The following is a 71,037-nucleotide window of genomic DNA, read 5'->3' on the forward strand; positions in this document are numbered from 1 at the left end:
TCATTTTAAAACTTAAAGAACCCTACATTATTTTATAAAAAAAATACTAGAAACCATGAGCTACGGAACAAAGCATGCACTACTACTCCAGAACAGTAGGTCCTCTTTGGCTCTTTGCCTTTTGCAGGGGCACAAGTTGGGGCAAGCCTGCAAGTTGAAGGCGAGTTGATTGGCAGGTCAGGCAACACCACAAAAGGCAGAAATTGGCACAAGCTTGCAGAGCATCTATGTTGCTGTGGGCCAAGGGATAACATGTGCAAACATGAAATATGGCTAGCTACTAGGTTTTGTTTCCTTTTTATTTTTTCTTACACCAGCTAGCTAGCTGCTATAGAATTATAGCAATTAGCAATCGAAGACAATAAAGCATGACATGTTATCCTGTTGAGTGTACATGACACTGTGCATGCCTTTGGTCGATGGTACAACGATAAGCTACATGTATAGGAATTTTGCAGAAATAGTCCTGCAAGCTTCCAGTTACATCTCTCTTATTTTTTTAGTCCCAAGCAAAACGTGGCGGCTATAGATAAGTAGTCGAATTGCAAGCGTACGAAAGCACCTAAGGTCAACCAACCCTTTTGTACGGTGTTGCATGCGCCACCGCAGTACGTCTCCAGCAACACCTGTACGTGCTACGTAACACCGTGCGATGTGTTCGATTCGATCGATCTCTCGCAGAGGCAAACTAGCTTGTGCCGCGGTGTCACGCGTTAGATCTTGGGAAGTTCAGACCTGGCCGGGCACCGCGTATGGCAAGTGCAGCTGAGTTGAGCCTGCCTTCGGCTCTGGGAAGGAGAAAAGGGCTGGGCGGCGCAGGGGCTCAGGGCGTGTCTGGATGGTCTGCTCCGTTCGTGCGTATAAACTCCGGAGCCGAACGTTTGGCTGTTAGGATGGGTGGAGGGCGCTTACATCCGCTCGTAGGTTTGGCTCCGCTGATGCAGGATGGAAAGTACGTGGGATTCGGTATTAGGCTCAGGCTCGCGGGATGCAGCGGAGGATCGGCTGGATCCATTTGTCAGTGGCAGTGAATTTCTTATGCAGCTTTAGATTTAGTCTGCCAACTATAAGCATAAATTCAACCTGTATTTATAGATCAAATCAATTAAATATTCTAGACGACTAAACACACGCTCGCTGCATCGGCTCGGCGTCACTGGGTCGTCACACCACGCATCGCACACGCGGCGCGCGCGCATGATGCGATGGGGGCACGCATACGCCGCCGGGCGGGGCCCCCATGGGGCTGGCGTGATGGCAGCACGCCCCCGCGGCTTTTGCTCTCCGCCGCAGGGTTCGGTGGGTTGAGCAGTGGACCGACGACGGGAGCGTGCGTGGCTGGCTGCTGGCGTTGGGTTGGCGTTGGCGTTGGCGTTGGCCGGTTGCCCGGTTGGGTTTGGTGGGCATCATTCGCTGATCGGCCCCGTGCGGCCGGGCCATACCAACTGGCCGATGCGCTGCTACGATCGGTTCTCATGACTTGATGAGGGTCCCAAAAACACACGAGAAAAAGTGGGAGAGAAAAGGATTGTACCTTTCTTTGTTTCCGCTACCCATGCCTGCAAGTCTACTCGATGCGCTGATAGATGGGCATTGCTACGGCCAGAAGTTATTCCATCGGAAGAAGCATGCTCTTAATAGGTGACAGGCTTGGCTTTCATAACACGCCATGCGCCCCGATTGAAACCCGGGATTTTCTTTTTCCAAATTCTACGAGAAATAAACTGTCATGCGAGGACCGACTTCCATAGCATTAACCCCCTTTCCATGTCAACACAACTAGAGCGCTAGAGCGGAGACTTGGGTCCTACCGGCATAGCATGATCTGATCTTATCGTGCTTCGTACCACATCGTGTCATGCTCACTGTTTACGATTAGTTTACCATGTCGTGTCATATCGGCACGAGTCAACTTTATAAAGACCCAAGTACGACTCTCGGCATGTCGTACCGTCGTCGTACCATGCTGACGCAGCCGCTTTCCTGTTTCATATCGTCTGATAATACTTACATATTTATCTCTTACTACTTCACACATCTCTCTCTCATACTCCATATCACCTGATAATACTTACATATTTATCTCTTATCATCTCATACTTGTGTCTCTCATTCTTACATATTTATCTCTTATTATCTCTCAATAAACAAATATGATATTAATGTCTCACATTTTGTATCAGAAAAATTAGAAGATAAACTCGAGAAAATAATTATATATATTTTATCGTGCTCTTTTCGTACCGTACCATTACAGGCACAGCCTAAGCTTGAGGTGTACCAAAACGTCATGTCGCGGACGATCCAGGAATGACAGGAACCAAATCTCAGCTCTTAATACAATCATACAAAAGTTCAGTGCCCGCTTATAACACCTCAGTATCCAAAACCACTGTACCTGTTCAATTCTTTTACTTAATACTGCTCTCGTTTTTTTTGCATTCCTGTGCTCCGAGGTTATCGTGCACACAATTGTTAACAAATCGTTTTGGACGTATGCCTCTCCATGCCGGATATCTGAGAAAGACGCCAGCTTCTGCTCCACTTCGGTCCCCTGCCTTCTCACAAGGACACAGCTTTGCGTGACCATGCTGGTTCGGGGCACCTAGCTAGATGCTAGAAGTAGTGTGTGTGGTACATGAAGTGCTTGCAAAGAAAGAATCCAGAAGTCCAGAAACGACAGAGCATGCTGCTCTGATCCTCATCAGTTTCCTGCGATACTACTCATACTATTTAAATGAAACACAATACAGTTTTCGTGTAATTCATAAAAAGCGTATATTTGTTTTTCATACTCCCAACTTACTGTAACAAAAGCAAGCATACTCCCTGCTTACTGGATTTGTATCATACTGATGATGTATAAACCAAAATAATGTAAGCATCCTCCCAACTTTGACTTTCACTTAAGAAGAAGATGTTCGAAGGATTCAAGCCCGAGCGGGTACTACCCCTCTACCAACCGGGCAAGGGTTTGCCCCCTCGTTGATTAAATTCTAGTTGATAGTAATTGACTGCTCAACTAAAACAAACAAAGTCATAAACCTTTGTTTAAAAACTGAACCGGTAGGAGAGCTCATTGTTATATTAATTAGAAGAAAGTATGATGAGGTGGAGTGTTCGGTTAATTAAGAAAAAATCGAGTAAAAACCACATAATAAAGCGGACTAAGAGCCTATGTAAAGAGTTAGGCCTAAAGTACCGTAACAACACACAACAACAAAAATTGACTACAAGAGCCAACAGAGAGGAGAACGCAATAGCACCACACCAAAGCGGCTCCAAAGATTCGATGACTCAAGCGACTACACGTAATCCGAGAGAGTATAAACAATGGTGGGAGAGGTGATCCATTGAAAATAGCCAGATACTTCAAGGCAAGGTGAGCATTTTAACATACCATCGACCTATCATAAGACCTCCTCCTGTGTCTTGCTAGTGTCACCTTCGGCGATGAAGGTCACAGTGGAGTGCAAGGGGATCCTCGACCCTCACAAGAGGCAAACATTCAGCAACATCAGTGGAGACGGGAAAAGAGCGCAACAGGAGAGCCCAAAATATATTCTAGGCTCTCCAGCTCGAACATGGTTGGGGTAGTTGCCAACGAGGAGAGGCAAGTTTCAGACGGTTGCTTATAAATGGGGAATGCCATCTCCAATTGTTGAAAATCAATCTGTGAGTAGTCATAGGAGTACTCCATGGACTCTGGCTCAAGCATAGGAAGAAACAGAGCCTCCGTGTACTACTCGCAATCTGAAGGGATCGTGGCCACATATGTTGTGTTTGATCCATCTACCTATCCTTGGTGGCATGAGTTTGGGTTGCAACCTAGGGTTGGTCATGGGCTCCGATCGCTCCTTAGTAGTCAATTAGGCAACACCCTCCGCAATAGTGTCCAAAGGGACGACAGATGTGGCAACTTGGAGCAACGTTCACTTGATGGGCGGATCCTGATGCTTTTGTGACTCATGCATGGGTGACTCCTGGCGCTTCTATGATGCGAAGGTGGACGATGCATTATCCACCTTGTCGTATGATACCGCAACGTTCATAGGCAAGGATCTCTAGGAGACGTACAAACAGCCACGAGCAAAGAAAAGAACAAAGAGATTGGAAAGCACCGAACCGGGGAGCAAGGGCCAAAGAGGCCAACAATGTCGACGCCAAAGGGGTCCTTATTAGGCGGCCTCACACGCTCCAGTTGGTTGGCCATACGCGTCAGCCACAACTTGACGGCAGAAACCTCATCCCTAAGAGAGCACAACTATTCCTCCAAGTATGTTGCAGATATCTATCGGAGCTTAGAGCGTAGTGACTACACTAGAGGCTCACACACAGACTTAAGGTCCAGTGCAGTCAAGCCCTAAGGGGCATGGAAGTAGCATCCGCACCTATCACTGCAAGCGGAGTCGTCATCCTTACCACGCCAAGCAAAGGGATGAGGTGAAACTGGCGATGGAGAGTGACGTCCATGCTATGGGCCGACAACGATCGATGAGGTTTGGCGGATGGGGAGGGAGCGTGCAGGTCAGAAGGAGTAATGGACTGAAAGCGACATTGCTGCTCTCGATGCCTAGGGTGCCAACATCGGATGCAATGGAAGACGTCTCAGCAATATCCGACTTGGTGGTCTCGCGCTAGGCAGCGGTAAAATCTGCCACGAGCCAACCTTTTGAAAGCGAGACTGCGGTTCGAATGAGCTGAGAGCGGCAGCTAGCATGACGCAGAGAAGGATCCTGTCTAGGGCGACCATTCGAACTCACCAACACCCATAGTTCCTTGATAGGGTTGGTGGGTAACATCGGTGAAGGTGGAGGTGGCGGCATTGAGGCGACGACGGGGGAGACAATGTTGAGAATGGAGGTATTGTTGACGGTGGCAGCCTGCATGAGTCATGCATCGGTTGATGGCTCATGACATCACGGATCCTTGGCAACGGCGGGTCGAGGCTGTAATGGGGGTGGCAGATCTGGGCGGCAGTGACTTGGGGCAACAACGGTCGGCATCTAGGCTAGACACGTGAGCGCAAGCGCTGCACGATGGCCGTGCAGCGCGAGGAGGTGAAAGCAGTGGGAGAGTGACAGAAGGAGCGTGTGCGGCGACCGTCAGGGTGGGCGACGCAGAGAGGCTTGCAGAGGAGCCTCCTATGGCATAGTCGGAGGCATGCTCCCTCGCTCAAATTGGGTGGGGAGAAGAGCGACGCCGGTGGCTGGTGAGGCGAAAGGGCCCACAGAGGTTCCCCCCTGCTGCATGGCTAGAAGCATGCTCCCTCGCACAGATCTGGTGGGATGGCGGCGCCGGAGGTTGGCGACGTATGAAGCAAAGCAACTAGGATTTGGGGCCAAGCGAATGGAGATCGCATGGACATTGTAGTGCTTGATGCCAGAGTTGGTGAGGTCCTAGAGTTGTAGCTCGGTGAGGAATTGGCGGTGGATCTGATGCGAGAGGCATAGAGGCGATGGTCGCAAATCTGTTCTTGGAGGACGCTGCAGGGGGAGTGCTTGACCAAGCAACGGGGACGGCCCGTCAGGACTCGAGCGGTGCTTGCTGATGTTTCTTTGGAAAAGAGAACAACATAGATAGATCTAGATCCAGGTGCATGGTGGCCACCGGCAACTACGTGGATCTAGATCCAGGCGCAGAGGCACTGACAGGATCACGGGGCTCACTAGCTCGGGGATCAGCTTCGACTTCTTAGCAACTCGACCTACTCATCGGTGGTCAAGTCATCGTTGGGTTGGGCATCTTCGAGGAGGCGCGTGGGGGAAAGCAGTTAGAGGCGCAAACGATGCCGCACAACATGATATCGATTGCTGAGGACCTGCAACGCCTGCCCCGAGATGTCCGCGCAATGGCAAGCAAGTAGGCAAGCAACACACACGAGGGAGCAATGGCTACAGGGATGGTCGGACGGTGCACGACGGGTCGGCATTGGCGCGATGCCGAATAGGGAATTTTGGAGGCTTGCTGCAGGGCTAGAAGGCTGCCCGAGCAACAGCCCAGCCCCCATGGTAGTCGGGCCCTGGCTCCTGTCCTGAACCCTGATTGAATGTGAAGAAGACAGCTGACAGCTTGGTTGATTGAATTGGTCCCAAAAGTATATACACTAATTCTGACCTCCGTTTCATGACATCAACATATGTCATTTTCCAATAATATATCCCTCCATTTTGCTTGTCTTGATAGAACCTACTCTGGATAGTGGTGTACCTAACAAAGTCAATAAACACTATCTGTATGTTTCTTTAATTGGTCTTGTATGATGATGCTCCTTGCAAAAAAAATTAAAATAAAAATGATGCAATATTAATCGTTGATTAAAAAATGAAGCTTCTCCACAATAAAGAAAATGCTACGGAAATTAAGACAAAATGCGGTCACAGATTTGATTTCGGCAACCACTTAGTTCAGTATTGGGATAATGTTATTTCTTAGTTCAAACTTTCTTTTGAAAAACATATCGAGCAGCTTGGATCTTGTTAACCACAAGCGCTGGGGAGAGGAGATATCGGAATCCGGATCAGATCTGCAGGTGCAACGACGACTTTCTCCTCTCTGTAGGAGCAATAGTTTTGAAGAGGAAGAAATAACCCTGGAAGCACACATTCTTTGGATATTCCCTCTGAAAACAACTTCTTTAGAAAATGTAAAAGGTGACATGCAGAAATTATAGTATACTGACAAATAGTCAGGAGATCCCAGACGCATGGTAGGATGGTACTCGAAACCAGGAACCAGTTTACACTTCGTTTACTTGCTCATGCTTTTTGATTAAAAAATACAGAAGTCCACCCTTCGCTTCCAAGGGGGACAAAAAGATGGAGATCACACCTCGGCACCCTCCATGTGAGAATGAGCACAAGTTCAAATCACCAACGCATGTGACCGGCCGGGGCTTAACTTTGTGCCTTTGTGTGCTAGCTGCAAAGTCTAGCCGGCCGGGCAGACAGCGGCGTGTTGTGTCCATGCAAAGCAAGAGGCAGCCCAATCATTTTACTGCCCGCAAGGTCCAAGACGCGAGAATTTTCCAGGATCTTGCTGACACCGCTTGCATGTTCTGATGCCCCATTGTTTAAGGAAGCGAGGGGAGAGTGTCACGTGAGATACTGACCTACTGTACCTCGGATCCCTTCGATTCGAAGATGCACGGCACAGCCGCTAGCTCACATGAGTTTTTTTTAAGGAGCTCACATGAGGTTAAAGATACGTGAAGCAGCTCCCATGTTCTCTGCGTGCTACCGAATCGATCAGGATCCAACGACTTCACGAATAAATCCATGATTTAACACTAAAAATATTAAACTAGTTATGAAACTAAAAAAATGCTATATAACTAAACAAAAAATATTAATTTTAAACGTCGATCATAAAACATGTGATTGATTGTTTGTACGAATAAATATTGGTTTAGTGGATATGCATAATCTCAGAGATACGTGTGTTTAGTTTCTCGCACACACTGTTTAAGTCTTACTTGACAGATATAAAATGTATGCCTGCAGTCTGGCGCGGTAGATACGGATTCTGCATTCACTCATATAGATGGATCTACTTATCAATGTTACGAAATTATTTCTATACGAGCAATTAATTATAGTCTCAACTCTTACATTCGCTTATACGGCTTCACATCCGGTTAAACAAATAGAAACTCAATTTAGTCCATCTAAACCGATATAACTAACCAAACACTATTCTTTTTAATAAATATGTTTTCGCTCAACATGTATATACAATACATACGAATAAAACCTATATAAACAACGAATCACATCCAAATTAAACATTCTTAAAGTGAAGTCATGAGTGAAGTCCGAATAGGCAGGCCTCTTTTTTCTTTTCTTCGGTTTTTTTGGCCGCTTGCTGTCGACCCCTCGACCGAAGGAAGAAACGTTTTCTGTTTAGCAGGCACCGAGAAAGCGTACTTTGTTAACTTCACGAGTATAGACGCGTCGTCGCGGTAGCACGGAGCGGCACACTGCACAGGTCACAAGTGTGTGGGATCACTGTGCTTGCGAAAGAGGATAAAAACACGGGGTTCTTCCAAGGTCCAACTCGATCAGCTGGCGCGGCGTGCCAGAGCCACAAAGAGAGGCCAGCCACAGCATGTCCGTGCATGTGGCGGTGGACCGACCGACAGACCCAATCCGGGCGGCCTTGCGTTGCCCGTCGCCATTAATTGGGGGGCGCCCTCGCCGGCGGCTTTCGTGCCGACGAAGAGGCCCTGTGCGGTCGGTGTCGGTTCAGTGAAAGAAACGCCCCGCCGGAACTTGGTTGGATCTTCGGAAAGCAGAACAGCGCCCAACCGCCCGCTCGTGGGAGTAGGGAGGGATGGACCGACCTCCCCGCCGCGACCATTACGCTGGCCGGCGGCCGCACCGAAGTGTACTAGTGCAGCATGTCCGGATATCTTATCTACTAGCAGCGGCAGGCAGCAGCGCTTTGCTTTGCATAGGCACGCACCCCGCCTGTTGTTTTTGTTTCCGTCCGGCCAACGAGACAAAAAGGAAACCGAGTGTCATGGGTCTGCGTCCCCAGCCTACGGCCAGGACGGTGGGTGCCCGCTCGGCCCAAAGATTTCACGGGCGCGGTGGCGGTGCAGCTGCAGCCCGGCCTAACTAACAAGTACCAGGGCTGGTAGCGGCCCACCAAACCGACGCCCCCAACGGCCCCGCAACCGTGCGTCGGCACATCTGGAACCGCGGCAGAAAGCCGCAGCAGGCAGGCAGCCACCGCGCGCGTGGTCGCCCACGCGCGCCTGTGAGGCTGGCAGCAGATCCGACGCTGCCAGGGCTCCCGGACCGACGGGCCAGCGTGCGCAGGCAGCGCTGTGCGTTCGTTCCGGGGACCGGGGCACCGTGCGCGGTCGATTTTTTTCCTCCTATTTCCATTATGTAATGACGGAATTCAACAATACAACCAGAGTTTTTACATCAGCAGGAACCAAGAAACCGATGTAATAACAGAATTCAACAATAAAACCGATAACAGAGAAGCTACCTGTTTGTACCAAAAATAGACTAAAACAAGGAAATATTAAGAATCTAAGTTTACTGACATTTTTTTTCTTTCTTTTTTTTTCCAGCTGAGGAGGCTAAAAAGGCCTTCCGATGCCAACACTGGGGACTGAACCCAGTTCACCGGGTTGAGAGGGAGCCCAAGGATAACAACTAACGGTAACAACCATCAACAACAAACTCCAAAAGGCCCGCCATTGGCATCTGCTCAATGAGTACTACAACCTTCCTCAGATGTCCTCTGTTTGTCCTCCGCCTGTCCAGCATCAGGAAGAAGCAGAAGTTGGCCAACCTGGGGAGCACGCGAAATTCTTATTCTGCGTGCGTTCCGCCTTCTCCTTACACGTGCGTGAACCCTATGTAAAGACAACTTTATCTAAACTTTTTCTTGTAATTTTTCTCAATTTTTCTGAGAAGAAATTTTTTCTCAACTCTTGAGCTAAAATTTTCAAGTTATTTTTTTTTCAAAACTTTTTAAGCTAAACTTCTGAGGAAAAAGTTTCAAAAAAGGAAAGAAGGGGGACTGTTAGAAGGGGACGTGAATTACCTACTAGCGCGTGTGTATTAGCAGGGTCCGGGAGCACAAGGGGGTTGTTGTTGAGCCAGAACTTGCGACACCATTTGCAGCAGGCCTTAGGTATCTCGAATCAATTCTTCCTTGTTCATGTCATTGAGTAAATCTATCAAAAATTGTAACGATACATAAGTATAAAATATAATTTCACTGGGATCACAGATTAGTTTTTTTTTATCAAAGCACACTTTTATTTCGAGCTATCCATATAGCCCAACAAATAACGGCCAATCCAACAATATAGAATGTTTTGCCATTGGTCAGGTGAGTTTCAATCCAAGTGAAATATTATGACAAAGAATTCATAATAGAATTAGCCACAATGCATATGGCCACTAAACCCCAGACAAACTTAACAGGACAAAGGAAGAACATGTGCCTGCAGCTAAAGATGTCTAAATAGGTCGTGCCTACTGGACTGGCCCGAGGTACGATATTGTAGGTACGGCCCAGCCCAGGCCGGCACGATCTGGCCCGGCACGTATAGGCCCGGTTATTTTCTATTATATATATATATATATATATATTATTTTGTAGCTATTTTTTTATCTATTTTTTTTTATTTTTTTCTATTTTCTATATATTTTTTAATTTTGTAGCTATTTTTTTTTATGTTTTCGGGCTGGCTGTGCTAATGGGTCGCCCGTGGCACCGTGCCCAGGCCGGCCCGGCACGGCCCGGTGACCGACGGACCGTGCCGTGGGCCGAGGGGGAGGCACACGGGCCGGCACGACACGGCCCGTTACAGTAGCTGGTCCGTTCGGGCCGTGCCGTAGCCAGGTCGTGCTGAGCTGGGCTCGTGCCGGCCCGACTCGAGTGGCTATTTGGCCATCTCTGCCTGCAGCTCTCAGGTTGATTGCAGAACATGTGCCATCCCCAACCTAAGGACGCCGAAGCATATTATCCTTATTAAGTAATGGATTCTGCTCTAAAAGCCACAAAAAGATCTTAATCTTTACATCAATTTTGGCTTTCCAAATGTGGGAATAAAGATGGTTAAGATGTTCTCTCACCAATCAGTTGTACAAGGATTTAACATTGTAACTACCCTTTGAGTTGAGGCTCCAAACCACCTGATCATCAGAGTTATTCAAATGAATAGACAATAACAAATTCCTAATCAATCCACACTAGTCATGAAGATCACCATTCAACCATCTTCTAGAAGATAGTTGCTAGTGTTTACAGATGCATCAAAGACAAAAACATTCTGATCCAAACTAATATTATAGAGAGTAGGAGAAAAAATAGAAAGAGGTTTGGACTCAATCCAGGTATCCTTTCAAAATCTAGTATTTTTGCCACTGCCCACAATAAGGTTATGTTTGGTTGGGTTTCTGCTGTCTTTTGCTTGTCAGAAGCTAGAAACACAACCAAACGGCTAGCTGTTGAACTGGTTTTTGAAAAGCTAGTTTATGAGAAAATAAACTAAAAATTGAGAAGCAAGCTGAAAGAAGCTTTTCTGGTTTTTAATGTGATGAGAAGCTAAAAATTTATTAAAAAACCAATAGCAATCAGTCAAAAGCTAAAAGCCAGAAGCCAGTTTTTCAGTCCAGAAACCAAAAATATCAGCACAACCAAACAGCCCCTAAATCTTCTCCCTTAGAGACATAACTGTTTTACTTTTAGGAGGTTAGCTTAACGAGAGGAATCGTCAAATTTATATTAAACCAAAGTAACAAAAGAATAAAAAAGATATTTCTTTTTTGACAATCTCCTGCCACATCCCTTCACCTTTCTCTATGTGCCACTGCCATTTACACAACAACAACAACTTTTGTCTCAAGCAAATTGAGATAGGTTAAAGATAAAAAGCACAAGATTCATTTAAAAAGATAAAAAAAAACAACAACAACAACAACAATACTACTACTAATAATAATAATACCCAAACTTATATAATTTATTTTACTAAGATCTTTGATGCCTAAACCATCTTTTTTCTTATGTCTCCATGTCTTGTGCCAAGATACTAAGTCCCCATCCAATGTCCGTACACAGAAAAGACTCTAGTAAGTTGAACTATGATTACTATAGGTCTGTTTGTTTGGATTTCTGTTTTTGATTTTTTAAAATCTATTTTTAGATTTTAGTGGTTGGCTTTTACAATAAAATTTTAACTTCTCAGTACATCACTTTTCAGAAAAACTACTCTCAGCTTCTAATTTATTTTCTCAGAAACATACTTCTAACTTCTCTAAAAATTATTTTTCAGCAATCCTTTTTATTTTAGCTTCCGACTTCTGACAAAAAAAACTAAAAACAAAAACCAAGCAAACAGCCCCCGCTACTACTACCATGCTGATTCTATGTGCTACTCCACTAGATCCGCACCGTCAGAGGAAGGGCTGACAGTCTGAGAGGCCCGACTGGCTACGTCCTCCGTAGACAATAAATCCTCTAACCTAAACCGGTGCTTCATCTGCGCTCACCTACTTCCGCGTTTTGATTTTGATTTTGATTTTGGTACCGCAAGTTCTGTACCGAAGTGCCTGTGCTGTTGTGCATATTATAGGGTAGGACTTGCTGTGCGACGAGAGCATCCAGTTAAGAATGCTTAGACATACAGGACAAATTTGTAGACATAACATACCCATGTACGAGCGAAAAGGAATCGAACGAGTATGACGCTGCTACCGTGTTTCTCGCGTTGACAAGAGCAACTCCAGGGCCCAGGCTGAACAGCGATCAGCTGGCTCAGCTCCACACCACCGCTCCGTCAGCAAAACAAAACCTGCTCAGCACAGAAGGCTTCAGTGTCTTCCCCCCCACATCATGCCACTGCGTCTCCGCGGCATACAACAATGCGCAATTTGGCCTCAACAAGGGCAATGACATATATCAACATGCAGCGGGAATTCGTCATCACCGTCTTAAGATACAAACATCAGCCGCTCTCTCTCTCTCTCTCTTTGTTGCGAATAAGCCTCTCTTTCTTACATGTATTGTAACCATCTGTCAGCAGTCAGAAACCACCACAATCATAGCAGAAGGGAAAAACTCTACGAAAAAAAACTAGATATGTTCCATACACCCTTCCACATGATAACAAAAGTTCAACCAATCAAACCATGTTGCAAGTGCAACGGTAAATAATAATTCTGCCTATATTTCCGGAGTTAAGTATTGTCTATATTTCTGCAGTTAAATAACGCCGCCATAGTACGTACCAAAAGTAAGGTCACCAACCGGTCCACCATCTTAGAATGGTTTCTCTACATACATTACGATAAGTTAAGCTTAACTACTGCAGAAGATAAGCTTCCTTGTGATGTTCATCTATCTACTAATTCCTTTTAGTCAGTTGATTGTTGGTTCTGGGTAAGCCTGGTGTCTGCCGCTAACTCTGGGGAGAGCAGAAGTTGCTGAACAGGGCTGCAAAAAACAATGGATTTGCCTGCATATATGAAGGGACAAAGTCAGCATATTTGAACAGGAACCATACAAAATCAATTCACATTTGCGAGAAAGCGCTTGGAACTGCATAATCAATTATGTAAATGATGTTCCAATCTAATGGAGAACATGAAAAATCACTAGATGAAATCAAGGTCCGTGGAAGAAGCATTGCTGGTGCAAGTCAAATCTGGAGTAAAGTACTACTGCACGTAAATCATTCATAGAGGAAACTGGAACCCGTTTCTGGTTAGTCCTTACTCAAAATCTCAGCAATTGAAAACTTTAGAAATGGTTAAATGAGCTAGACTATTGTACACTCCAAAGCCAACACAAGACCCTTTTGAAGAAAGAATAACACTGGTAGTCCGATATTCTGATCGCTGACAAGTCTAGCAAGAATCCAGCTTGTGACCAAGAGAGCTTTTGTGGAAACTAGAATTCGAACATCCAAGTGACTACAGAAGGAGGAGGATGAACCCTGTGCTTAAAGAATAAGACAAATCCATAGGACCTGGAAAGTACCTCTCTAGACGAATCAGACACCCCGCTTTTAGTAAAAGTCCGTTCATCTTGCCTCTAGTAGGTTTCGGGAAATCAAATGGATATTCTCCGAATTCTTTTTCACCAAAAAAACAGTATCCTATTTCCCAACTAATATATTTAATTTGTTACATTTGATCATTCCTTCATTCAGAATGTATTGTGCGTTCAATGAATTGAAACAAATTGAAACTGCTATGTGTGAATTTGTGACATGACATGGTTTATCCTAATACAACTCATCCTTTCCACTGTATTTATAATATCCACACTTCCCCCTCCTCATCATCTTTTCCTCCCTTTCAAGCATTCTCTCAGAAATGAAGCCAAGCTTGCCTCACAATAGATGAAACAGAAGAACGCACTTAAAACTAGCTCAAAGGGAAAAAGAAGCCACAGGCATAGCATCGAATTTTAACATTCAGTTTCAAGAATCTACATGCAAGAAACTAACGAGTTATACCTATTAACTTGAGTGAGAGAGCAGATAATTAGTTAGAAATACCATGGAAGAAACTATCTTTAGCTAAGCAAATTATAACAACGTTTCACAGTCAAAGAGGCATAAAAAGTTATTCCTATATGCTAGTAGATGGTTAATATACGCATGGAAATACACATGAGCACATTGAAATATATACATGGCCCAAACAGGTAGGAATGCTAGTAACTTAACTGTTAATATCAAGTGCTGGTGGATGAACATTGATCTGTACTATGCCGACAGTGTGGCTTTGTGATAACAGAGTCCATTTTATTACCAGGTTTCTGATAAATACTTTCTTAATTAAACAGTACCATGCATTCATGCAACACTTAGCACAGGTGCTAAAAGACAGCAAAAAAACACTGCACCCAAAATAATAGCAGTATTATGTACTGGCGTTCTGGTTCCGACTGATGAATTTCAGGGATAGGACCAGTGACTAATGACTTCACATGTTTCAAGTAACATGTCCTAATGAACAAGGAACTCTTTGAAATGTAGTATTGACATGGAGTAAAGGCACTTGCCTCAGGAGAAAACAGCATGTTAATATTATAGTATAAGTCAGCAAAGCAATGATTGATGTAACCAATGCCAAATAGCACGTGATGAAGTCATCATAGTCAAACAACATGATTATGATGAATGTTACAACTGTTTTGCACTATCTCCAACAGAACTGAGTACTGAGAAGGTGCAACAATTCACCACACAGTAATCAACAAACTGTTACCCATAGGCCATAGCTCACACAAGATGCAATCTAAAAGGCGAAACATATTAAATTAGAAATGTGCAAAAGGTGAGTTGCCTCTACGCCACCTAGGAATCCCAATTCACTATTGGAAACTCCGAAATTCAGATTGGAAAGGAGTTGAGGAACACATTGAAAAAAGGCCGAGCAGCTAGAAGGCCAAGTATTTAACTGCAGGGGGCAGGCTTGTCCTTCTCAACTCGATTCTTAGTAGCTTACCCGCATATATGATCTCCTTCTTCCAAATTTCCCGTGGGGTATTAAAAAAGCTTTACTACTTCTGCTCCAGATTTTATTGGCAAAGTGATAGTCATAAAAAGAAGTATCGTTTAGCGAAATGGAAGGTCCTATGTAGACCCAAAGATATGGGCGGCATAGGGATTCAAGACCTCGATATCCAAAATACCTCACTCCTACGTAAATTGCTATACAAATTGCTGACCAAGGATGGAATCTGGTAAGACCTAATTCATAATAAGTATATAGGATCAAAAACACTTTCACAAGTCGAAGGAAAAACATGAGATTCTCACTTCTGGTCTAGATTAATGAGTGAAAAGCATTTTATTCAGTTGTGGTTCCTTCAACTTAAAGGATGGATCATAAATTAGATTTTGAGAGGATATTTAGTTAGGCAATTTGTAGGGATCGGTGACGTCCTAAGAGAGATAGGGTGAATTAGGATACTTAAAACTATTCAATTTTAAAAACTTCACAAGATAAACCTACATTAATTTCCATCTAAATGTTCTCTTGGTTTATCTAGTCTGTTTACTCTACCATTCAAAAGGGATTTCAACCTATCTAGTAAGGTAAATTGCAAGTATGTAAATGTGAAAATGTAAATAAGGTAGAAAGAGCAAATTCGGCACAAATATTTTTATCCTATGATATCGATGGTATAAACGTCACCCTTAGTCTACGTTGGAGCTCCACCAAGTATATGCTTCCGGTTGCCAAGACTCTTCCGGTCAAAGCTCTTGAACTACCAAGCCACCAAGGCAATGTCTCAAGCCGGATGAGCCACCAAACCACCAAGGCAAGATCTCACAACTAGTCTCTCTTCTAGTCACTTGTCGCCATCTTCACTTTGGAGTTTAAGCCACTAAGGCAAGGGTCTCTGCGTCCCTGTATAAGTTTCTTGCCGCCGCTCTACACCAAGTCAGAGGGTCAATAAACTTAAGCCACCAAGACCTGAGGTGCCGACGAGTCACCAAGACTCTAAGGTGCCGACGTACCACTTTGTACAATATAGAATCACTCCTTAATCCATTCTCTATGCAGTAACACCTAGCAACAACTCTCTCTAGCCCTATTAGCACTAATCACTCTATAATCTTATGCTTAATTCTCTTGGATGATAACTTTAAGCACTTTAGTAGCTTGGATGTCTTCTCAAGTGTATATAAGTTTCATTGTACAACCATACCCTCAAATGACCGAGTGGAGGGGTATTTATAGCCTCAACCGCGCGGACTAAGTGTTGCCCCAACGCCTCAACTTTTCTATATACGGCGGATGATCCGGTGTAAACAGATTATATTCACCGGACCATCCGCGCGAGTAGATCTTTCACAAAATAGCCGTTGGAACCTCACTTAAATCCATTCTGAACACCAGATATTTCGGCGTTGCCTTTAACTCAATTGCCGGACCATCCGGCGTGTACACTAAAGCCAAACCACGCCACTTCTCTCTGTGCAAAATGCTTTGGCGTAACCAACCTTCATCGTTGGACCATCTGGCGTATTGTGCATTTTCTCCTTCCACCGGGAATGCTCCGGCGTGCACCATCTTCATAGCGTTGGACCATCCGACCTGTAGCATCTTCAACTCCTTCCTCTGGAAATGCTCCGGCGTGTACAAATCTCTGAGCGCCGGACCATCCGGCGTGTTCAAAACACCCGGGAAAAAAGCTCCGACGAATACAAACTTACTGTGCCGGACCATCCGACGTTAACAATATTCCTGGGACTTCACCAATTCAATCAATTTTTGTCTCAACTGTGGTGACTTCTTCATATCTTGCATCCATAAGACCTATTAAGGCATATACTTGATAGACATATTAGTCTCATTGACTATATTGTTATTAATCATCAAAATCATATACATACCCTAAAATGATCGCTAACATCTTGCCAAGGGTATGTTTGCTACATAATTTGCCGCTAAAGGACTAATATCCAAACCTATATAACGTTATGTGCAACAAGCAAGACTCCGTTGCTAAAGTAATGGAATCATCCCCCCCCCCCCCCCATCAACTTATCTATCACGCGGAATCTAATTGGCCCAAAATTGGTGGAATGGAACGAAATATCAGCACGCCTTAGCATATCACATTATCCAAGGGACGAGAGGAGTTTAGATGGAACTTAAACCAATCTGGAAAGTATTCGGTCAAGTCTCTCTATAGGGCGCTTGTGCAAGGGGGAGAGGCAATTCAGAACAATCAAATATGAAAACAAAAAATTCCTCTAAAAATTAAAATCTTCATTTGGTACATACACAAAGGAGTGTTACTAACAAAAGATAATTTAATCAAAGACAATGGCTAGGTAATCAGAAGTGTTGCTTTTGTCGTAAACAGGAGACAATAAGCACCTCTTCTTTGATTGTCGTTTTGCCCGTTTTGCATGGTTCATAGTCCAAGTGGCATCAAATATTTACCAACCGCGAAGTGTACCGAATATGTTTAGGCATTGGCTTCAGGAGCTTAGTAAAAATTTGAAAGCCAAATCACTGACTGTGGCCGCAACGTTTTGTCGGTCCCTATAGCTATGCAGGAATAAAATTATCTTTAACAAGAGGATATCATTTTCTCTTTTGCAGGTTATTTTTACGTGTACACACTGGCTCAGTTCGTGGTCTGTGCTACAGCGACAGGAACACCGCGAGTAGGTTTTTTTCGGCTTGTACTCGTTTGGAGAGAATGGCTACGAAGCTCTTTACCCGATTTGGATGACATTCTAGATTACACATCCGAGACTAATCATAATATCGGCGGAGATCTGCTGCCAGCTTGTCCGGCTCTTTGTAGCTTTTGCCTCCGATACTTTTGTGTGTTTTTTGTTTTGGCTGCGTGCATTATTAATATACAGAGGACGGGGTGACTCTTATGTGTTGTATCATCTTGATGTAACGATAAGAGTTAATAAAGCTTTCTTTTTCCCCAAAAAATTAAATTAGTAATTATTGTATACAATGATCAAACAGAGAAGTTACAGTACTTGTGACAAGAAGAGATCAATCTCTTCTCCTAAAAAGCAAGAGCTAAATCTCCTCCATTGACTCTATAACAGTAGAAAAAGAATCATAGTTGGATGAACAAAATAATAGATCAACATTTTCAAGTTTAAAAATCTACACTTTTTTAGACACCAGAATAAAGCATGGTGCTTGAGGGGTTAAGGGTACCATCCTGCCATTTACAACAAGAGGTGTCTATTTAGATTTACACAACAATATAACTAATGGAAAGAGCTCCTGATTACATGATAAAACCAGGGATATATGAGTCTACCAAGATGTGTGAAGTTACAAGTCAGAACTAGAACACTATGGATGGTTGCTCCAAAAATGATCCCAGCAAAAACAACCCAGGTGAGTAATAACTTCAGAAGGATACGTTACTTACATTAGTTGTAGGAGGAAATAGAAAAGTTATAAAAGAATGTTTTTCCTCGAATTCTAATTACCATTTAGCCGGAAGATGCTTCCTGGTGCGCGAAATTAGCGCCGCCTCCTTGGATGATCATCATCGTCACCATCCCTTGATTGGCTCCTTGACCTCGCCCGTACTCTCCTATCGAAGTCATCACGGTCAGTGTGCTCCCGGTACCTCCTCTTGTCACCTCCATGTCGATCCTTCTCATCCCAGTACCTCTCCTCACGCTCCCTTTCCTTCTCCAGGACACGCTCCCGATGCCGACCCCTCTCCTCACGGTCATGCTCTTTGTACCAATCACCACCCCCATCACCGTCAGAGTGCCTCCTCTCCTTATAGCTCCGCACATTGCCAATGCCCCTCTCCTCATTCCTACAACCTGGCCTTTCCCGCCTCATGCCACGGCCCTTTCCATAGTCCCCGTTCCCGTATTGCTGCTGCGCCTGGTGGTGCAGCGCTGGTGGCGCTACCTGCTGCCATGGCATCTGACAACCTCTGAAATTCCACGGCTGCTGTGCACCCCATAAACCCCCAGCCATCGCCTGATCATGCCACACCCCCGGGCCACGCATCGCCATCCCGCCGCCTGCCAAGAACGCTGGGTTCACGTGGGGCGTCACCGACGACGGCATCATCCCAGCACCCATCCCCACATTGTACTGCCCCATTGACTGGAGCCCACCGTACGCACCACCACCTCCCATCCCCGCATTGAACGGCGGTCCAAGAGGCCAGGGAGCCATGAACCGTGGTGGAGGTGGCGCCAGAGTCGGCCGATCACCCAACGCAGGACCCACATTGCCTCGAACCGTCGTCGCGTTGTTCGCGCCCCGGCCCCGGCCCCGGCCGCCGTTCCCTCGGCCTCGGGCGGGGTTCGGGGCCTGGGCCGCCTCGGCATAGGAGTCGGAGTCGTCGCCCAGGCGGTGGAGCGCGGGCGAGCGGGAGAGGGAGGCGACGCAGTGGTGCCCGTGGAAGGCGCGGCCGTGGAGCGCCGCGGCGGCCGAGGCGGCCGCGGCAGGGTGGAAGAAGTCCGCGCGGCAGACGCCGCACGACTTGCCGGTGTGCTTGTCGGCGTAGAAGTGGAGGTCGAGGAGCGCGCCGTGCGGCGCGAGCGCGGCTTCCACCTCCGCGTCCGTCGTCCACCAGGGGAGCTCGCTGATGTACAGCGCCGCGCTGGGCGACGAGGAGGAGGCGTCGACGCGCGGCGCGCGCTGCGGCTGCTGTATGTGGTGCCTCGGCACGGGAGGAGGCCGCGACGGCTGGTGTCGCGGGGTGGCGGGTTTCGGCAGGGGCTGGGGCTCGGGGGACGGGACGCGCTGCGGTGTCGGGGACGGGGAGCCGCCGGGGGAGGGGGTTTTGGGAGGCGAGGTAGGAGTCGGAGAGGGGGAGAGCGGCAGGAGGGGGAGCAAGCCGACGTTGACGTCGCCGTAGAGGTCGTCGCAGTCCTCGTCGTCGGAGGGGGTGGTGAGTTGCGCGTCGCCCCGGACCGCGGCGATCGCCTCAGCGTGTGGAGAGGCGGCGGGCTGGCCGCCGGCGCCCGCGTCCATGGGGAGGAGGAGGGTTTTTGCGCGTGGTTTGGTTGGGTGGTAAAGTTGAGTGCAAGCGCAGCAGCAAGCAGCCAACGCAGGGCAGAGGCTGCAGGAGTGGGAAGGGGCAATGCTTTTGCTTTCGCCTCCTCGTGACAGCTGTAAGCCTGTAAATAATAGACGGGTTGTAGAAGGGAGTGTTTGCAAGAGTGGGAAGGTAGAGAATTTTTTTTAGTCTATTTAATATTAATATTGTAATAACAGCTCGTCGAGATCTATATTTTCAGAAACTAGTCTCTTTTGTCACGCCATAGATTTTGGCGTGACTCACGACTTGGTCACGCCAAGGAGCCTGGCGTGACTGCGGTGCCACGTTGGCAGGCGGCCGGCCCCATACCACGTGAGCGTGCCGACGTGGCAACCCTGAGTCGCGCCAGGGCGCATGGGGCAACTTCAGTTGCGCCAACCATTATGGCGCGACAGAGTGCCATACAGGCACAACCGTCTGTCCCCTGTGTCACGCCAAGGGTGCTAGCGCGACTGGAGTCATGCCAACCCCTTTGGCGTGATAGAGACGTATACAGGCCGGGCGCTGGCCCTTCTCTCCCGCACGCAGTCATTTCTTCCTCAAGCAGCTGCGAGCAGGAGAGCCTTCTAGCGCCGCCCACGCCCTCCTCCACTCCATTCTCCACCGATTTGGGCCCGATTCAAAAGGGATTTGAGGGGAAAGAGTCCTAAGAAGGTATCTCCTCCAATCCCTCCAAGTTTTTTTTGGTTATTTTCGGTTTGCATTGCTAGTTTTTGGGTTGTTAGGGTTTAGAACTTGATTCGGTTGATCTACGAAATTTCAACGTTTCGGTCTAGATCGGTGGTCATATATTATGCTATATACGTATACTAACGCATATGTATCGTGTGAAATTTGTTGCATGCAATCGGTTGAGCGTAGGAAATTGAAATACATATAGCTATACTAAATGTATATGAGCAATGCATGTTTTTGCATTCGTACACTAGCGGAGGAGGTTTTGCATTGTAGAGATGTAATTTAGTCGAATTAAAATGTATAATGTGTAGGTTTTTAATGTGCTATAGCGATGATACACGTGTAATATTTGGATGGTTTGTGTAGATGTAACGCATTGTGCGTATATTTTATGGTGGCACGGTTAGTACAAATGGGGAGATCGATAAGATGAGGGAGCAAGTATTGAAATTTGGGAACCCTCCTTGCTTCGATGAAATTGTTGCTCGGGTTAGGGCAATTTTGAATGTTGATGCAGATGAAAGTTATGTTACCGTACGAGGAAGGTTGGATGTCGGCAGGGGTGGTAGGGCTCACTATGTTGTTATGGAGTTGGCGTCAGAAAATGATTGGAAGCTGTATAAGGAATGTTTGAAGGGTTCTCAAGTCTGTTGCGCAGAGTTGGTAGTTGATGTCGGTGTCAGAGGAAGCTCGATGCCATCGGTTCAAAATGTATCGGCAATAGTAGCCAGGAAGTGGAGCCTGTTGAGCATTTGACCCAGGAAATTCCATGTATTGTCGCAGAGGGTGCCGGTACCGCCGTACTCATGGATGGTACAGTTGAAGAGTTAACTCGGGCATCTAATAAGGAGGTACATGCCAGTGGTTCAAATAAATTTGATCTGGCTGTTTTATGTAATGATTTCAACGATGGTTATTTTGAGGATGAGGAGGCTCAGGGAAATGTCGAGGAAACTGAAATATTTTCCTTGGACAGTGAGGATGATGTCGAAGATGATGAGGTAAAAGAAGTGGAACATGTTAGGCAACGACATGTGGGTGTTGAGGTGGGAGAAGAAGCGGGAGAGGATGAGGAGGCAGCTTGGTGGGACGGAATTTACATGGAGCAGGAGGTAAGGACACTCAAGGCGGTACATGTGGATGTGCCCGAGGTGCCTGGTTATGAGGACATTTCGTTGATGAAGAATGCTCTATGTGATAATGGCTTAATGTCGACGGAGGAGGAACAAGACAGTGAGAAGGAATTGGTTAAGAAGGGGATGTTATTTGATAGTCTTGATGAAGTGAAGTTCTGGTTCAGGGACTACTCAGTTCGGCACCACCGGCCGTACGACGTGGTTCGTTCGAATGCGAAGGAGAGGTACACTTTAAAATGCCAGAAAGGTTGTGGATGGGGTGTATGGGTCCGTCGTATCCCAGGTGACGGCTAACGATGGAAGGTCACAAATGTAAAATAGCCTTACACTTGCGGGTCTGCAAGGCCGGAACAAGTGCACTCCCAGTGCACGGCTACTTATCTTGGTCGATGCATCGCCCAATCGTTAGGGCGGACCCGGACACGACTGTGGCCTCTCTAATTGAGTCTATAGTTGGGTTCACAAATTACCGGGTATTGTACGGTAAGGCATGGAGAGCGAAGCAACATGCCATAGCATTACTATAGGGAGATTGGAAGGAGGCATACGCAAGGGTCCCTAAGATCTTGAATGCAATTTCACAAGTCAATCCCAGGACGAAGTAGTTCATTTCAACTGGTGGCATGATGGCCAGCGATGGTCGTGTCATTAAGCCGATCATGTAGCGTGTGTTTTGGTGCTTTCATCAATGCGTGGAGGCCTTCAAACATTTCCGGCCCGTGATAAGTGTCGACGCCACATTCTTGATGGAAAAGTACAAGGGTGCACTGATGATTGCTGTTGGCATCGATGCAGAGGATCAGTTGATCCCCCTAGCATTTACGCTAATGGAGGGAGAGCGGAACTGTAGCTGGTCTTGGTTTTTGTGCCTGGTTCGCCATCACGTAATTGGTGCGGGGTGCCAAGTCTGTATGATATCGGATCGGCACCAGGGTCTCCTTAATGCAGCAAGGGAACACATGAAAGTTTACCCTCCTCTCGTGCATCGGTGGTGCATGCGTCATTTTGCTGCGAACATTTGGAGAAGGCAGAAGAGCAAGGAGGTACTTACCAAACTGAAAGTACTTTGCAAGGTTAAAGAGGAGAGACAGTTTGAAATGATGCTAGTAGAATTGGAGAAGATATTGAACGAGCCTGCGACAGAGTGGTTGAAGAGCGAAATAGCTAATAAGTCCAAATGGGTGCAGGCGTTTGATGCGGGTGGCTGTAGGTACGGAATCATGACAACAAATATCTCGGAGGTATTCAACAACGTCCTCAAAGGCATCCGTGCAATGCCGGTTTCTATCATCGTTGAGTACACCTTTCACAAATACAATAACTACTTTGTCGATCGGTGGAAGAAAGCACGCGCAGGTATTGATGCTGGTGAGGTGTGGGGAAAAGCTATTGCTAAGCACCTCACGTCGCAGGGGGAGATATCAGCTACACAGGAGGCTCAGCTCTTTGATCCAAGGAGCTACGTTTACAGCGTGAGATCCATTTTTCGGACCTGCGTGGGGGGTGAGGGCTCCGGCGGCAGAATCTACAGAGTCGACTTGACTACAGTGCAGTGCACATGCAGGACCCCACAATTGCTGCATATCCCGTGCTCTCATGTTATCACAGCATGCCGGATGAGAAGAGTTGACCATACAAGTCCCGACTACTTGACCCCAGTGTACTCTAAAAGGATGGCTCTAAAGACTTGGGAGTCCACCTTCAAGCCTTTACTTGATGCTTCACAGTGGCCTGAGTACAATGGCGACGAATATGTGCCCGATTGTGGTCTATTGAAACAAAAGGCAGGGAGGAGGAAGAGGAAATGTCTTCGGAATGAGATGGATGATAGCAGTAAAGGTTACGGTGAAGACATGTATGGAGCAGGAGACTTTGATGAGGCACCTATTAAAATTTGTTGCTCTATATGCTACTGGTTGGGGCACAGGATGGAACAACACAAGGCGGGCCCGAAGAATAAGCCAAATCGTAGGAAAAAGGGGAATTCTAGAAGCGGGGAAGTAGATCGCAGACAAGTAGAGGTGAACTACTCGCTATCGTTTAGTTGTTCTATTTTTAATGTTTTATACTTGCCATAAATTAATTTTTTTCCCGTTCTCTAACAACTCTCTCAGTACTTACATTGCAGGGCGATGGCGCACCCTGACTACCCGCTCCTTGAGACGTTTTACGACAGGGAGCACCGAGCGCACCTGATGGTTGACGACGGTGAGGTACGATTTATCCTTACTTCTTACATCTAAGTGCTACGTAAGATGCAGGTGTCACTAACATTTTCAAATTACAATGATCCTTTCAGGTGCTATCACCACTTCGGATTCGCACTCACAACCCTCTCAGGTGGGATGAGAGGTACGCCCCATACATTGGGTGTGCAGGATTCCTACTGTTGGCCTGATTGGTCACGACGAGGTTGCCGATGTTCGACAATGCAGCTCTGACTGCGCTAGTCGACCGCTGGAGGCCCGAGATACACACCTTCCACCTCCCTTGCGGGGAGCTCACGGTCACTCTCCAGGATGTGGCCATGATACTCGAGCTTCTAGTGGACGGGCAGCCTGTATGTGGGAATGTGCAACCCGCAGGGTGGAGAGACATGGTGGAGCTGATTGTTGGAAGTAGGCCACCAGAGCCTGCGCAAGACACGAAGGACAAGAAACCTTCTGGCGTCAGCTCCGCCTGGCTGGCTCAGAATTTCACGGAATGTCCTGACGATGCAGCGGAGCACGTCGTCGAGAGGTACGCCCGTGCGTGGTTGTGGCATCTTGTTGGAGGCTACTTGTTTCCGGACGGGAGTGGGAACACAGTATCGTGGATGTACTTGCCGCTACTAGGAGAGGAATGGGAGAACGTCGGCCTTTACAGTTGGGGATCGGCCACGCTTGCATGGTTGTACCGGCAGTTATGTGATGCTTGCAGGTGTAGTGGGGACCATGCCAACCTTGGTAGATGCGCGTACCTCCTGCAGGTGTAGATGTGGGAGCGCCTGTCGGTTGGTAGACCCGATCGATTCTCCCTCGGGGTACGTATTTTTAGTTTTGTTTCAATTCGTATTGTTTGTGGATATTTTGAAATGTCATATGATGCGTTTGAACTATAGGTTTGACAGTTCGAGGATGAGGGCTCGCTCCCGACCGTTGCTTTCCTTTGGAGGAACATCCGGGCCGTGACTGGAAACGCAGGTAGGCGGTACCTCTTCTACACCAACGAGCTAGACTGCATCATGCAAAGCCACGTGAGTGCAATTGGTTATGAATTACTTATTTCACACACTTGCATGTGTCAATTGATATTTTCGTTAATTTTTAGGTGACATGGGAGCCATATGACCAGCACGAGATCCTTTCCATGGGTCTAAGCCCATTGTGCACATGGGATATGGAGTATTGGCGGTCCGTTCTCCCGCTTATTTGCTTTTACATTGTTGAGATGCACTGTCCGAACCGTGTGATGAGACAGTTCGGGAGGTTACAGCGGACGCCTCCAGACACGACACCCACATCTGTGGCTTTGCACAAGTGAGTACTAATACGTCTTGCATGGTTCAAGGGATCTTTTATGTGTCGTTATATGTGTTTCTGATTTTGCCATCTTGCAGAATTGACAGGAGGAAACAACGGGGCGCTCGAGATTGGCGTGACGTGCACCACAACTACTTGGTGCAGTGGAGCAACCGGGCGTAGACAATCGTACACAGTGGAGCCGCCCATCGCTCGGGTCCGTACCGCGAGTACTTGAGGTGGCTGCACGACTCCTCCAGGTTGGCAATCAAGCCACTACGAGTTGCAGTTGGAGCGGAGGATTTGCTAGACTCCGATGACGAGGACGACCTCGTAGATGAGTACGACCAGATCACTCGGCACAGCCGTTAGCCCGAGCGTGCTCCGCTTCACAACTACATGGTATTTGTAATTTGCCATACCACCATTGTATTCATTCATGGTTTGTACCGTACTTTATGGATTGCGTCGGCGTTGCAGGGACAGCAGCTCGGACGCCTTGCTAATGAGGCTGGGCAAGCTTTGCTTGTCCCTCCGGGTTCAGCAGAAGAGGTTGGCCAACTTCGCGCTTTTGTAGAGGTAATAGTTGTCAAATTTTTAATTGTGTAAATTTTCTCCTACTTGTTCAAGCACTCAGAAAATTTGACCTAATTGTTTGCAGAGGGTTCGTAGGAGCTGTCGCCGCCTTGCTTACAAGATGAGCTGCATGACTACTCCGGATGTGGAGCTTGCACATGGTGGGCCTTCTTCGGAGCCATTTGCTGGCCACACGGGTGCTTCAACACAGCAGCAGACGCCGGTGCATTACGGTACCCGGACTCTCACGCGCAACACTAGTGTGGCTTGGACGTAGTCGCGCAGTATGACTGGAGCCGCCTATACTTCCGTTGGGACGGCTGCACGAGGCAAGGCCCCACGGGAGGAAACCTCAGAGAGCGAGGAACAGAGCTTGGACGATGGAGACCCATCGTACGGCGCGGATGTGATAGGGACCTCACAGCTCGCAGGCGCCCCTCCAGCAACCCAGCCTACACAGCCCCCACTACGTCACCGAGACAGGACAGACATTGCGAGTGAAAATGTCCTTCCGTCCAACACGGCCCACGAAAGGAGGAAGAAGAAGCCCTACACCCCTGGGATGTGACCGATGATATTGTAGGCTCGGCGAGTTATGTGTGTTGGTTTGTAAGGATAAAATGTATTGTTCCGACATTGCCACTTCGCATAATGTTAATCTCTGAATTTATCAATTCGCATTCAATAACAAGTCTCTGAATTTGCAATTAGCTAGATGCCTCGTATTTGTGTCGTGGTTTGTACACAATGGTTCGTACATGGTCGATCACGAGAATGGATAAATGTCAAGGCATGTGGCATATCTCTTTTCTTGAATTCAACTCGGACAAAAGTATATGAAATTGGTAAGATAGGTGGGAGAACCCGTTATAGCAATTCTTTTGTTTTGGTGATAGTTAATTTCCACATATTAGTTACTGCTTAGCTGTTATACACTAAGTATTTCTTCAATAGCATCATCACATATTTCAGAAACATTGTCATCCACCTCCTGTCCAGTTTGTCACGCCGAGCACAATGGCGTGACTCAGTGCTTGGTCACGCCAGGTACCTCGGCGTGACAGAAGAGTGAGTCACGCCGAGGTCCTCCCTCCCACCCTGGAGACAATTGTGTTTTGCATTTTCAAAGGTGTTGCCGCGACTGCATGATGAGTCACGCCATGGGTCTTGGCATGACTCGTCAGGACTGTGGTGATGCTGGATTTTCCAAACCGATGGCGTGACAACCTAGTTAGTCACGCCAGAGAGTTTGGCGTGACACCCTGTTTGTCACGTCAGAGGGCTTGACGTGACACAGTACTAAGTCACACCGGGCACGTTCCCCCCTATGATCCAGGGGGGGGGGGTCCTGCAGATTGTAAAGGCCTGGCGTGACAGGGCTCCTAGTCACGCCAGGGACCTTGGCGTGACTGACTTACAGAGAGAAATAAGGCGCAGGGCAACATCTATGTTTAATGGATGCCACTCCTACGATACAAAATTTGTATTCCCATTTGTGAATTAATCTACACATTATCGCAACATTATGACAATATCGTGGATACTAATGCTACAAAATCAATTAAAACATGTGACCCCAAAAGGAGCAAATTTGTTGGCATATTCTAATTAGGTCCAAATTACAGATATTCATTGCTCATCGACGATGATTACATATCACATTCACAAATAGTTCACATAAGACAATTCATTCATCTACCTTTATGCTGCTAGGTCTAATCGTCTGGCCCATCCTATAACACCTCGTCGTCGTCATCGTCGTCCGGGATAACCACGGGTAAATTACCAACAAGCGCCTTCATTGTCTCTATTTCCACCTTTGTAGCCCAAACATCTTGACCCTCCATGGTAGTACTTCTCATGGGGGGTACAAAGCACGGTAGTAATCACGAGTTTCCTTCTTCTGATGCTCCAAATAGCTTGATAGCACATTTGGAGGACGCTTACTCCGTCATGCAATCTCATGATCAACCGCACCTTTATCGAGATACTCCTCCCATGAATATTTCCGCGTTCTTTGTTTAAGAAAATACATATGCACAACAATTAACGATACGATAGCGCAATATTGAATATAGATACTACGCATGAACCAACCATATCATTGCCGACCACATGTCCGCAGTAGTACCCCACTCCAAGTTCGGATGGCACTATCCCGTGTTTCGCATTCACACCACAAGGGCACTCTCTTGGGGCACATGGTTCTATCACCCTTTTCCCCTTCACTTCATCTTTTTCCTCATCTTTCCATTGACCATTAGGACCGTACAATGGATCCCGAAAGCCACAAGTAACACTATAGCGCTGTATTACAATTCATGATACATGTTACATGATACATAACTCTTCCACATTAAAATTGTAAACAAGCACTCATGCCCAATTCTTACCCTTGTCATCCCTTCGCAGCGGAAGTAAGGGGACCCCCCCAGAAGGTTCACAAAGTACGCTTCGCTTTCCGCAATTGCACAACGGAGGATCCGCAACACGTATACTCCTCAATTGCCACTTCTCTTTATGCATCAATTTTGGCGGATTTGGTGGAGGGGGAACCCAACGAACAAACTTGTCATATGGCTTCGGATACTGACTAAACCGTTTCACCTTCAGAATCCTCTGGTCATATATTTCGGGCCCATCAATCCATTGGAAGAAGTAGCACATCTCTCACTCCTGCAAATTATTAAAATGTCACGTCTGCAAAAGTAATGCCATTTGCTTCTACCCTAATCCTTAATAAAAATACACTCACACGATAATCCGGGCACAGGTAGTAAGCCCGGCCAGCAGTATCTTCGTGTAGCGACTGAAGAACCACGGCTCGCTTACCACAGTCACAAGTAGGGACGGGGAGGGCGGGGGGAACGGGGGCATCTTTGCAACTGACATCGGGATACTTCTTACCGATATGTGCCCACTTTTGCTTACGCCATAAATTCGAAGTCATACCAGAAAACTGCATGAATACATAACATACTCATTATACATTTCAATTCGACTAAAATTCATCTCTGCAATGCAAAAATATGCATTGCTCATATACATTTAGTATAGCTATATGTATTTCAATTTCCTACGCTCAACCGATTGCATGCAACAAATTTCGCACGATACATATGCGTTAGTATACGTACATAACATGATATATGACCACCGATCTAGACCGAAACGTTGAAATTTGATAGATCAACCGAATCAAATTCTAAACCCTAACAACCCAAAAACTAGCAATGCAAACCGAAATAACCAAAAATATTTGGAGGGATTGGACGAGATACCTTCCTTCAACTCTTTCCCCTCAAATCCCTTTCGAATCGGGCCCGAAATCGGTGAGAATGGAGGGAGGGGGCACCAGCGGGGTTTTGGAGTCCTTGCTGCTTGAGGAAGAAACGGCTGCGTGCGGGAGAGAAGGGCCAGCGCCCGGCCTGTATACGCCTCTGTCACGCCAAAGGGGTTGGCGTGACTCCAGTCGCGCCAGCGCCCTTGGCGTGACACAGGGGACAGACGGCCGTGCCTGTATGGTGCTCTGTCGCGTCATAGTGGTTGGCGCGGCTGGAGTCACGCCATGCGCCCTGGCGCGACTCATGGCTGCCACGTCGACACGCCCACGTGGCACGTGGCCGGCCGCCCACCAACGTGGCACCGCAGTCACGCCAGACTCCTTGGCGTGACTAAGTTGTGAGTCACGCTAAAGCTTGTGGCGTGATAAAATGAGCTAGTTTCTGAAAATATAGATCCCGATGGACTATTATTAAAATATTAATATTAAATAGGCTAAAAAAAAATCAAAGATAGAAGGGACTGTTTGGTTGCAGGTCTGGAGGGATTTAAATCAAATATTGGTTATGATTAAAATCGGAATAATACTGAAATTTAAATAAAATAATAGTTATTTGGTTCGTGATCAAGCTAAAATTTGATAGCCGATCAAAACACGGGCGCTCAAAACTCGCCCCCGCTGCTAGTTGACTGTAGACAGACACGGCCAAAAAATTTCGAGCACAACTAAATTTTAGCTTCGAGTCAAACGCTAGCCAAATCACTTTGGTATGATCAAAATTTGGTCTGACCTCCTAGTGTCACAAACCAAACAGGGCCAGAAGGCGAGATATACGTAGAGAAGGCGAGTGAATGTTTGCTGCAGAGCTCATGAATTTTCGAACACGGGTTACTTATACTTTGTGGATTGAAATTTTCAAACCTGTGAGACGTTGTCGAGACTGAGTTGCTCATCAAGGCCCAAAACTCACCAGGGCGGATAGAGTCGCTGACGTGGCTGCTTGATCAGTCCAACGTGGCGGTCAAATATGCAGATAAACCCTTTGTTTGTTGTCTTTGGTGAGCCTGGTCAACTTCGGCGCCCCAGACGAAGCGACTCATTTTGGAGAGACAAAGTATGGGCGAGATGTTCAAAGTTCAAATGGACGGTTATTTGCATATTCTGCCGTTGCTATGGGTTTGTATCTACGAGGATAGATAACAGATTTAGCCTAGAACGTAGATGAGGTGGCATGCTCCTCCAACGAGTTTAAGGAGACAAATCACAGGAGATTTGTAGTTAGTAAGGTTTTGTCCATTGCATGCACCATGCAGAGTTTTTCTTTACCCTGCTACTGTGTGAAGGAAAAAAGGGTACGATAATATATTAATCTGAGTTTACACATCGATTGCATCCCAAGATACCTATCCCTGAACTGCATAGCTAAACCTCTACCAGTTCCAACTCAGGCAACAGCTCTCCCATGAGTAAAAAAAGAGGATGGCGTAAGGTACCAGTCATTCTCGTAAATCAGATCAGGAAGAATGCTTCCCTGCATCAGTACAGATGTAGTGCAAAGCTTGCACAGAGTGAATGCGGATAGCACTGTGCCTAAAGACAATACTGATTTCAAAACATCAGTTACTCAGAGCAGTAAGACTCAAATAAATGGCAAAAGACTAATAACCTGTGGAAAAAGATCGATAGTAGCAGCCATCAGCTTCTCATTCGTTTGCCAAACAACGCTCTGCCATCGTGTAGAGCATCTAAGATATCCTGACATGAGATATCATTGTCGTCTTGATTCTTGGAACCAGATTTCCTTCCATCTCCCTTATTTAGTCTTTTGCCGTCAAGAATAGTCTCGTGTACACCAGATATAAAATTGTCATCAACATTCTCTTGGAGCCGATTCTTTGAAGCTGCACAAACCGCTTCAGCTTGGTCCGCAAAGAGGAACTTTGATTCAGAAGAGCTGCAAATGTCTCTGTAGGTATCATACTTAGCAGCTCGTGTTTGACCTCCTTCCAATATAGTTGACAGAGGGTGTAGAATTGAGATGGCACTATCTGTCCTCTCTAAAACAGCCTTCAAATCCAAGAAATCGTTTACAGACTCTAGTTTACTAAACTGCACGAGAACAGCAGTTGAATCAATGGAGAAGACTGACATAACCGATGCTGGACCAAACACTTTGCAGATGCAATCCTTTATATCCTTTGCTCTGACCTTAGACTGGAATCCCCAGATGAGGACAATGTTGTCATACACAGGAGCAGGATATCTACGCATATAACCTGGATCTGGTCTCTCCTTGCCAGTACTTAAATCAACCACTGTTCCGCTGTTCCAGCTAGGCGACAAAAAGTTAATGTGTTTCTGCATCTTATTGTTTGTGGCTAGGTTCTCCTGAGGTGACAGTTGCTCAAATTTGATGTCAAGATAAGTGCACAACTGCACAAAAACACATCCAGTCATGTATGCATCATACCCTGCTTCGTGCTTACCACCTGAAATGAAGCACGATGACCTGCAGGATAGCACGGTAAACAACAAGATACTAGATCAGCAATAATGTAAGTTGATGTAAAACCAACTAATCTCAATTAAAATGGAAAGGCAGTAGCGGTGTTCTCTGCTACTTGTGAGAGCAGTTTTGCATATAAGCATATCAAATATTATCAAAAGAATGCAAGCACGTGAACCATACGTTGTTTCATCTCCTTCAACTTCAATTCTTAGAGGACAAAGGCTGGACGATTTATCAGCAGATGAATAAGGTGTAGGGCACAACAATGAGAAAGCTGAAGACAATGATTTGCTTTTATGCTTCATCACATTCTGAACTGTTTGATTTGCAGACATGAGATGCCTGGTATCTGCAATGTGTGGGAAAATTTTGTGGATGCCTGAGGCAAATTCCTTCATGGATGAAGGAAGAGGACCAATAAACTTGCTGTACACTTGAGCAATATCTGTTTTAACACAGAAGATATGTTCAGAAGAAGCTCCAAAGTTGGTGCAGAGAAATAATCTATTAAGCTGATATCTACTGGTCCCAAATTCACTATACATCTGCTCAGCAATTTCCAACTGTGAAGTTGCTTCTCATAAAACTACCTGTAAGCACGAAAATATAGTTTAGTTACCTAGGAAACAGCTATGGCCAACAATCAGCTTCCTTTCTGATGAAAGAAGATCAATGACGTGGCGGATTCCTATTGCTGATTTGACTCTTGCTTCCCTGCTTCTTAGTAGATCTTCCTGCACATCTTTCTGAAGTAAAACAGAAAAATATATCACTATCTATTGCTTAGATTAGTGGAGCAACGATCATACATATGTTCTGAACCTTGGACCTCTTCAGTTCAAAACCAAAGGAAAGAAAATGCATGCAAATAACAAAAACTGGAGTTCAAACTTAAAAGTCAAATAATCATTCGAGAAAAAAGAAACTTAAACAAATAGATGACCTCCGGATTTTGAAATATATTTACCATGGAAACAAAAAGAAATGAATCATCTGCCATTTTCTACATGGATCAGTAGAATTCTCTTACCATCAACATTATTTTGTCCTCTTTGGTGTCTGAATAAACAACTCTCTTCTCAGAAGTGTCATCATCACTAAATGTACAAACATAAACAAGATCCCTGAAGTTTTTTCTTAAAACCTGCATGGGAGATATTTTATATGAGCAGAAACAGAAATAGTGAGTGGCAAGAAGTTCTATTAATGTGCAACAGAAAGCATCAATCTGTATTCAAATATCCTAAATCCAACTAGCAATAGTTGTAATTCCACATCACACAGAAACTACCAAAATGACAACAGACACAAATATTGTGCAAGAAACAAAGTATATTATAAAGATAAATACTAAAGATTATGTTCTTTTCATTTGGTGTTTCTGGAGAGGAAAAGCGTTCTTTTTTATTTGATGTTATACTGTTTTGAGAAGAGACATATACATATATATTCCTATAGTGCCCATTCCCCCATTTAGTGTGTGATACATTATACAAGATTATGAGACTCAATTTCGTTGTCCATTGGTCAATATGAGTATTTAAGACAAACAAATTTGATAAGGTAGTAAGAGACAACTTTACTAAGGGCATGTGGTAAGCTTTTGCTTTCTTTTTCTTTTTCTTAATAACTGTGCATAAGTCTAAAACATCAAACCAAAAATAACAAAAGGAGTATCATATAAGAAATTTGGACTATACGGAATTTTTTTAGCCAAAGATATAACTCGTGGATGCATGCAGAATCATTTTCAGAAATTAGCCGCCCAGCTATCACTATAGTCCAAGGCAATGAATATGTTCCGTGATACCTGTTGAATTAACTTTAACTGATGTGATGAGAATCCATTAAGCATAACAGCTGGACGCATTTTGAAGAAAACTGTCTGGAATTGGCCTTGGCTGCAATTAATGTTTCCTGGCAAATGGCTATCAACTCTCGGCTTGCTGATTACCACATCACGCCACTCATTGAATTTAATCTTCATCCTCTCCGTGAAAAGGATATCAGCAGCACTTTTTAATGGCATATCTCCATCCTCTTCACAAGTGATGGAAGATGCATATATGTTATTGTGATACAACAAATTTAATTTCTGCAGTGCCTCTTCCTCTTGTGCTCTGGATAAATAAGATATTCCTGTGATTAACCAAATATTGTAAATGAACAAATACTCTAGACATAGCATGCATGGTCTTATCTCTTATGCACAGGCCAATGAAAAATAACTATCAAATGAGTTACGTGTGAATAGGCCCATCCTGCAATTTTGATCAAGAGAGATATGCATCAAGTAACAGCTCAAGCAAGTATTACAGGTAAGAGAAAGCACCTTCACGGAAGCATGTGTTGAAATCAAACTGGTACTTTGCTAGGAAGTCAATTGAAGTTGTCTGGCAAAGAAACTCATGAGTTGAACAATCACTTGGGAGCTCCTTGCGAGGGAAGATAAAGAAGTTATGCCTGTCAAGAAGAAAAGGTCATGCCCTGGAAAAAGGCCAGCTGCAGAACTGATTAGGAAGTGATCAAGCAATCAATGATAAATAATGCACTGCATATCAGCATTCAGCCATACCTACATATATTGCAAAACTTCACAACTAACCACAAGGAGTCCATGTCAGAACATTCTAAATGAGGTGGCATCGGACATGCATCATCCGTGTCAAAGACATCGCCAAATTCGAATTATTACTCAAAGTTAGAGTTAATCTGCCAGAACCATGGCGGGGTGTTGGAGCAGTGTCCATGTTCAACATGGTGTTCTACACCAGTAGGATGGTTGCGCAGGTGTCAGTGCAACCTAGAATAACACAAAGGAAGTTTCTGCAAGGCACAACCAGTTCAAGAGCTATTCTAGATCAATGTTTTTCCTTAGGTGTTCGGATCTCATCTTTCCAACTTAAAATGCTACTAGTTGCTATCTCAGTATGTGTTCTACGAGCTTATCACTGCAGAAGATTACACAGATCATAGTAAGCAAACCTATTATTAGGATCAAAGGGGAATACTGGGTGCTGAAACAAATGCCCTTTGAACATCATCTTAGCTAACTAATTATCACCACGAAGCTTTCTACAGGAAAGCAAGCCCAAGGCGTTGTTGCCTAGAGGACGCAAATCCGCTAATCCGCTAGGTGCATACCCCAAAACCCAAATCAGATATTCAAGCTCACTACAGGTAAACGTGTATCCTCAGATACTGGTGGATTACTGGAACAGAAAGGAGATCAGGGAAAGACATGCGCGACGCACGGGTGGGCGACGAAGGCGGACTTGGCAGGGTCCCATCGGAAGGGGCAGACGCCGAGCTGCAGGGCGGCGAACCGCTCCGCGGAGTCGCGGAGCTTGAGGTACCGCACGTCGGCGCGGTCGAGCTCGAAGGTGTCCCTCCACGGCGCACTCGTGACGCCGCTCATCTCCAGGTCGAGCCCCACGAACGCGGCGTCCCGCACGCGCCCCCGCAGCTCCTCCAGGGACTCCGCTAGGTTCCCCCGCGTCACCTGCTTCACCGCCACCCCGCCGCCATCGCCGTCTCCGCTGCTCGCGGGCGGCGAGGAGGAGAGCACGCGGGAGAGTCGGGCTCTGGGCGGCGGCGCGCGGAGGAGGCGGCGGAGACGGCCCTGCATGGCCGCCGTCGCTGGAGGGTGGAGGCACGAGGCAGTGGGTTGGGCCCTATTGGGTGTGATACTGTGATGGATGGGTGGAGTCCAAACGGTGGAGCCCGTCACCTTACGGCTTATGAATTATGGCCCATATTTGGAGTCACGAACGAACCAAAGCCCGTCTCTGAAACGCACATTTTCGCAATCATTTCACAGAATCTTTGTACAAAACAGCCCAGTTTTTTGTAAATTTCTGCCAAAACCCAACGTTCTGTACTACAGGACTAGCTTAAATTTCCATGCTCCAAACAAGAACGACGAAGGTGAGCTCAAATGGTAGTACAAGACCGGCCGCCCAGTGCTGATCAAGTCTAGGCAAAATCAAAGCTGCTTGCAATTACATCCAACTTATTCGATCATATCTTGCGCATTGTAATATGTATTTATTTGCTCGAGAAGGTTAGGTCACAAAAAAAAACAGCAGTATGGAGAAGTCGCTGATCAGGTAAACAAAACGGTCGACCAAAGCTCTCCAAAAGAGCGGATTGCTCCAACTTTTCCCTATCCACAATGATGCGATCCAGCGTTGCGTTTCTCGCCTATTCGATCGGCTCTTCTGCGTCTTTAAGCAGTACCCGCGTGCGAGATATCTTTACCGAAAAGCCCAGCGACTGCTTTCCCTGGATCCTCCTGCTTGATGAGGGACTCCCCAACCAGAACCTACAGCAACGCGCCGGACGAATCAGCAGTTCAGCACAACCAAAAGCAAGGGATGCCAAAAAGTTGTCAGCTTTTTGGAGGTGTTACATGGCTGATGACTTACCGCTTTGACCCCAGCATTTTGAACGAACGAAATATGATCAGGAGTGAACAGCCCAGATTCTCCTACAACCTGTAATGGTCAAAGATCACCACATGAATAATGGATGCCAAGTAGTCCGTCCTGGGCATAGTCAACCACGTGACATTGTGCAATTGTTTTCATAACTGCTGGATAGCAATTTCAGTAGAGATTTACTAACATCGATGAAATACAGTTTGAAGATAGTTTTCTAATTGTTTCTGAAAGAGGATGCTCTAACTTTCAGTCAGGGAGGTGATTTGACTTGGGGGCAGTTGTGTCTTAACTAAGCATCACTAATTTATGTCACTCCATGTGCCACACACCAGAATGGCTCCAAATGTGGAGCAGAATTGAGGAAAGGAATACTCATTACGGATAGCCTCCCTTCTTCTTCTTTTTAATTTCTGCAAAACCTACAAGATTTTCCTCTTCAACCCACTGAATGAATTACTTCATAGACATATCATTACTGAAGGTACACATGCCTGATTCAGAGGCTCACAGCATAGTGCCACATGCTGTAGCAATTTGTAATCTAGTGAGGTAGCTTTAGATGACAATAATGGGATAATAAAGAACTAATGTTCCTCCCAAGTGTAGCAACAGATGCCAAAATTTACTAAGTAAAACATAATTACTTGTGGAATATTTGCATTGCCAGGTTAGCAGAGTAGTGATTTATTTTGTCTAAATGCATAAGAATCTGTGCACAACAAAGTTTACCTTACATCTGCTCTAAGTATATGGAAGTGTGATTTGTGAATAGTTTTATAGCAAGAGGCATAGCCATAGCCAGAGACAGAGGAAGCATAGTGCAATAATTCATAGCCAGAGACAGAGGAAGCAGTTGTCTTATTCTTTTTTGCTTTTCACGAAAATCACGTCAAAGAAAAATACTTACAATTACATCCTTCTGAGCTATAATTTGTCCTCGTTCACCCTCCAGAAGCTTTTTTGTGTTTGCAATATCAACTTCAAACGTCTCTGGGAAAAAAATGTCCTAGGTGACTTATTAAGCCTATAACATGATATGGAACATTACAGAATAAATGTATAATATTAACATCTATAATCATTTAGTTCCCATAGTGACCACATTGTCATGTTTTACTTCCTTAATCCTGTATTTATAAAGTTGACTCTTAAATGGTCTAGATTACCAATAATTTTCCCCCAATCGCTTTTCTACCATGCAACAGAAGCTTCAAAGTACGGTGACAATGAAGACGCCTAAGCCAATAGTCTGATATGAACCAAAAAGCGTCCAGGTGATAAAATAGTGAAAAGACTTGTCTGGTATCACTAGAAATTGAATTCATTGTCCAAGAAATAAATAAGAACAATATACCAAGATTACGGTTATTGATGCCAATGAGCTGTACACCATCGATCCCTAAAATACGGTCCATTTCCATTTCATCATGCACCTTCAACAACACAGTCAGGTTGCAGCACTAAATCAAATGACTCGAGCAGCAAGAGGTGGGGGCTGAAAGGCTTCAACATATGAAAATATATTGCAAAAACAACTCAGCTAACCTCAACTAAAGCAGCCATGCCAAGTATTTTGCAAATTTTCAACATATACTTTATATCAATGTTAGGTAATACAGCCGCAATCAGAAGAACAGCATCTGCACCCTTGGACCGTGCATAGTAAAGTTGCCAGGCATCAACAATGAACTCTTTGCACAGAAGAGGGCACTGCATTTAGTAATTCAGATCTTGAGCTATTCATGCACTTGAACAATTGAACTACTCTATCTGAATATAATTGACTTCTGAAATGTATGTACACAGTGTGGCTACACAACCTTGACTCCAGCATTGCGGATAGCCTCCAAGTAGTCAAAACTTCCCTGATTACATATTAAAGGAAAACAAGTGTCTTCAGCATGCATAACTTTATCATGGATGATAGAAAGGCGACTAAATTTGATATGAGAGATCAGGACCAATCCTACATCAAAAAATCTCAAGGTGAAGAAATTAATGACCTGAAAGTATTTTTTATCTGTAAGAACACTAAGGCATGCTGCTCCATTTTTCTCGTATGCTTGAGCGATCTGAACCTGTTTATGTCCCAATGAACATTATTACACATCAAAAGTAATTGGCTGGTTTCAAAATAAAATCATGTATGTTTATTCAGACTGTCAACAAATAAACATATCACTAAATGGGGATCAGTCTGATAAAGTGGGTATTAACAAAACTAAGGAATAAAGTAATGCATTAATATTCAATGCAATTCTATGTAACATATTCCAAATTCACATGAGTTTAGAAAAGCTTGTAGCCTGGTCTATGCCATAGAAATATGGCAAACTATCACTAGGCATCAGTAGAAAACAATGTCAAATAGATGACCTAGTCAGCTATTATGCAATTTTTCAGCAGACATGCAACCATATATAGGGGTATACATAAAACTTAAAAAAATCAACTATTCCAATTCCTTACATCTCTCTTGTAGGCTCGTAGCGCATGTGTTAAAAATAAATAATAGAAGGACAAACATCCTAGCATCCTCACGTTTATGTTGTATTATTCTGTGATGACTAATCAGTAATTAATAATTGTACACGTGCTAATATGCACCTAGGGTGTAGCTACACCAACAATGATTTGCTGAACCAAATTACAGAAATTCAGCAAAAGAAAATCCAGTCAGTCATTACTGAAGACCTTAAAACAGTGCTTTCGGTTCAGCAATTCGTAGTGCATCTCAGTGATACATGCTGGGTGTAGAATACTTTTCTAACCCTGGGTGTAGATTAGCACCACCGTTGTGTCACTGTCAATAATCAGTTGAGTCAATAATATATCAGGTTTAAATTACAACAGTTCTACAAATGAGTTCACAGGATGACAGGACAAATTATCACTGAAATGGTAGTTACACGAGCAATATAATTCACATGCAACTAGTAGGCTAATGCCAAAAACACACGAGAAAACTGCAAATTGAAGCACAAATTTTCATACCCCAAACTCACCGGATCGAAATCCTCCCTGAGAACACCCCGGCTGGGTGAAGCCTTTTTGACCTCCGCAATCAGAGCAGGCAGACCAGTCCGATCATACGACGCCTTGAGCGCCCCAACGAAGTCCCTCGCCGGAGGAGCAGCCTCCAGTGGCCCCTTCAACATGTACAGGGGTCTCCTCTCCTTCATCTGTCAAGCACAAAATCTTGCACCGCATCAGCACAATGCTAATCAACCCACGAGCTGGATTATCATACACATGGCGCGGGAGCATATCATGATCTCATCTCACGGACGTGCCTGCGAAACCTCGGCTTCCTTGTCCCAGACGATCCTCTCGAGGATGTTCCGCGGCGTGTTCCCCTCGTTCTCGAGGCGGAACTGGAAGGGGCCAACGTAGTGCACCGCCGGCCCCGTCACAGGGCGCCGCCGGATCCTTATCCCGTCGACGCCCGCGATTTCGGTGGAGGCGCCGGCTGTGGAAGCATCCGCCACGGGGCCTCCGTTGCCCCCCTGCTCCGTGGCGCCAGCGGAGCCCGCGGCCTGCGAGCTCGTCGCGATCTCATCCACCTCCGAGTCCTGCACGACAGCACGACACCCACACAAACCTCACGATTCGCAACTCTCGGCGAGCTGAGCTCCAGAAAGGTAAGAGGGGGAACTGACCGTCTCGGCGCGGGTGCAGCGGAGAGGGGAGGGCCCGGGGCGACCAGCGGCGGCGTCGTCCATGGGAGCTGCGGCGAGGGGGCGGCACGCGGCCGCGGCCAGGGTTCTGGGGCGGCGGAGGTGGGAGTGGCGGGTCGGGACTGCGAGGCCCGGCCGGGGAGGGGCGGATCCTATAGCGAGCGCTTCCATTCGAGGCGCCGCAGAGCAGACGGGGCTAATTGGATTGGGGCGGACGTTAGCCGCTAGGCGTTGTACACGGACGCGGTTCCTCTTACGTATTCAACCACAACTCACACGTGGCAAAAATCCAAAAATTGATAACCTATTCCGCTATATTTGTCGTAACAGATAACATGTCATGTATTTACAAATTCGATAGGTATATTCGATATCTCATTTACCAAAAATAGTGAACAATGCTAGATGCTGAATATAGCATTATTCACCATTTTCAGCACATGAGATGTCGAATATCAACTATATTCGGCACTTAAAATGTCAAAATGGTGAACAGTGTCATATTCGACACCTCAAGTGCCGAATACAGCTAAATTCTCTGTCTACTTCCGTGCATGAACAAAAGCCGCGTTGATTAGATTTCGTTTCCACTCTTCTTCAAAACGGTGGTCTTCTGTTACTCAAAAAATTTAAAACTTTTTATATGTGTTCCATAATCCATATGCAAACTATTTTAATTAGATTCACCCAAAATTCTTGGTATATTTTAAACTAAAATTCTCAAAAAAGACTACTTTTATAACTTTTAATAATTGTTAGTGCCTCAAATAAATCCCCCAAAATCTGGTATAATTCACTAAAATTCTTCTTATATGATGGACTAATTTCTAAAATTATATACAACCTTAGGTTATATGATGAAAAATAAGTTCCTTTATAATATTCTATTTATATGCATTTTTATTATTTTATATGATATTCTTCTTTTAATTCAATTTAAATTCAAACAAAATTTAACTATCTCATTATTTTTATCCCCTAGTTTACGCACCGTTCAAGAGATGCGCCACCTCACCTACCATTCTTTAGAAATATAGTTAAAAGGTTAGCATGTCAACAAGATAAAAATAATGAGATAGCTGAATCTTATTGAATTAAAAGAAGAATATCACATGAAATGATAAAAATATATATAAATAAAGTATTACAAAGGAACTCAGTTTTTCATCATATAACTTAAGACTGTAAATAATTTTAGAAATTAGTCCATCACATAACAAGAATATTAGTGAATTTACCTAGATTTTTTGAATTTATTTGAGACACTAATAATTGTTAGAAATTATAAAAGTAGTATTTTTTTGAGAATTTTAGTTTAAAATGTACAAATGATTTTTGGGTGAATCCAATTAAAATAGGTTGCACATGGATTATGGAACATACACAAAAAGTTTTAAATTTTTTGGAGTAATAGAAGACCACTATTTTGAAGTAGAGTAGAAACGAAATTTAATCGACACGGCTACTGTTTATGCATGAGGTGCCGAATATGATGAACAGTGGTATATTTGGCATTTCAGTACCGAAGGCACAGTTCATCATTTTTGATAAATGAGGTGCCGAATACTTACACTAAATTTGTAAATACGGTAACATATTGTCTATTTTAACAAATACGATCTGTCTGCTTTTAGATTTTTTTTTCCCTCACACGTAGAACAACTCCCAGTGAATCCCATGCGTCAACAGCGACGTGTAGCTGCATCAGAGAATCTCTCGCAGTTATACATTGACAAGCTTACTGGCTTTTGTGATTTAAAACTATTTTCTTCTAATGGTGACTAAAAGTTGTCAATGCTAGCTTTATTTGAACTTTTTATTAGATTGTGGCGGTTTAAAGCTTCACAAGTGATACACTTATCTGTTTGACAAATCATTTGATGTACTGCTGGGGCTATTAAACGATAGCTTATTATGAATTTGCATGCCTCATGATATTGTACAAGAACACAAGCGACCTTGGTTCGTCATTTGGTAGTTCTTTAGAGTTTACTCTACGTCTGCTTTTTAAAAGTGAACCAATATTAAGATGGTGTTTTCAAACAAAGGTTAATTAGATCAATGCCATGATAATTTTGTTGGCTTTAAAATATGGCAACATAAAGTTCAACATTATAAATATGCCATTAAAAAAATTTAGACCAAATTGCCTTTCCTTCCCTTTTTCTCTCTCTCCCTCCTTCTCATCTCTGTCGTAGCCTCCCCATGGCCTGGCTGGTAACGAGAGGTGGTCTCGGAAAAAAAATCTCTACAGCAGGACCGTAAGATGTTTTTCAAGAGCGTAGGCCTCACCATGCGCACGTTTAATTTGTACTAGTATCGTAGTAGTTTCTTACTCCAATTGATCTCAATGGTTAGGCCATTCATAGTGCTAGTGTCTTAGGTATTAATTAGATGTACACGTAGGACAAAAAATAATATAGCAAGATAGTTAAAGAAAGAGAGAGAATAAGGTAGTTTATTCAAAATGGAACAAGCTAGGCACAATATCTCAAAGCTAGAAACCAATAAATATACATTGGTAGAAAGCTGATGTCCTCGAAATATGTTCTCCAATTTAACAATTTGTCACTGTGCATTAAGGTGTTTTTTCTACACACAAATTTATAAGACACTATGCACAGGGAATGGCATTAGGTGCTCACCATTTCATGTGTCCTGTTTCGGACTTTGTGCAAATAAGGTTGGCATGCGTGAATTCATTAGATAATTAGCGTGCAGGATTGCAGGTGCAGAATTTGAGCATACAGAATACCACCAGTGTATCGGTAACCTGATTGTACATAAGCATAACCGTTACATACAGCCAGTGACGACACTGCAACCACATACTAATTCTAGGTAGTACCTCTAGTAGGCTAGCAACTGAAGACTCTGCTCCCTTGCAAGATGCCTATGTGCACAATGGTAGCAGATATACACATACCACACAATATGCATGAGAATCATTTCCAAGGTTATTCCCAGCTACTCGAGCGTCCCCCCTATTCAATCCCTGATCTCTGTGCCAAAGATCCGATATCTTCTGCTACCACAGGGATCGTTTCTGTCCAGACGGTAAGATTTCAAGCAACACCATATCCAGGGTGGGTTCCTGGTCAAGGGAGCACCTTCCTCAGTGTCTTCTGGGATGCCGAGTAGTTTTTTCATCTTTCTGATCAACGCTTCCGCTGTCAGAAAACCACCAAAGAATTTGACCTGCCATGGATCACGATGATGACAGGAATACACCATCAGCAAGCGTGAGAAATTTTTACAAGTAGCTTTATACAGAAATGTGGGTGTTTACTGCTGATGAATGTGGACACCACGGGCAACATGAAGGGAAAGCCATAAAGCACAAGGGTGATGCAGTAACATATTACCCCGTCGTCCTTGTGGACGTACGCATGAATTCTTGCTGTAGGATCCTCAAGAGTCAACCGAAGACAATAGTTACCAGTCAAAAGCAAACGGAGGCCACTAGCTTGACATGGATATGCTGCCACAACACGGATCAGGGTTTTGAACTTGTGAGTCACCTAACACAAGAAAAAAATATGAGATATTGATGCTGGCTAGCTTAAGAGTCAAAATTCAGAACATTTCCAGATATGCATTAATTAGGGAAGAAAAACATATAGTTCTGTTATGAAATAGGGAGAGACAAATCGCTGAAATCAAATTGAAGTAAATATGTTCCCATGACGAATGCAAGATAGTTATGTTCATTGCACGTGGGGTAACATCAGAGAAAATCTAACACGGAAATAAAACTAATGAATAATTTTTTTTGGGGGGGGGGGGGGGATGGGGAAAGAGTATTACCTGTTCATGAGTTAAAGACTCCACTAACGTCGTGTAACCTGCTGTCTCATATTCTACATCTGAAAGAATTGAGAATAAATTGTCATGTGGCAAGCCTTTGTGGACAACAGATGGCAACAAAGGTGCATTACAACTTCATGCAATGTATTCAACAATATAATTCATGTAAAAAATCCCTTCATCATGAAAAAAATCATCATGTGCTGCATTTAGATCTCCATAGATACGAACCACATGGAAAAAAAAATAGAGGTTTATTTTTCATGATTTTGACAACCTTCGTTTGCACATGCAGAGTGGGGAATGCGAATGATACACTTATTCAGGTAACTATGAAGATCAAGGCCTGAGTAACAAACTTAAATTTTTCTGTTCTAATCAATTAAACGGTGAATCAGAAGCTAAATGTGGGGTCTGAACCATAAAACAGAATATGTTTACCAGTGGAGCAATTATAAAAATTATCAGGTTATGCTCTGTACCAGCAACATCAGAGGCCTCAGGGGGGCTTGCCATTGGCTGGCGATGGACTTGGTTGACAATGCGACTGTCATACATCCTGGAGGTGTTAATGTATTTGGTAAAATATACTTAAATGATGTTCAAAAGACATTCAAATTCATGAGAGAAGAATATTACTTCAGACGATTGACAACACTGCCATCTTCATGAGATAAAAGGCGAACTCTACTAGAGGGCAGCAAAATGCCCTTCCACATGCCAAACTCTTGCTTGCAAATAATGTTGCAGAACCTGGCCCAATAAATATTCTTTTGCAAGTGAAATACTTCCTTGACAAACTTGTTTGCAAAAACCCTCAAAACAGTTCCAACACATGGCATTGTGCATAAAACCTCCCTGGGTAGAGGCGCTTCTTCAAGATGTAGAGGGGATGATTCAACAGTCTGAGCATCCAAACTACATGTTCACCAAGCAAAATAACAGGGAGGCATATGAAAAAAGTTAAGAAAAAACAGTGATATCAGCAGATACTTTTGTAAGAAGTCTTGTTTGCTTTTCGTTAACTATGCACAGGTTAGTTCGTCATTTTAAAACAACACAATAAAGATTAAAAGCCCTAAAAATATTTCAAAAGCACTAGAGCACCATCCTAGATTGCATAACTTGTTTTGTTAGCTATAGCCGAAATTAAAAATATTAAACAATGACAAACCTACAATCCTAAATTGCCTGAAACCCAGTTGCAGGGGTATCAGTTCCATCCCAAACATAAAATATCCATTCGCTGCTGGAAGTTTCACGGACATGAAGAACCTACAAGAAGGCAAAGAGAATTTGTGACGGTTCCTCTGTAAAAATAAGTCTTGAGTGCAATGTGATTGAATAAAGACCCAACCTTGCATACTAGATCAAAAGTAGAATCAGACTTTATACTCCTTAACTGCAATTCAAGATCTTTCAGACCTATGGTGCAAAATAGTTAGATAGAAACAGATGTTGCAAAAGATGAATGATTAAGCATGTATTCAGACACGAAGATGAAAATATTTCATGAATCTCTGCATAGAGACAAACACGGATACAGAATTCATGCTAGAATAAAAGGTATATATATATATATATATATATATATATATTCAATAGTAGTTGAATCGCATATATTCATCATATATTGGGATAGCAGGTACTTAAAAGTAGCATGAGTTCACAGCAAGAAGCTGACAAGTTAATAAAGAAGGAACAATTTCAACAACCAAATTCAAACTGTTGTTGTGTTTGATTGAAAGACAGGTAGAAACAGCCCCTACCAAAGGGCTAAGATGGTAAAGGAGATGCAAGTCTTGTAGTATTCATAATTTATCAAATAATATTACCCCTTTGGGTAAGAAGAGATCATAAATAGCTGGCTATCGTATACCCATAGGCCCTAAATAAATTCATGCACATCACACTAATTGGTGGGACCAGGAAATTGACAACAGTATTATCCTTTCATCCCCCTCAAGTATGATAGATAGGCTGGCTTCTTATTTGGATTAGAGCTTGTTCTGCATGATATTTCATAGACACACAAATTTGGAGCAGAATGAGCACAACTGAGGCATCACACAGAATGTCATGCAGATGGGTGGACCAAAGAAATGAGCAACATTAAATTATCAATTAGGAGTCACCTGGAGGATGATGCAAAAGCCACATTCTCATCTGGGTTAAAAGTTCACTGTCATGCTTGCTCCCATGATATTTCATAGACGTTTGATATGGGCTGCACTCTGTAGATACTTTCCCTTCAAATAGTGCAAATGAAGAAAACTTTTTGTTAAATGTAACAAAGAATTCTCCATGCATTGTTATCTGCAGATAAAAGTGGACATGATCTAGTTGCTGCCAAATATGAAGTTAAAAATTCAAAAAGATGAAAGAAGGAAAAAATGCTTGGACAATCACACATAGAAACGGTACGTGGAAAGTTATAGCTCATAGGAATACCCAGAAATGTGACAAGTGACATATTTAAATAAAATTTTCAGCTATACCACAACATTATGGAGACTGATCACATCTCTGCTTGACCTAACACAGGGCAGTAGTGTGGTGTTGTCAGCAAAAAAAAGTTACAGAGATCCCAGCTGCACGTGATTGATCCGCAATCCTCAATGTAAGAGTGAAATCTGCAAAAACTATAGCAATGACCATGTGCCCTAGCATTGATTTGAGGAACAAAGTAAAGAGAAAAACATGATTATCATATAAATTAACCAGCAAAAATGCCACACCAGACTGGAATCAAGTCTAACAGCTTATTCAAATAGGTATGGCAGAGCATTATCCTGCCATCATTGTGAGGAACATGAGTTGAACATGACACAATCAACAGAAGATCCCTCTCACTACATGATGATTTCGTGCAAAAAGTCACCAAAAGAGGTGATTTAGGGATGAGGGAGATGCTAAAGCATGGTTTTTTTCCTCAAGAAGCAAGCAGCATTTTGAGCAGTGAACTGATCATAACCAACACAATTCTACAACTTAATCTAAATGTACTTTACTCTAATTTCACAGCAAAAAATTCACAACCGGTCCCCACACAACATCCTGTTGGCGCACCATTTGCAATCCAGAGCAAGCACTAGGTGGACACTTAGTGAATCAGACTGGAGAAGAACTGAAGAAGGAAGCATAACTAACAGCTTGCGACATCAAGCGGTTCAGAAACTGACGACTTCTGCAACAGCCTAATCACAGCCCGCAACATTCCACCGCCCTCCACTACAAACTTCACCAGAGTAGCAGGGTTCCTTTCGGAGAACTAGCTAGCTAATCCAAGCACGCGAAGCAACCGGAAGACACCACCCCGAGTCTCCCCGCCCGGTCCCGGAGCCCCCAAAACAGTTAAAAGCCACGCGGCGCCGAAAACCCTAGACCCTAGGCGGAGGCGCACGGCAAGTGGTAGAAAGGGAGGGCGAGGGCGAAAGGCAGGCGCAGGCTCACCAGTGCCGCGGCTGCGGACGGCGGCGCCGATCTCGGCGACTGTGGCGAAGAGGCAGACCCGGGCGCCGGGGACCTTGAGGGCGTCGGCGATAGGCAGGTACACGTACTGCGCCTCCCCGACCGCCGCCGCCGCCGCTGCCGCTGGGGCCGCGTCGCCATCCCGCGGCCTCTTCCGCTCCCTTGCTGCTGCCTCTTCCATAGCCCCAATGTGAGTGACCGAGTGTACCGTTCGTTCCAGGGTCACGTTTGGCGTCTTCGTAGGCATGTTTGACGTCTCCCGTCGATGAATGTACAAAACTAAACACCTTTTCTTGCTTAAAAAAATTATAGCTACAAAAAAAATATATAAATATTAAACGTGGTAATATTAATTATAAACTTAAAGTATAAAAATATAGTTGCGTTATAGAAATGCCGCCGAACGAATATAGGAGGAGCGATATCGTAGTTTTATTTTAGATGAGATCTGAAAAATTAGAAGTAGATTATTCGTTAATTTTTCTTCTATTTTTTTATTTATTTTTATTAATAAAATAAGTTATATGCGGAGGCTAGAGAAATAGGATAAATGACAAGAGTGAGTAATTTATTTAAATTTTAAGGGTTTTTATTAGAAGGGATGTGAGTAGGAGAAAGAGGTGACGCGAGAATTAACTTCCGTCCCTCCTTCCCTTGCTTTTGAGGATTCGCAATCATAATTTCTCCGTTTTCCCCAATATGATCAACAGTAGACCTTTCATCAGATTGCGTCTCTCGGAAAGATTTACTCTGCAGTACACTCTGATGCTACATGAGAAACAATTTTGAAATAATCAGTAACCAAATATCTTAGGTACCAACAAAATGAAATTAATAATTTTGCAGATTACCTTTAAGATCTTGTACTTGATTGTACAGCTTACGATTTTCCTCAAGTAACCTGTTGTAGGCGTTATGGTTCTGAGCCTCAAAGTAGCTTTCTACGTTTTAAAGATTTTGTTCAGAAATCAAGGAACTCAAGGTTAAATATAATTCCAAATCCAGTACTGACCTAGCCTCCTCAAGTCTTCCTCCCAGTCAGAGCGAGTAGATTCAACTTGAAGCTTCATCTCATTGAAGGACATCTTTAACTTCTGAATGTTTTAAATATCAATAGACTAACCATATTCAGAAAAGTTCAACAACACACACAATACCAAAGGTTTGAACATCATTAAAGAAGTAGAACAGAGGTCCTGGCAAGTAAACATGCAACTGCTACACAATAAGCTTAGTATGAAGCGTAGCAGCCTGATTATGCTACAAGGACATAGCAACAGAGCTGATTCTGTGCTGGAGACTGCAAACTAACAAGCTCAGTAGCACAATTAACTGAGACGCCATATTTACCTCCAGCTCTTCTTCCTGGGATTCAAGTCCACTTCTAAAATCCAAGTGTTCGCTGTTGCCATGAGGTAATCGCGATGAAGAGAATAAGCACTGACTATTCTCCTTCAGACATTTTGAAATAGCTTCAATCAATTGTAATTTAGAAAGAGTTACATTGTCATCCTTCATCATCTTCCTTAAAAGTGGCCTGATTTGTTAAAGATGCATGTCTAAAAGTAAGTAATCAATTATTACTGTGGAGTTTTTAGTTTTTACAGCTACTAGTGGCAGTTTTTGTTAAAATTTTGCAAATGCCTTTTTTCTTCAGAATATTTTTTTGCAAATGTGACATATTAGGCAGTGTACATAGAGGGGTTCAATCATCATAACAAAGAATTGTGAGGAATAGAAATCAGATATTTTATTCTCCCTGAAACTACATCACCTGATTTCGGTGAGAAGCGAGCAGAATGGTGAATTCTTTACAAGCTTGCTCGAGTACTGTTTCAATTACCTGCAATAGTCACCACCATAAGGAAATCAGCTCAAAGGTTATTCTGGTCCAGGTTCAGCATTGTTCAGTGTTAGTGAGAGCATCAGTCAAACAAGTACTAAGTGGGACAACAAGTAGATAATAAGTAGAACTCACCTACCATATCATCTAGAGGCAAGTCTTCAGCTTCACTCCATTCCAGGAGGAATGACTGCACAACTCGAAGAACAAAGTGTTGGAAAAGGGAATGCTGAGCTTCTGCAACTCTGGATTCCTCAAGGGAGACCTCGGAGAGAAGATGCACGAATTCCAGCATTTGTTGGTCTGAGCCTCCACCCCTAGATAAATGTGAAGCCGGCCTTTTGATAGAGGATGCGATCTTCACGATGCCACCATACCGCCATATACCAATGCCACCTGAGAGCTTCCACTCGTGGTATCCCTTGAGGCAAAGTATGCAGTCGACAACTTTCATTGACGAACCTCCCTGTCAGTGTTGTAGGTGGAATTCAGATAGGACGAGTTTAACACATAGCGAGGTAAATCATAAGCTTGATCTAAAAAAAGTCATAAGCTAGCATTCAGCATCTACTCTGAACTATAAGGTGGGATTTTCTTGACTGAAAGATTTGACCTATAGAGTACTAAAACTATAAGAGCTACAGTTTCAATTCTCTAGTAAGATATTCTAGAAACAGTCGCCTGTTTTTTCCCCTAACGGACAAAAATAATTCAGTGAATCTCCTAAGCCTTACAATTGAGCAAATGAAACAACCCATAATAATACGAGAGAGAGAGAGAGAGAGAGAGAGAGAGAGAGAGAGAGAGAGAGAGAGAGAGAGAGAGAGAGAGAGAGAGAGAGAGAGCAATCATGGGGTCAATGCGACTCAGCTCTGTACCTTCTCTATATCAGAAGCTTCAAACGTCAACAGGTTCATCGCGCTAACTGCAACAAGGAAGTTCCTCATGTTCTCGAAGTACTGAATTGCAGACTGTGCCGGCCCATCGAACGTTTGCACCGTGACGACGGGATTCTCCACCACCTGTAGACACAAAAAGAAGCATTAACACGCCGCGGTGATATTCCATGTAATAAAAAGTTGTGACCTTATTCTCCCCAAATGTGTTGGGCATCAGACCCGCACGTTCGGGACGGCGCCGGGATTGACGCGGTTGAGGACGTTGCAGAGGACGAGGCCGTTGCGGAGCGCGGCGCAGAACTCCTCTTCTGACGGCCTCTCCGGCAGGGACTCCGCCGACGCCGGCTCCATCTGTCGCAGCCATCGCGCCGCCTCGCACCTCCGCGCAGCTGCGGTGGCCGCATCAGCAACAACAGATGAGGTCGCGTTTGTAACAGAGTAGGAGTGGCGGAGTGACAAAAAATTTGGCCTCGCAATTTGGATCTTCCTAACACATACTCCCTACGTATTTTTTCTCGGTCTTCCAAATTAGATTTTGATTAAAAAATTTATAAAATATATTATTTATAATTATAAAATTTATATAATGTGAAATTATTTTGAATTAAAAAACTAGCTGTACATTTTTTTTATTCTAGATGTTTTTATAATTTAATTAAATGTTAGTTAAAGTACATAAAATTTATTTTTTTTAAAAAATATATATCTACTATTTCTGAACAAACAATATTTCATTATTTGCAGGATCGAGAGTGACGACTAGAAAAGATGAATGGAGTCTTAACAAATTTCTTACGAAATCGATGTCTTTCTTCTATTTGGATCACCTAACGCACCTCAAAACTCGAGCGAAAGATAAAATAGGAAGAAGTTTTAACAAGAGAAAATCGAGACAATAAGATTCTATGGATATTATATGAACAGTAGGTTCTATTTAAGATCAATATATGTGTCTTAGCACTCAAAAGATCATAACTTGCGAAGAAACAAGAAAAGATGCACACCGAATAATAAAACTCTCAAAATTAATTGTCTAGAGGCAAGAGAATTCAAAACTTCATCATATAAGTATGTGTATGAATTTTATGTCCCTAGCAACAAGAAGAATGATATAGTAAGTTACAAAAATTTCACCTCAAGAACCAAAACGAAAATCAAATCCAGAAACTGAAAAACTTACAAACTTACAAGAGAACCAATAATATGAAGAAAAATATACTTTATTACAGCAGAGGTAGCCCTATTTTAAACAGATTGTAAAGATTTATCTCTCAAAACTCTCACCTATTATATAAACTAAGTACTTATCATTCTCTCATCTAAAACTCTAACTCTATACTCTCAAATGGGTGGTACAAGAGGACTCAAATAGCTAGTTCAAGTCCTCCCATATGCCTAAGTTTCTTAGCTTTTTCCCAAAATACTCATTTCTTGTAATACGCTTCTACCTATCATTAAAGGTATTTTGGTTCATTTTTTCTCCATTTATCGGATGGCTACGACGCCTTCATAACTTAGCTTTACCTTGACACAAACTTCACGATGGTGCCACGTACTCCTCTAGTTCTCACATGGTTTTAAGGCTCAACTGTGAAATCCTTCTGCACGCTTCTTAAAGTATGACTCACCACTTGCTTACATATTAAGCCAGCGTTTTGATGTCGACATGTATACTCCGTCTTACGATCCTAACCGTTGGCAAGTCTCTCTCCACTCTTGATCCCTCGAGCCGCCTTGTCACTTGCATTGATATCCTTTTTTGCTTGACTTTATCAACACGACATCTTTATCCTCTATTTTATACTTTGCTTGACCTCCACGTGTGCTACTAGAATTGTCTTTGACTCTGCTTGGCCTTCTTGATCGTCCAGCACCAAGCTTCCCGCTTAGCCCCGATCATTCCGCTATCGAACTACAAGTTGCATCCATCATCTGCACATAATGAGACAATCAAACATGTTTCTCCAAACTTCAAAACATCTCTAGATTAGCATAAAATCAAAAAATTCAACTCAGAGCACATCCTGCAGAAAACATAAACACCGGATATTGTGTTTTGCTCGTGAATACCGGACCATCCGGTGCGTTTAACTCTATTTTACGATCAAAAAATTTGCTCTCTGTAAGAAAATATCTGTTACATTATCCCAGTGCTAACACAACTTATTACCAGACTGTCTAGTGAGCAGGGGCGGATCCACCGCTAGGGCGAGCCTGGGCGGCCGCCCGAGCTCCCCGTCGGCGGAACCCCCTGTACCTCCTCCTTCCCATGGATTTCGGTGATTCACCAAGCTGTGAGGCCGACGCACACGCACAAACGCACATCCCAGTATCCCATAACTCCACAAGTAAATCTCCAATCAGCCGGATCCCCCAAATCAGAAATTTTAAATCTCCACAACTCCACCATAACTCCAAATCTCCAATCCACCCTACTGCTGCGTAGGTTCCCGGTGGCGGCCAGCTCCGGACGACAGCCAGCTCCAGGCGGCGGCCAGCTCTAGGCGGCAGCTAGCAGGGGCAGCCGGCAATCGGCAGCGCGCAACTAGGCAGCCGGCCAACCGGCCATGTTGCGGCTGCTGCTCCTGCGCCCAGCGACCACAAGCCAAGAACACGCGCGACGGCAGCCCTGAGCAGGCCAGCAAAAATGATTCCTTTCTTGATCCCAGTTCCCAACCATGCGCGCGAATTTTTCCTCGCCCAGGTGAGCTTCCCAGCTACCAACAATTTGTTATTTTTTTAATCCAAGAACTTGAGCCGTTGAGGTGAATTTCATTTCGGATTAGCTCGCCCTTCGGTTATTGATTCGTATTTGTAGACTCGTAGTGTCATCTGTGAGATTGTGATCCAAGAATTTGCCTAAGCCTTTAGTTCTAGACATAATTAGTAGTTGTGGTTTCATAAGTTTCTTTACCTAATTATTTCTATTGTCTTTGGTTACATTTGATTACTTTGCTTAATTGCATATATATTTACTTTCGGTTATTTTCTATTTTACTGGTCATATGATTTTATCGCCCTACCTGCTTTGCCCGGCTGGATCCGCCACTGCTAGTGAGTATAACTCATCAGAACTCAGTTTGCATCCTTGTCTCCTGAAATCGATCGCGAATCCACTTCGATCGTATCACCAAGATATAATGTCGCGTACACTAAATGCAAAGCAGCATACTACTAACTTAAACCAAACGCAATCTAGAGTAAAATGCTTCGGTAATACTCCCCCGGCCTTGCCATTTGGGGGAGGCAGCATGTTAATTGCAGAGGCGTACAATTGGTAGAGCTCGCTAATTGCTCTCCCGTGCAGTACTAAAATCCACTTGCTAGCCGCAGCCGTGCAAACGCCGCGACCGAGCTGGTCCACCAGGAGTCTAGGATCACTACTGACGAGCGAACGCTGCACTCGCCGCCACCGCCGCTGCAGCTCAGCTCGGCACCACCCAAAACCCAAAGCAAGCGCGCAAACACGCAACGGCGCAAGCGCAGATCACCCGGCCGCAGGCGCAAACACGATGCAGCAGGAGAGAAGGAATCAGCATGTGCGAATCGATCGCGAATCCACTTCTGCAGTGGCGGACGGGGACTACTACTCACCGGCTTCCTCAGCCTTGCGCATCGCCATCCCTCGTCGTGGATTTTCCCGTCCTCCGCCGCCTTCACCTTTGTCATGCCGTCCGCGGCGATCGCCTCGCGCCTCGCGGCTCGGCTCAGCGCAACGGTAGCGACGACCGGTTCGGTCCACAGAGCCAAGAGTGTTTGAAAAGCTCCGACCCCGAGGCAGAGGGAGGAGACGGGGCTCTTCTTTAACGGAAACTCCCCGGGGTCGCCTCGAAATATTTCAAACTTGTAGGGGGCAAAACAGTGAGTCTACTCTAGGCTGTTTAGCCGACCCCGAGCTGCAGCGCTGAAAGATAGGCGCTTCCGCTGCGGGGCGCCAAACAGGGCGCAACGCCGGTGGACGGTGGGATCGCTACACGCTGCTCGATTAGGGTTCGTAAATTCGATGAAAACCTATTAAAAATCGTGAAAATTAGTTAATTCGGTCCAGCTCGTATTTAGAAACCGATCGATTTTCAGTCAAATTCAAAATTAAAAAATGACAAAATTCGATCGAATTCTTCGGTTTTCAGTCAATTCACTGGGATCCGGTTTTCGGTGGCCGATCGCATTTGTGAACCCTAATCGGGATTCGGTGACCAGAGAGTAGGGATGGATAGTCATGAATCACTATTTAGTTTATTTTTTTCTTAATTTAATTAGGTAAGAATAGAATTTTAGTTTATTTTTTAAAAGTTTTGGATGATCCAATAATCCAAAAATAAATAACTTACATCCCTACCAGTGACGGTGGCATATTTATTTTTCCGAGCTCGAGAGATTCAAACGCTTGAGTATGGATGGAGGAGCGCACTGCATTTTTGTTCCGCTTTGGAGTAGTATCTGTCCTCTTTGGTTCTGTGTGATTACGTGAGGGGGTTCAAAATTCAAACGGTCGATTTGGTGAGATCCGACTTGTTGCGGGGGTGTGTCAGAGGGCTTTCATTTTAAGGGCATGTTTATTTTAGGCTGATTTTAGTTTCTGTTTTTGTCAGAAGCTCAGAAGCTAGAAGGCTAAATAAACGGATTTGTTGAAAAGTGATTTTTAGAGGAGTCAGAAGTCTGCTTCTAAGTAAATGAATTAGAAGCTCAGAAGCCAGCTGAGAGTAGCTTTTCTAAGAAGTGGTGTGCTGAGAAGCAAAAAATATTGTAAAATACAACAGCTAAAATCTAAAAATTGATTTTCAGATAAATCAAAAGCAAAAATCCAAACAAACAAACCCTAAACAAATGTGGTTGATGGATGAGGCTGCGTGCACATCAATATGTCTGATTACTGGTTAGTGCTACAGGTCAGAAGTCACAAGAGTGCGGGGTATGGTTGCGTGTGTGTAGTTTTTGTGCTGCTTGGGTGAGGTTAGGGCTGCTCCAGCAAAGATGGTAAAGGTCACCCGTATCCCTGTGTGCGCATGGATGGAGCCTCTGCTGCCTCGTACCACCCTCCAGCAGAGGCGACACTAGCCTCTACAATGATACATGCAGGGTTGTATCGGTAAATTTGTGGTTTTCTCTCCTCCCCTCAATACTATTCTTAGACGGTGACTGAGAACCTAAAGTAGAGTAGAATAATAGACAATAGAAAATAGAATATGTATTGAAGATAGAAAAAATAATAGATATTGTAATAGTATTATAGATGCTGTATTTTTAAAATATTTACTAAAGTTAGTCTTAAGCTAGATAAAAAGTCAGTGCCCGTGGTGTCGAATTTACTGGATACTTTCTTTCTTACTAAGTAGTGTTACTTTTGGAAGTTTGAGAGTATAAATTCTAAAAAGATAAATAAAAAAACAGAGGGAGTATTATTTTGGACTTTGGGTTTGGTTGGAACGCTGGGAGTTCAAAAGATTTAATTTCTCAAGATACAGTTTCGTTCTCATGTGAATTTCTTCCTTACCAACGAGCTCTTATCAATATCCTGAGAATCAGTATCCTACTCGGGCTGGCCCAGCCCGACTTCTACTTTCTTGCGCTCAATCTGGTGAGATAGAGGCTTACTAAGCCTAGCCGAAAAATTAGTGTGACGGCGCAACAATCTGACCTTCCTGGTCCTGGCCTCCTGGGTCGCTTCTCGCTTGTAGGCTCCAGGCTTGGATGGACGTGAACTGTATCCGAACCCAATGCGGTGCGTAGGTAACGTAGCTTTAGACCGCTCCTAATGATTAGTTTCTTAGATAATATCTAAGAGAAGAGAAAGTAAAAAATAATATTAATAAATAAGTTTTTAATAAATATATGCATCTTGCTAGTTTTTAATGTCTCCTAAAATAATTTATTATCTTACAATCACTTAGAATTGCTAAAAAAAACTAGTTTCTTTTCTAATAAATAAGATCATTCCCTTTCATCTTTAAATTACTTGTCACATCATGTTTTTTTAGTGAACAATTAATTAATATATTAAAAACTAAAATTAAGAGTGGCCTTATAGCTCTCCCCTCCGTATTGGATGTGACACTACCGGAATCCCCATGTTTGCCGAGTGTCTAAAACATTGCCGAGTGTATTTTATCGTGCACTCGGCAAACCACCCTATACGCCGAGTGCCAAAAAAAAAACACTCGGCAAACAAGTAGAGAGAAAAGCACTCGGCAAAAAATAGCACTCGGCAAACTCGAGAAAATACACTCGGCAAAGTCAGGCACTCGGCAAACACCACGCCACGTGTCCCTCCTCACGGACTCTGGCGGCGCGTCCGTCCTTTGCCGAGTGTCGTCTAACGGACACTCGGCAAAAAACTTGTTTGCCGAGTGTCCTCTATTTGACACTCGGCAAATAGTGAAATATTTTCCTTACCGCCCAAAAATTTCGGATTTTTTTGAATTTACGCCCGCGCAGACTGTGCCTTCTACGAGTGGCTCGGCCCACAGCCCAAACCCCAGCACCCACCTCCAACCCTAGCTCTTCCAATCCCCAATTCCCCATCTCCCGTCCCGCTCCACTCACATGCGCCGGCGCCGACGCCTTTTCCGCCTGGCCGCCGCCCCTCACGTCCCCTACGCAGTCGGCCGCAGCGGCTCACGGCCCCTACACAGTCGGCCGCCGCCCCTCACGTGCCAAGCTCGGGCGGGCAGCGGCGGGCGCGGCCGTGCGGGCTACGGCTGCGGCGCGTGCCGTGCTTGGTCGAGCGGAGGGCCGGAGCTGTGCCTGGTCGCGTCAGCGGAAGACACCAGCCATCGGCAAGCCACAGCCTCTCAGCACGCCAGCAGCTCGGCGCCTCGGCCAGCACATCGGCGGAAGACACTCGGGCGACCAGCAGGTAGCAGCACGCCAGCTGCAGACCTCTCAGGTGGTTTCCCTTAACTGCATCCTTGCAAACATCGGCTTCATTTGTCCATTTGCGTGCGTACCGTGGTGTAAAATTTTGATGTGCCAAATTAAGGAAGAGTTAATTTGCAGAGAGATGGAAAGTGGGATATGTACATGTACTGTAGTTAATTTGTCTGGCAGTTCAAGTGCTGAATTGCTCGCTACCTTCTGTGATAACATTCTGAAGAAAGGCTGCAGTGAAAAGCTCAGTGATGAAGCCATTGAAGATGCCCTTGAGAAGGTACATCTTGTCTTTTCTTTTGCTGCTTTTATTAAATTATGAATGTGAACTTTTACATTTGCTATTGGCTATTTTTCAGGTGGTAAGATTGCTTGCATACATCAGTGATAAAGACCTCTTTGCTGAGCTATCTTCCAGGAAGAAACTTGCAAGAAGATTGCTTTTCGACAAAAGTGCTAATGCTGAGCTATCAGTGATAAGATTGCTCCTGTGGTGGCTTTTTTTTTCCTCTTTTTTTAATGGTTTGTCGAGTGTATTTTAAGGGCACTCGGCAAACCCTCCACTTTTTGCCGAGTGTATTCCCTCGACACTCGGCAAACTGGCGCTTTTTTTTGCCGAGTGTCGGATTTCACTCTCGGCAAAATAGTTTGCCGAGTGCGCGATAGAAAACAGTCGGCAAACAATTGTTTGCCGGCACGTTGTACGCCGACTGCTGTTTGCCGAGTGTTACATTCGGCAAACCATTTGCCGAGTGTTTTTAAGCCTTCGCTGTGTGCCCTGGGCACACGGCAAAGTCACGAAATCCGGTATGAATGGATCACAGTGAATTACGAAATTTGATTATATGTTTCAAAATCTATCAATATTTTACAATATATCTGAATTTAATCATTATTTAATTATATGTTCCACGTAGACTAATTTATATAATAAATGATCGGACTCTGTTACGTGCCATGATTTCCATATATTTATATGTTTGCCCACGCAGCAAAAAGAATAAAACTACAAAATGAAGCCGCACCTATGCAAGCAACTTGATCCGATTTCGACGGACCATTCATGCCGTTGCCACGCCCCCACGCCCTGCGCCCCCACCTTAGCGCTAGCCCTGGTGAGGCGAGGTGAACGAGCACACGTGTGTGTTCTCACAGTCCTCTCATCCACATATGCTAAGTGGAGAAGGAGAAAATTCCGTTTAAATTGGTCTCCCTCCACCTCCACTAGTAAGGTGAGACTAAAAGATACACTCCACCTCCATATGGTTAAACTTTTGATATTTATTTGGAATTACACAAATATAATGGGCAAAGCCTATATATTCTAACAACCCCCAACCAGATCTCAAAGTCATACGGAGATTTGTCTTTTTCTCAATACTGCTTGATCTACCAATATTTAGATGGAGACCTGTTAGGGTTGAACATCCACCTAGAACTTTAAGTTACACTCATTCACAACTTGACAATAGACTAAGCCTTTAATTATAAGTTTTGTGCAAACAAGTTTCACTTAAAGTCATAACTGATACTTAGCTGCTAGTAGATTACCCCTCGAGTGGAGCATATAAGTTATACTCCTCATGAGCTTATTAGACATCACCCAAGTCTCATAGATTTCGACCAATAGCAGGCTCATAGAAGTGTGTTCTTTCAAGAATGCCCTGTAGAATAGCATCTTCGCTAATTAAAGCCAACAGAACACATTAAGGCAATAGTCAATCTGCCTTACAGATTTCAAGAGTATTGCATCTTCACTCGAGTGGGTTGTGTGGTACTCTTCTTCAGTTAGCAAATAATTTATTCTTCCTATGTCCTAATTCACGGGATCTCATCACATAAGTTGGGTTACCACTATGATATAACTCACATGGGTCTCATACCCATCTCCCTTCGATGCATTATATATCACATTCCGTGATAGTCTTTTTGTAAATTGATCGGTCAGGTTTTTAGCTATTTGAATATAATCCAACGCTATCACTTCGAAGTTTCTTAGTTTTCTGACAGATTTCAATTTTCTATTTACATGTCTTGTGGATTTCATGTTGTCCTTAGAACTGTTCACTTTAACAATAACTATTTGATTATCACAGTTCATAAAAATAGCCATTATTGGTTTTTCAACCACTGAAAAATCCATCAAAAGTTCATGTAGCCATTCTGCCTCAACAATAGTTGTGTGTTAGTGAAAGAAAATATCTTCCACGAACAAAGTACAGCGAGAACCAACTCACAGGGGTGGTTTAAGCTTGGAGGAGAAGTGGAGAGGATATAAGTGCCTAAAGTTCTCAGGGGAATCTGTCCCATTTGGCTTGGTGGCCAATGATCAGTATTTATACTGGTATTCAGAGTGTAAATGTACAAATGTGGTCATATGAGGCCGGTAGATGTACAAGTTTTTTTTTTTACAACAGGGTATAGGGATAGCCTCGTAAATCATTGCTATGGCTAGTGAGGCGGTTGCCCCAGTGGCTGGTCATCTATTCCGGTGCCGCATTGTACCAGCGTGTCAGGTGGCCACCACTTGACGGGTATTAAATGCCAGTCTTTTCACTGCAAGTGGGGGGCGGCCTGCGGGCCCCCTCCTGGTTGATCTTTCTGAAAAATCGATGGCTCTAGGAGTCCGGAGGGCTCCGAAGGCATTGCCTCCAGGACCCCTTCAGAGCCATAGGGTCCCGAAGGGGTCCTAAGACTGATGGTCCTCGAGCCTAGATTGGCGGAGCCAAGGGGCGTCAGGGGTTCTTAATGGTGACCCCTCAACAGTAGCCCCTCGCGAGGATGACTAGCAGTGCAACCGTCCCCACGATACTCAGAGCAGGGCCTCCGGCAACCCTTGGCTCTATGTCATGGGCCCTCAGCCCTCCGGTGGTTTTGAACTGGGGAGTGCCGGTCTAACGGTTAGGCAGAGTGCCTAACGTCACATGCGAGAGAGAACATTACACACAGCCTGCGGTTAGTGACGTAGACGCTTCTGGCCGGTTGGTAGTGGGATGCGTGACGCCTTGGTATTAGAGGGTCATAGAGAGCAATTCCTCTTTCCGGTGATAGTGGGGAAAGCACGGGATAGAACGTGAGCCCGCGCCCCGAGGCGGCAATGACTTTTCCTTGGATGGATAAAGGCAGGAGTCATGGCCACTTGGCATTCTCATTCGGCACTCTCGCCTCTTTTTCCCCTGCTTTCGTCAGCGCGCTCGCTAGCCACTATGCCTCCAATTTTCATCGTCGTCGAGCGCTCCTTGTGGTAATCCCAGAGGCATCATGACTCGCTCTGACGCAAACGTCAGATCCGAACCCCCGTCGAGAGGTCGCGTGGCATCTAGGGACCAAACTGCCATGCCAGCGGGAGCCACAAGGCCCGCGGTTCCCCGTCGCTTCCTTGGCCACCGTTGGGCGTGGAACTCCACCGCGCCAGCAAGAAGCACCCCCGGTAGATACTTTTCTCTCCAAACTATATGGAAATCGAACTGGTAATTTTATAATTTTTAATTCTGAATTTAGGTATTTATTATTCGTGTTTGATATGGACTCTTTGGTTTTTAAATTTAGATATTTATTAATCGTATTTAATATGTGCTCTTTGATTTAGCCTAGACACCGTTAGATGTTTTAATAATAAGTGGAATAGATTTTTTTATTAACGTGGAGGCTTTTTTTTTTCCTCTTAAATATTAAAATAATGGATAGATTCTTGGAGCAGGTTTGATGTTCGACATGAATCGCAGCAAACGCGCGAATTTGGAGTAGGGGTTTTAAAGTAGAGTCGATTTCTTGGTTGTTTGGCACCATAGATCGCCACGACGACGCGCATCTTGTTGCTTCACCGAGGAATTAGCCGTGCGCGTGCGCTAGCTCGATCGGAGCGGAGGACGGATGTAGACGGCGACGACAACTCCACCACGACGAGTCACACTCACAGTGTCAGTCGCCCTGCCCATCCACACCCAAGATGCTCGACAACGGCGATCAGATAGGTGAGACGAGGGCGGCGCCGACGACGACCAAAGCATTGCCTATAGGTTTTGACAGATTCGATGGTAACGGAGCACTGTACACTGGCACGTACGTACGCACATGTCGTCTCGCACGTAACTTTCAGTGTTTAATGCACCTTGGCCACTTGGCAACATCCACGCGCAAGTCAAATTTGCAACTGTTTCTTGTCCATGACATGTCCATTATTCCATCCATGTACACACTGCGAGTCGCGTTGATGACTCATGTGGTCCAAGCTAGCTGTTTACAATTGAAATGTAATAGACAGGGAACAGAAAGTAGAGAATAAATCTATCAGGTGTTTCTTTCATTGATTGAGTGTGAATTTATACCTATTGAATGAACGTAAGATATTTTTCTAATGGACATCAGTTATATTGATCACATATTTCGTAACATTTCCTCTTGATTAATATTATCATTTATATATATATATTATCATAAAAATCTTCTCTAAATACTCTGTGAGAAAAATATAATTATGAGAAGAAATATAACCATAATATGCTATCAAAAAATCTTTAAAAACTCAATAGGAAAAATAAGGATAAAATGATGTGACATACACTACGTGAATAAAAGGTATTCGGTGATGGGTGATAATAGTCATAGGCGACGAGTCCCGCAACAGTAACCTCGAACATGTGACTGATGACTAGTTATCAGTGACAATTACCATATTAGTGATGGATCATAATAGTGACCCATCAGTTATGAAGGTCATCAATAATGGATCATAACCGTAATCCTGTCATAAGTGATGAGTCGTAATCTTGACCCGTCACTAATGACTGATTCATATTTTTCATATATTTTGGACATGAAAAAAGTCAAGAAAATATATTTTTTCACCCGAGACATCCTAATGCAGGGGCCATCACCCCTCGTAACGAGTCACTTGCTATTTTTTGCACTATTTTTATACTCTCTGATCCGTTGGTATCAAACCTGCGACCTCCCCTCGTGCACGTAGCCCCATTACCACCACATCCTCGCGTGCATTGTGATGAAGCTAGATATTTTATTATTTTAAACTTTTTTTCCGAAGGTCATTAATAACAGGTTATAACCGTGAACCATCACTAATAACTGTATAATAGTGACAGGTCGTAATTTTGGCACGTCACTAATGATTGTTTTTGCCAAAGTTGATCTGGAATGCCTTCAGTAAAATAGGCTTTTTTACTCTACGAACATCTAAAAAAAATTACATGTGTTTCTCCCCGCTTCGTTGGCTTCGGCAAATTTTTCAAGGCCAAATTTGGTTTGGAAGATTAAGTTCTCATCCCCTGAAGGTTCTACACCATTTTTGAAACACGCATTAGTGTGCATAACTGTCATCTCTTACATCAAACTTTAGCAGAAATATACAATAGTTTTTATTATAGTGCTATTGATGTGAGAAAAAATAAGAAAAAATAAAAGAAAAAATATTTGTGCCTACTATGCTGTCATACCCTACACCAGTTTTGTTCAACATGTAAATAGAAATTCATGAAATAGACTAAACATAAGTTGTAACTTGTTGATGCATTTTTTTGTAAATGTTTGTAGTCTTATGCCTCTTTGTTTTGAATCTTAGCTATAGCATAGTTATAAGTTTAGTGTTTAGATTTGTGCTTTTATGCATAAATATTCAGGTATAGCATGGTTATAACCTTTCAGAATAATATCATTTCAGATCTGCATAATACGTTACATTTTAGTTGAAAAAATTAAGTAAGAAAAGACAGTACTTAGCTAGTTCTAATAACAAAGTTGAGTCACCAGTGACAGTTTGTAACATCAATCATCACTTATGATTGGCCTAGGAAGACCCGTCGCTGATGATAAGCCATAAGTGACAGGTCGTAACGTGATCTGTCACTAATGACTAACCTAGAACGGCACATCACTGATAAGTTAGTCACTAATGACAGACCACAACTTCACCTGTCACTAATATCATCAGTGACGGGTAACTTTATGATATGTCACTGATGACCTATCATAACTCATAAGTGATGGGTTATGATCCGATCCGGACCTGAGGCTAGATAAGTGATATATCATAACATGATTCATCATTTATAACTCTTAAGCGACAGGTCATAGGGATCTGATCCGGACCTGAGGCTAGATAAGTGATATATCATAACATGATCCATCACTTATAACTCTTAAGTTACAGGTCATAAGGACCCATCACTTATATAGTGTTTTCTTTGTCTATTTTCACGTAGTGATACATGAATACTTGTATTAATATTGTCTCATTAAAATATTATATAAGAAACTTTGATAGGAAAAACTCGTAAAGGAAAAGAGCACAATATTGTAGGATCTGATGATCATAAACATGTTATAATATAGAAGTTTACTCTTTCTGAACTTTGCAACTCTTGAGGTCATCTCATACTAATTACATGAACATATTTATAGAATATAGATGTTCATAAGGACTTTATGAATAAATCTACAAGATTATCACATGACTTTATTTGAAAAAATCTATCTTCCTATTTTCTGTAATTCATTAGGATAAAATAATTTGGGATAATATGCTTTGTGATATTGCACTTTATATAACATATATGTATTTGAGCAATTCAAACATCATTATCTTCATAGATAATGGTAAGTGATTCTAATGAACCAATGTAACATAATTCTTGTATGTGGTTGATCATTCTGTGAAGTCATACGCATTCACATGATACTTCATATAATGCAATTATTTTAGAATGGTTAGTGGAAGTAGTCACGGGAGTCTATTTTGATGACTTCATAAGAAGACTATTCTACCATATAAGAATACAAAGCATGTTTGTAATCTGGTATTTTGAGGATCAGATAAATAACTAGCATCAGTATATCCAACCATAGTCATATCTTGGGTTTTCGGATAGATTCAACCAAAATATTATGTATCTTGAAATATTTGAGGATATTCTTTACTCCTACCCAATATCGTTTTGTTGAAGCTATGCTATGTCTAGTTAGCAAGTTATATGCAAATGCAACATTAGGCCTGATACAATTTACAAGATACATTGGCGCTCCAATAGTATTGAGATATGGAATTTAGGTCCCAATATCTCTTTATCATCAGCACGACATCCAAATGGATTTTTATCCATATCAAGGAATCGAATAACCAAAGGTGTTTTCGATGGATATGATTTATCCATATTGAATTTTTCTAATATTTTCTAGATATATGCAGACTGAAGTATAAATATTCCTGAGGGAAGATGCTTAAGTTGTAGACCTAAGCAAAATTTGATTTTACCCGAATCTTTTATCTCAAACTCCATCTTAAAAATGATTGAGTGTTTCATTTATGTCTTGTGTATTTATGATGATATTGAGATCATCAATTTACACTGAGATGATACGAAATCTTGTTGAGAATTTATTTGTAAACACACATGAGCAATCATCATTATTTGAATAACCCTTCTGTAGGAGGAACTTACTCAGTCAGTTGTACCATATTCTATCCAACTTTTGTCACTGTCAAAGCGAGAAGGGGCAACGGATCGATGTCGTGGTTGCCGTCTTGGAGTGAACCATCATCGTCAGCGCCATGGTGATCTGTCCCCCACTAGATCCGGAGGATGATCCAATGTCTGGGTTGGAGGAGACGGCGGAGATGGCCATCGTTGCTGTCACGGTGGCCTCCCTCCCCCTTTCCACCGTGTGATAAGGGCGACAATGATGGCATGGTAGTTGGCGATGATGGCAACACCATGGTTCGTGAGGGTTGGAATGAGGCACATGGCGAAGTTGGTGTGGAGGAAGAAGATGGAGAACAACATCCTCCAATGCCATGAACGAAGTAAGGATACCTTCAATTTCAGAATTAGCCATTGGGCTTACCGCTGTTCTTGTCAAGGGCTGATTAGCGTAGGAAGAACAAGTGTCTGCTAACGTATTTATAATTGAAATATAATAGACAGAGAACATAAAGTAGAGAATGAATCGATCATGTGTTTCTTTCATTGATTGAGTGTGAATTTATACAGATTGAATGGACATCTATTTGGAAGACATATTTTTCTAATGGACATTGGTTGCATTGATCACTTGTTTCGTAACACTAGCCAACTCATTTTTCTTCAACTTCTCTTGCTAAACTTGTTTTCAGTCCATCACAAAAAAATAAATAAAAGGAGAAAAATGTCATAAAGATGCTGATCTATATTTTTTAAGATAATGAAAAATAACTTTTCAGCCTCTACACCGTACGGTCTACATAGCCTGATTTATTATAATAATTATGTTCCGTGACACATGCAAGATCGAATAAGCAAATATGAACTCAAAATACATAGAGACGTGTCATTATCCATCGCAGGTTATGGAATTAAATCACCACCCATTCTATACGGAGCTATATATAATATGAGTATGGCCAGTTTCCCGTGCATGTATTGTCAGTAAAGTGTTGTAATTGTGTTCCCTCAGCACAAACCAATTTGGCTTCTTTAATTGGAGGCTGTCGGAGCTGTTGCCAAACCATGAAGGTAAGGATGAACTCTTCTCAGGTGTCTGTTTAGCTGCGCATCTGACTCCTGAATTGCCAAATTTGTTCAGAAGGAGATTCTTATCCGGATGCAACCGGACTACGACAAATGCCACCACAGTAAGGCTCTCAAGGTGGCAGCTACTGTTAGCGGTACGCTCGTCCTCCTCCTCCCTTAAGAAACACAGCCTATCTGATCGATGCAATGGCATCGAAGCACGCACGCACGATGCAGTTTGATTTCACAGGAAGAATGCTTTCGTGACATTTTTTAGTTTGGTCAGGAGTGGAGTCGGTTACGGTGACCGGCCGGGACAGGGACCTGCTGCTGGTGATCGGCGATAGCGTGGACGAGGGCAAGCTGACCAGGAAGCTGAATAAGGAGGTCGGGGAGGCCGAGATCGTGGAGCTGCGGACTCTGCTTGCAGGCGGCTCGGACGCGCTGCCACCAGTCGTGTCCGCGGACATGGTCGTCGCACTGTCCCCGTACCACTCCACCCCCGGCCGGAGCCTGCCCGGAGGCGAGCGTATCACGGGCCCGGTCGCCGCCGCGCTGTGGCCGGGGGAGCAGGCAGGATATTATCCCGGTACGCCCAGCCCGTGCCACTACTACTACCCGTCCCCGATGGCTGGCCCTGGGCAAGTGCAGCAAGGCGGCTACGGCTACGCGGGCAGCCGCTACGCGCGCTCGGTGGCGCGCAGCCACCCCGCGAACTACTCCCCGATGATCGCGAGGCACGACTTCCGCGCCGTGGGCCGCCCGCGCGCGGCGGACGGAGGGCGCGCGGCACGCCGGTGGAGGGCCCAACTGGCTCCTTTTTTTTGCTTCTTGCCGTAGCGGCAGATCAACGCTGCGAGCCTAAGCCATTTGCCGATAAGAACCGGCAGGGAAATAGTTCTCAAGGAGCCTGAATTATGTGATGATGTACGCTCTCTTAATAAAGCCTTTAGTCAGCTTTGTAGAGGTTACAGGTAGGAAAAGAGCAAAAGCAAGGTTGAATCAACCAATTCATACATTTCTTTTTGAAAACCAAATTCGTTTGGTTCAACAACGTAACCGTAAGAAATCTCAATAACATGTCTACGCCTCATCACACGTCGCCTACAGACTGGACATACTGGAGGTGCTGCACGGCTAAAGGCAGTAGGAGGAGACCTGTCCGCAGAAGTTTCGGTCTCTGGTGCAAGGTCCTTGCAGGGGCACGTAAAGGTCAAGTGGTCATCTTTCTTCGTCGTCCTACAGGTTCTGCAAACCATGAGAAGCAGCTGGTTCCTCAGCCTTGCTTCCCGGCAAGGGGGCGTGGGCGCTCGAGAGGGGTCTCTTCGGTGGAGCCCATGGTGCGACGCGAGCCGGCTGTGTCCTCGTTCACGGCGTCGCCAAGCTTGGACCACGAGCGGGGCACGATGGCACTCCTGGACAGGCGCGGGCGCGCGAGCTTGCGGACGCGGGTGGTCGTGGTGGTGACCTCGTTGCGGTCGTCGTCGAAGCGGCACTGGATCACTTCTTGAGGCCGTTCTCGCTTGGCACGGGCGGGAGTAGGAAGTCGTGGTCGCCGTCCTCCTCGAGCTCGCCGCGCCTTATCTTCTGCTGCTGCTGCGTCGCTGCCGCAGCCACAGCCCTGCCTCATTAGGTGGCTCGTTGCCTACGTTAGGGTTTGCAGTGCGAGAGGGGAGTCACAAGCGTGTCTCAACCGTGCAATCCTCCCTATATATATATCTTCCAGCCATCACCATAAAGGAATACACGCAATTAGGATTTTGCTAATTTCTCACTGCTATGTTGTCGCACATAGTTGTCGGAGGATGAACTCCTGTCGCAGGGATCCCGAGAGACCCCTTTTTAGAGATTCGGCCGGGGGATGATCCTGGACAAGCTTGTTTGGGAAATAAGCGGGAACGGAAATAAATGCAGTGGCTGGTGGGAAATGATCGTTCTAGTGCGAAAAAGATGGGTGCACCGGGGTTTAGACAGGTTCGGGCCGTACGGAGGCGTAACACCCTACTCCTGTGTGAGTGCTATATTTATCCTTGAAGGGAATTCTTCAAGGATGTATCTGGTTACAGGGGAGAGCCGTTTACAGAGAGCTTGAGGCTCTCGTGTTCTAGCTCGGCTTGAGCTGGTTCGAGCGTGGGCGTTGTCGGGCTTTTTTGCCTTGTTTACCTTGTTCTTCGGTCTGTCTCCAGAGAGCTTCTCCTTTTTCTTGAGCTCTCCATCCTTTCCTTTTATAGGCGCGCCGACCTCGACTTATCCAGAATGGGAAAGAGGGGGCGCGAATGCCAAGGCGCCACGGAGAAATGCGTTATCATTCCGTCTTGGCGAAGTGACAGGGGCGGTGGAAAAAATGCGGCGCGCATCCAACCACCCGCCACTGGGGATGCCCATCGGCGCCATTAAGGGGGCCTACCGGGCAGCCTCAGAGGTGCCCGGTGCGCCCACCCTGTCTTGTTCTTCTGCCAGGGCAGGGTGGTAGGCGGAGCGCTTCGATTCTGGCAACGTTATCCCGAGGCACCCGGATGAAACGGGACGGGACCCGTGCATTAAATGGACCCACGCCCCCTCGCCAGTGCATGGCAGGGTCTGACACTAGGGCGTGGGCTGCTGAGAATGTCAGGATGTCAGGATGTTAGGCCGCGCGTGCCTATTAAATGCGGCATTGGGCCCTTGACTGGCTGACACCTCGACGATGGGATCCCTTGGGTCGTCAGACGATCTTGCGCGAACCTTCGGGGAACCGAGTCCTCGGGGGCTGCCACGTGCAGCCCCGAGCACTCTCTCCCGAGCACTCCGGTGAGACCTTCGGGGAACCGAGTCCTCGGGGGCTGCCACGTGCAGCCCCGAGCACTCTCTCCCGAGCACTCCGGTGAGACCTTCGGGGAACTGAGTCCTCGGGGGCTGCCACGTGCAGCCCCGAGCACTCTCTCCCGAGCACTTGGGTGAGACCTTCGGGGAACCGAGTCCTCGGGGGCTGCCACGTGCAGCCCCGAGCACTCTCTCCCGAGCACTTGGGTGAGACCTTCGGGGAACCGAGTCCTCGGGGGCTGCCACGTGCAGCCCCGAGCACTCTCTCCCGAGCACTTGGGTGAGACCTTCGGGGAACCGAGTCCTCGGGGGCTGCCACGTGCAGCCCCGAGCACTCTCTCCCGAGCACTTGGGTGAGACCTTCGGGGAACCGAGTCCTCGGGGGCTGCCACGTGCAGCCCCGAGCACTCTCTCCCGAGCGGTGTTTTGGATCATCGGGGGACTACAGTACTCGGGGGTAAGTGAGAACCCTTCCGAGCACTTCCTTCCCGGTATTTGGGTTCTACGGATCATCGGGGAACTGGGGTGCTCGGGAACCAGAGGCGGCGGCCCCGAGCACCTTCTCCCGGGACTTAGTTTCTTCTTATCTTGCAGGGTGGACCTTGCGGGATGGTGACATGTGGCGGATGGCCGGCCCGGTCTCGGGACTCAGGGACCCCTGGTTCCGAATACACTGACAGCAGCCCCCGGGTCCATTGGTAGGCGACGGGACGGAGACTGCGAATGGGCCCTTCGTCGCGGCCAAGGCCGAGGCTGGTGCAGACGCCATGTGGCAAACTTTCGAGAGGTGGCCCTTGCGGACCCAGACCTCAAGTACGCCCCAACGGGAAAATGAGTGGACGCGTGTCCACACAACTTCCGAAGGGTATGATGACCATACGGGCGGCACGCGCGGTCGCCGCGCAGATCGAGGAAAATACGCCTGGCAGCCGCTGACATCGCGCTATCGGCGGGAGATTCGCCTGGCAGTTGCGTCGATCGAGGCGACGCTTCGCCGAGCGAACCGTTTGGGCGGCAGTTTTTGAACTTTGAGATATAAAAGGGGGAAAGGATCGGTCCGTCCCCCTCTTTACGCTTTCTCGCACTTGTGTTCTTGCTTTCTTTGCGCTCCGAAGCCCTTAGGAAACTCTCAGGCGACCGGAGCATTCTTCCTTCTCTCTCTCCACCACCAAAACACCTTCCATCTTTACCGTGATGACGAGGGTTGGAGGAGGACGCCGGGACAAGGCTTCGGACAGCATCTTGCCGGAGTCTCGTCTGAGGAACGAGGAGGCGGCGGACAAAATCAGGAAACTGCTGGTGCCGGAGGGGCAAGAAGGTGCTGTGGTGGTGAGGCCGGCGAGCCTGACGCCGGCAACGACCGTCCCTGGGCGGACCGTCCTCTTCACCTCTTTTGTGGCGGCGGGGTTGGTGCCGCCGTTCTCCGCCTTCTTCCTGCAAGTGTTGGAGACGTACGGCATTCAGCTGGTGCACCTAAGCCCCAACTCCGTGGTGGTGTTGGTGACATTCGCGCATCTCTGCGAAATGTTCGTAGGGGTGATGCCTTCGGCGACGCTGCTTCGCCATTTCTTCGTCCTTCGGCCGGTGGGGAAGAAGAGGGGGCACTCCACGGCGGACGTCGTGGGGTGCTGCAACCTTCGGCTCCGGGAGGGCCTGGGGGATCGTTACATTCCCCAGGTGCTGCGCAGCAAGTGGGAGGAGTGGCGACGGGACTGGTTCTTCGTCGACGTCGACCCCCATGAGCGCCTCGAGCTGCCGGAGGCGGCGGCGGAACCTCGGTGATCGACGTGGGAGGCGCCGCCGCCGGAAGACGCAAGACTAAAGCCGGTGTTGGAGCGCATCCTGGAACTGCGCGAGTCCGGGCTGACCTCCGTCATGGTGGTCGTGGACTTCTTGCGCCGTCGGCTGGCGCCTTTGCGAGAGCGGGCCCGGCCGAGCTGGTTCTATACCGGGCCGGAGGACATCACCAGGACCCAGATCAGCGCGAGCTGGGATCTGGGGCAGGCGGAACTGCGGGGGATGACAAGGGTGATCACCGGAACGGAGGACATGGGCCGGACGGAGCTCCCGTGACCGGAGATGGCACTCTGCGCCAACCCTAACCGGGTGGCCATTATGGCGGGGCTGCCGGAGTTTGACGCCCAGGGGCCCGTGGACCGGCCAAGAAGCCGGAGTCCCGAGGCCTCCGAACTCCCCGGGCTGGAGGAGTTACTGGGCGAGGAGGTCGCTGGCAGCTCGGCGCGGGCTGGCGAAGGGGTCACCGCAGGCGGCAACCGCCGTGCCAGGGAGGAGGGCGCCACCGAAATCGTAGAAGAGGTGGCGCCGGGAGATCGGGGAAAACGTCCCCGGGCCCTGATCCTAGTGCCAGACTCTCCGCCGTCGCCAACGGCAGCGGCGGCATTCCCGGTGCTGGAGCCGCGCTTGGTGCGGATGGGGCCTGCGCCGGCGCCCGCGACCCGCATGGCGGAAACCGGGACCCGCGCGGCGGCACCCGTGGCCCGCACGGCGGCGCTCGAGGCCCGCGCAGCGGTTCAGCCGAGCCCCCAGTGGAAGAGGCGGCGGGAGGAGTCCGGACCGATGGCGCCGGACCCGGACATCAGGCTCCCAGCGGCCAAATGGCGGTATCGGTGAGTCTCCTTTCTTGCTTCTCCATGGGCATTTCTGGCCCGAACTAAGCTTCGGTATTTTTCATTTGTCTCCCGTAGGCCGGCCGCAGGCGCTACTGTGACGGAGAAAGAGCGGGCGCCGAGACCAGAGCCGAGCCCGCCTGCCGTTGCGTCGGAGGCGGGCACCGGAACGGCGGAGGCGCCAATCGTCATGGCGGCCAGCGGGAGAGAGACGGAGGCGGCGGCCGAGAGGAGGACGGAGCAAACGTCCGGATCCTTGGCACCAGCGGAACCTACCCCGGGCGCGGAGAGCCCGGGGCGGATGACGGTGAAGGTGGACGCTTTGCCGGGGCCGGCGGACAGGGCGGCCGACGCGGGGATGCGG

General features: G+C 45.3%; 4 protein-coding genes, 1 long non-coding RNA gene and 1 pseudogene across 6 annotated transcripts; 2 read left to right on the forward strand and 4 right to left on the reverse strand.

Moving 5' to 3' along the window:
* Positions 1-30,713: 30,713 nt before the first annotated feature.
* On the reverse strand, positions 30,714-35,562 carry LOC133924386 (poly(A)-specific ribonuclease PARN). The gene is made up of 7 exons (XM_062369892.1): positions 34,992-35,562; positions 34,070-34,200; positions 33,548-33,876; positions 32,768-32,881; positions 32,357-32,483; positions 31,918-32,182; positions 30,714-31,737 (listed from the first exon to the last, which is right to left on the reverse strand). The coding sequence occupies exons 1-7, from the start codon at positions 35,363-35,365 to the stop codon at positions 30,924-30,926; spliced, it is 2,154 nt and encodes a 717-aa protein (XP_062225876.1). The 5' UTR covers positions 35,366-35,562; the 3' UTR covers positions 30,714-30,923.
* A 151-nt stretch (positions 35,563-35,713) lies between these two features.
* LOC133924387 (indole-3-glycerol phosphate synthase, chloroplastic-like) lies at positions 35,714-40,098 on the reverse strand. The gene is made up of 10 exons (XM_062369893.1): positions 39,839-40,098; positions 39,473-39,751; positions 39,185-39,361; positions 38,183-38,257; positions 38,000-38,044; positions 37,725-37,889; positions 37,534-37,612; positions 37,087-37,169; positions 36,165-36,233; positions 35,714-36,061 (listed from the first exon to the last, which is right to left on the reverse strand). Exons 1-10 carry the CDS (start codon positions 40,025-40,027, stop codon positions 35,966-35,968), a joined length of 1,257 nt encoding a protein of 418 aa, XP_062225877.1. The 5' UTR covers positions 40,028-40,098; the 3' UTR covers positions 35,714-35,965.
* Positions 40,099-42,593: 2,495 nt separating this feature from the next.
* LOC133924388 (protection of telomeres protein 1b-like) lies at positions 42,594-47,902 on the reverse strand (annotated as a pseudogene).
* A 594-nt stretch (positions 47,903-48,496) lies between these two features.
* On the reverse strand, positions 48,497-50,338 carry LOC133924389 (kinesin-like protein KIN-14F). Its single transcript, XM_062369895.1, has 6 exons — positions 50,102-50,338; positions 49,856-49,999; positions 49,243-49,443; positions 49,117-49,167; positions 48,909-48,977; positions 48,497-48,671 (listed from the first exon to the last, which is right to left on the reverse strand). Exons 1-6 carry the CDS (start codon positions 50,225-50,227, stop codon positions 48,642-48,644), a joined length of 621 nt encoding a protein of 206 aa, XP_062225879.1. The 5' UTR covers positions 50,228-50,338; the 3' UTR covers positions 48,497-48,641.
* A 5,849-nt stretch (positions 50,339-56,187) lies between these two features.
* On the forward strand, positions 56,188-57,450 carry LOC133923536 (uncharacterized). 2 transcript variants are annotated; one of them, XR_009910640.1, is made up of 3 exons: positions 56,188-56,762; positions 56,873-57,023; positions 57,103-57,450. It is a non-coding gene; the product is annotated as an uncharacterized LOC133923536 (long non-coding RNA). The 2 variants fall into 2 exon arrangements; XR_009910639.1 differs by lacking the exon at positions 56,188-56,762 and having other exon boundaries at positions 56,775-57,023.
* A 7,709-nt stretch (positions 57,451-65,159) lies between these two features.
* On the forward strand, positions 65,160-66,205 carry LOC133923537 (uncharacterized). The gene is made up of 3 exons (XM_062368820.1): positions 65,160-65,247; positions 65,318-65,399; positions 65,531-66,205. Exons 1-3 carry the CDS (start codon positions 65,242-65,244, stop codon positions 66,082-66,084), a joined length of 642 nt encoding a protein of 213 aa, XP_062224804.1. The 5' UTR covers positions 65,160-65,241; the 3' UTR covers positions 66,085-66,205.
* Positions 66,206-71,037: the final 4,832 nt, after the last annotated feature.

The sequence above is a fragment of the Phragmites australis genome, chromosome 7 (assembly GCF_958298935.1).
Source record: "Phragmites australis chromosome 7, lpPhrAust1.1, whole genome shotgun sequence".
NCBI classification, from domain to species: domain Eukaryota; kingdom Viridiplantae; phylum Streptophyta; class Magnoliopsida; order Poales; family Poaceae; genus Phragmites; species Phragmites australis.

What these genes read in the sequence shown, in the direction of transcription:
- LOC133924387 (XM_062369893.1), bottom strand. Translation starts at nt 40,027, where the DNA reads ATGGAAGCGCTCGCTATAGGATCCGCCCCTCCCCGGCCGGGCCTCGCA. An exon ending in AGGAAGCCGAGGTTTCGCAG is followed by an intron (nt 39,362 to 39,472) that starts GCACGTCCGTGA and finishes TGTGCTTGACAG; the next exon opens with ATGAAGGAGAGGAGACCCCT. An exon ending in TCAGGGAGGATTTCGATCCG is followed by an intron (nt 38,258 to 39,184) that starts GTGAGTTTGGGG and finishes GGACATAAACAG; the next exon opens with GTTCAGATCGCTCAAGCATA.
- LOC133924386 (XM_062369892.1), bottom strand. Translation starts at nt 35,365, where the DNA reads ATGCAGGGCCGTCTCCGCCGCCTCCTCCGCGCGCCGCCGCCCAGAGCC. An exon ending in TCCGCCTTCGTCGCCCACCC is followed by an intron (nt 34,201 to 34,991) that starts GTGCGTCGCGCA and finishes TCTTCTTGACAG; the next exon opens with GCATAACTTCTTTATCTTCC. An exon ending in AGTTAAAGTTAATTCAACAG is followed by an intron (nt 32,882 to 33,547) that starts GTATCACGGAAC and finishes TCTCCCATGCAG; the next exon opens with GTTTTAAGAAAAAACTTCAG.
- LOC133923537 (XM_062368820.1), top strand. An exon ending in GGTGGCAGCTACTGTTAGCG is followed by an intron (nt 65,400 to 65,530) that starts GTACGCTCGTCC and finishes TAGTTTGGTCAG; the next exon opens with GAGTGGAGTCGGTTACGGTG.
- LOC133924389 (XM_062369895.1), bottom strand. Translation starts at nt 50,227, where the DNA reads ATGGAGCCGGCGTCGGCGGAGTCCCTGCCGGAGAGGCCGTCAGAAGAG. An exon ending in ATCCCGGCGCCGTCCCGAAC is followed by an intron (nt 50,000 to 50,101) that starts GTGCGGGTCTGA and finishes TTGTGTCTACAG; the next exon opens with GTGGTGGAGAATCCCGTCGT. An exon ending in TCGTGCATCTTCTCTCCGAG is followed by an intron (nt 49,168 to 49,242) that starts GTCTCCCTTGAG and finishes CGAGTTGTGCAG; the next exon opens with TCATTCCTCCTGGAATGGAG.